Here is a 72,089-nt window from a genome sequence, read left to right on the forward strand (position 1 = left end):
CTTGGCTGGGAATCTTCTTTTCTCTCCGTACATTTTCTTTTATCTCCGTACATTTTCTTTTATCTCCGTACATTTTCTTACGTTTCTCGCACGATTCTCCCATCATTGATCAGAAAATCGTTCGTTTTTCTAAAAATTTCCAACATGTCCGATTCCTCAAATTTTATTTCCGCACGAAAATCGGCTGTTGCTGCAGCCCACTAATGGTGCGAAATTCATACGAAAATTCTTAGATACGATTTTCGAAAGAAAATTCTTTCGAAATTCGAACCGTGTATGGCCGGCATTACAGTACAGTTATAGTAAAGATGTCCTCCTGTCTGTACATAGTTCTGGAGCATCCTATGCAATTCCCTATCCCTATCTAAGAAAAAATTAAATATCCCTAAACTGTTCATTGTGCCAATTGGAGTAACTGTTTCTGTGCGCCTGGCTTCCTCTGCACTAATCTGGACAGAAGAACCCTGGGACCAAATCAGCAGGCCCTTTAGGGGGTGAGTACTACATAACGAAATTGCATTTTTGCTTGCGCATGATTGGATGATGAAAGTAAGCAGAGATTCACCTCATCCACTTAGCTGTGAGGAAAATTCCCTTGCAAAGTGCTACTTCCTTTTCAAAGTGAGCAGTCTATATGCATGGGTTGAATGGTGTACCAAAGGATTCAGCAGGTTCAAAACGTGTTGCAATCTGCTATGACAAAAGTCAAATTGACAGCATCCCTGGCAAGGTTACCGAGCAGCTTTTTGTCACTTTGTCGATAAGAATGATGGTGGATAAGCATAACAATGCTCTAGGAGAGCACCTCGCTGTTCAGTTATATGTGACATTTCCTTCAGCTCTAGAGCAAGGAATACACGCATAGTTTCTTTTGTTCAATCAGTGGGCTGCACAAGAAAAAAACTGGCAGGTCCACAGATCAGCACTGCAGCCATTGAATGCAAGTGCCAATTAAATGCTGGTTTGCCAGCATGAACATTGAACAGAAGCTGGTCTAATGACTGGCTTTTGTTGAACAGACAGCGGTACAATTCGGTCAGTCCCTGCTTCCTTTAGTAGGTCCCTTTAGGAAACACAACCTATAATTTCCAGAAAATTCATCTCCTCACATGCTTAGTAATATTTAAGTGGTTGTAAAGTCAGAAGGTTTTTTATCTTAATGAATTCTGTGCATTAAAGCAGAGGATCACACAAAAATGGAACCTCCGCTTTTCTGAATCCCCCCCCCTCCGGTGTCACATTTGCCACCTTTCAGGGGGGAGGGGGGTGCAGATACCTGCATAATACAGGTATCTTCACCCACTTCCGAGCATAGACTCCTGCGGGATTCATGCCCCTTCATGCCCCCCCCCCCCCGCGCTGTGTTCTGGGAAACAGACAGGTCCCAGAACACAGCGGGGACCAGTTAGGACGTGCAGCGCGCATGCACAGTAGGGAACCGGGAAGTGAAGCCGCAAAGCTTCACTTCCTGATTCCCTCACCAAAGATGGTGGCGTCTGAAGAGGGACCTGAAGAGGGACCTGATAAGAGGAGGATCTGGTCTGCTCTGTACAAAACCATTTCACAGAGCAGGTAAGTATAACATGTTTGTTATTTTTAAAGGAAAGAAAACAGTGACTTACAAACACTTTAAGGTTCCCAAGCAGATGACCTTGGATACAGGGTTCCCCTTTCTAAAATACATCATGAAAAAAAAAAGTGAAGCTGCTGAATGATCAGCTGCAGAGTACTTCTGTGCCACCTTCTCTGATTGATGGACTGGTATTACAGATAGACTACTGTGTTAGGCCCCTTTCACACATGCGGACGATATGTCCGTATTTCATCCATCCGTTTGCGGATGAAATACGGACATACATTCATCCCTATGGGATAGCGGGTGTCTGCGGATGAACATCCGCAGACACCCGATTTCGTCCGCCTCCGTTACTGTCCGGTTCTGCAGATGGAGGAAAATCCTATTTTTCTATCCGTCTGCAGAGCGGATCGGATGAACACGGACAGACGGTCCGTGCGCATCCGATCCCCATAGAGGAGAGCGGAGAGCTGACAGGGCGGTCCCCGCACAGTGTGTGGAGACCGCCCTGTCCGCAGCCAGCTCAGCGGGGACAGCGGAGCGATCCCGCTGAGCGAGCGGATCATCACGGGGCGGATCATTACTGATCCGTCCCGTGTGAAAGGGGCCTTAAAGACTGTACGCAATAAAGGTGGACAAGATTGGTGGACAATATTTGTTAAGAGTAATGAAGTCCAATAGTCAACCATGGGTTGTTTAAAGTTAATTCTTTGCATGGAAGGCACAATAGAAGACAGACACTATTAAAGTGGCTATTAACCTTGAAAAACAAACTTCCCACCTCTACAACCCTCTTCCCTTCTGCTACACAAATATCTGTCCTTATTACAGTGGGTTTGGTCCCATCCCCCATGCTCTCTTCTTGCCTAAGCAAATGATGTGCACTATGCTCCCTTTGCCTCCTAGGATATGCATGTTACATATCCTAGGATGCAGAATAAATGATTTATTTTGGCCAATGAAATAAATTAACCTCCAAACGCTTGACGGGGGTATACAGGGCTTCACGCGTTTACAAGCGTCAGGCATTTTTTGGCCAAAATTCTGCAGCTAGGAAGAAGGCTTCTGGGAAAGTTTAGAAAAAGTCAGTGTGCATGAGGCCAAATAATACTCATTTAAACGTTTTCCAGGTATTTTAGTGTCATTCAGGTCCAGGTAAGTGTAGGTCATCACTGCAGCAGGACAGGAGTACCCAAACAATCTAAGTGCTCCTCTTTGGACATTGCAATTGCTAGTGAAAAGGATCAATTGTATGGGAAAACATCATACCAAATACTGTTATAACTGTAAGCCCTTGTACACACGGTCCGAGATTCCGACAACCAAATCCGTCGGAGTAATTCCGACGGATTAATTCCGGAAGAGGTCCGGAAGTGATGTTGCATACACACGGTCGGACTAAATTGTTGGAAAATCCGAACATACCTGTACATAACGTGATGACGTTATTTCGTTACGACGGGACTACGTTCAGGCTAGTAGCCAATAGCTTTGGTCTAGGAATTTGATCTGAGCATGTGTGGCACTTTGTCTGCCGGAGTAGGCTACACATGATCGGAGTATGTCCGATAGGAGCATTTTGTCTGAAAATTTTACCGGCAAGTTGGAAAACTTGGTCCGTCGGATATTCCGACGGAAACAGTCCGATGCAGACCACACACAGTCGGAATATCCGAGAAAACGGTCCGATAGGACACATTCCGTCGGAATCTCCGACCGTGTGTACAAGGACTAAGAAAGAAAAATATGTTTTTTGTGGCAGTTACAGGAAATTACAAGCATGCGCAGACTGAAAGGAAAAGGCAATTTTAATGCCATTACATCACCAATGGTATGCTTAGCATGTTTTAAATGAATATGGAATTTTACTTTAAATAAATACTGTAGCTTGAATGAACAAACTTTGACAGCTGATCATGTTCACATGGAGCATTTGATGAGGTCAACAATCTGTGTCTTTTAAATACATTTGACTTTACAAGTTCCAAATAATGCCATTAATTACCAATCTAAGATGAAGACAAATTAAATAACTTGGAAAGAATGCCTTTATTGTATATGTACAATGTTATACAAATATACTGCAGAAAATACATATTATATCATTGCCTCAGGCTATGCACTCTCTTTCAAATATGGCGATTATTTTTTATTTATTTTTTGTATTTTCAGCATACTGAAAGACACATAACCCCTATGCCCAAAGAAATATTCCATGGTCTAAAGCTGACTAACAATATGAAACTAAGCCAAAGCCTAAGAAATCAGCCTGCCATCATGTTGATGGTATACCATGCATTAGTCGTATAACCAAATAAATATTGGAGTGAATAACTACATTGGCAACAGTAGGGTGGACATCTCCCCATGGATTTCCCTACAGTGTGGCATTATTTCTCACTTTTAAGTACATATAGTATTGGTTTAGAAACTGGTAGGAACCAATCAAGGTTTGTCTGGGTTAAATGCCACTACTAAATGATTATTCTTTATGCCGTGTACACACGACCGGACTTTCCGGCAGACTAGGTCCGACGGGATCAGTGCGTCGGACAATCCAATTGTGTGTGGGCTAGTCCGATCGTTTTTCGGAAAAAAAATCAGATGGACCTAGAAATAGAACATCTTTCAAATCTATCCGATGGACTCAATTCGACGGACTAAAATCGGGAAAACCGTTCGTCTGTGTGCTAGTCTGATGGAGCAAGGACAGCTATTGGCTACTGGCTGTTGAACTTCCTTGTTTAGTCCCGTTTACGTCATCACGTTCAAAACGAATGGACTTTCGAATGGACTTAATCCATTTGTGTGTGGCCAAGTGCATTCGTTCAGAAAGTCAGTCGATACTCCGCCGAAAGTCCATCGGGAAGACCGCCGGACCAAGTGTGCCGGAAAGTCCAGTCATGTGTACACGGCATTAGATTAAACGAATACTAATCTTTATTTAAGTGAAAATATATAGACCACAATGCATGTAGTGGTTAGTAATATATTAGAGTGGGATGTTTGGCGCTACCTAATCTTAAAACTGGAACCCCAATATTTTTAAGGGTCCAGATATCCCATCTATTAATTTATTATAGTGCAGTGAACTTTCTCCTAATACCTGTACAAAGTCTATATCACTTTAATGACCAGGCCATTTTTTGCTGGACAGTGCTGCATTTCTTTAACTGATAATTGCGCGTTCGTGCCACACTGTACCCTTTTTTCCCACAAATAGAGCTTTCTTTTGGTGGTATTTGATATTTTTTTACTTTCTGCTATAAAACATATCCAATAAAAAAAATGTAAAAAGGGTCTTCATAAATTTAGGCCAAAATGTATTCTGCTACATATTTTTGGTAAAAAAAATCCCAAAAAGTATATATTGATTTATAGCGTCTACAAACTGTGGGATATATACTGGATTTTTTATTTATTTAATAATTTTTTTACTAGTAATGGCGGCGATCAGTGCCTTATAGTGAGACTGCGATATTGCGGTGTACATTCAGACACTAACTGACACTCTTGGCACTTTTTGGGAACCAGTGACACTAATACAGTGATCAGTGCTATAATACGCCACTGTACTAATGAAACTGGCTGGGAAGGGATTAAACATCTAAGGCAAGGATGCCTAGCCAGTGTTTATATGTACTTTGTGTGGTGCTTTTTCACTAGGGGGAAGTAATAGATTTAATTCCCTGCTTTGCGGGGAAAGAAAATCTATTACTTCCCCGCTGACAGGACAGGGCTTTGCCTTGTTTACATAAGTAGAGCCCTGTCCTGGGTAAATTTGTGACGATCATCGGGTGCCAGCAGTAATCCATTACTGGCATCTGGTCAGGGCCGGATTAACATAGGGGCTATTGGAGCTGCAGCTCCAGGCCCCTTTCTCAAGATAGGCCCATTTGCCCAAAAAAACAAAAAAAAAAGATCGACTTCGAGGATTGTAGCTCGGCGATCAGGAGTCACAGAGACCCCAAATTTGGGGGGTAGGTAGCTAAATACCCACTCCAACACTGGTTAAAATATGGGGCTGCTATCATCTATGGTTCCGGAGATACGGGGCTCCTTGCACAGCCTGTCAGAAGCTACATACAGAGCGGCAGTATAAATACGAGCTGGAACACTCTGCAGCAGACGGAGAGGATGAACTCACAGTGCTTATAATAATTATTTGTATATTACTTATGATAATTAACCCCTTGCCACCCAGGCCCATTCTGAGACTTCTCTCCTACATGTAAAAATCATCATTTTTTTATGCTAGAAAATTACTCAGAACCCTCAAGCATTATATATTGTTTTAGCAGAGACCCCATGGAATAAAATGGTGGTCTTTGCAACTTTTTATGTTACACGATATTTGCGCAGCATTTTTCAAACTTTTTTTTGCAAAGAAACTGTTTCATTCATAAAAAAAACACTAAAGTTAGCACAATTTTTTGTTGTGTACTAAGCAATGCTTTACATTTTTTTACAGGTTAGATGTTTAGAGTTACAGAGGAGGTCTAGTGCTAGAATTATTGCTCTCGCTCTAACGATCATAGCGTATGTAACCTGTGTGTATCTGGCTCTGATACTAACCAGTGCCTACCCAGGGACTGACTAGTATCTCCCCCCAGCCTGTCCCCACACACCCTCTCACCTGCTGACCTGTGAATGGGGCAATCACTCCCGCAGTGTTATTGTGTTCTGCCAGTCAATACAATGATTAGTGTTGCTAACTATAGCTGGCAGCACTGATTGTTTTGGGGAAAACCTGACAGGCTGGTTGTACTCAAGTCGGTTAATAGGTTGACTTGTGTAAAACCAGCTAGCCCATACATAGATCGACTATGGCTGGTCTCTGCTTAATTGGTGTAATTTCAATCCATGTTTGGCCCGCTTAACCACTACGCAGTCCCTAAACATCCTTCCACAAACCTTGACATTTTTCCTTCCCAGATTACTTCATCCTCCTCTCCTATGCATAGTGCCCACTGTCATACTCTCCACACTTCTCTCCTATATATAGTGCCCACTGTCATACTCTCCATACTCCTCTCCTGTACATACTACTCACTGTCATACCCTCCACACTCCTCTCCTATACATAGTGCCCACTGTCATACCTCCAACACTTCTCTCCTATACATAACGCCCGCTGTCATACCCTCCACACTCCTCTCCTGTACATACTACTCACTGTCATACCCTCCACACTCCTCTCCTATACATAGTGCCCACTGTCATATCTCCAACACTTCTCTCCTATACATAGTGCCCACTGTCATACCCTCCAAACTCCTCTCCTATACATAGTGCCCACTGTCATACCTCCAACACTCCTCTCCTGTACATACTACTCACTGTCATACCCTCCACACTCCTCTCCTATACATAGTGCCCAATGTCATACCCTCTACACTCCTCTGCTGTGCATACTGCCCACTGTCATACCCCTCACACTCCTCTCCTGTACATAGTGCCTTCTGCCATACCCTCCACACTCCTCTCCTGTACATAGTGCCCACTGTTAGACCCTCAACATTCCTCTCCCTCACCTGCACATACTTCCCACTTTTATACCATCCATACTCCTCCCCTATGCCTCTTACCCACAAAAACTGTTCTTTAAAATTATGCTGAATATCCTCAATGTTACCAGCTCTAGAATGGGCACTTTTGTCAGTTCAACTAAAGGAAATATCACAGTCCTCATATTTGTTCTGCCCCATTATTAGTACTTATTTAATTTTGTAATTACTATTGTGATATATAGAGGAACACGGGGGGTGTCAGCTACTCTAAATATAGCACCTGTAGAAAAAAGTGTCCCTGAAATTATTTTTCAAATGTTGACAACTATGCACTTAGGCACTGCCCAAGGGCCACAGGGTAAGTAGGGGCCCCATGAGAGGCTCCTGTGATATTAAAGCAGTAGTAAACTTTTCTAAAATTACTACTTTTTAGAGGCCCTGGGGTAGGTTATGCCATGATGTACAAGTATGCCCAGCATATTAGCACATTAGGGCACACTTAAATTGTCAGATTGAGCCCTCCAGTGCTGTGCTGTGATCAATCCGGTGGCACTTCCATCTTCACCCGGTCTTCCTTCTGGGTTCTGAGCCTTCGGTCACTTGCCTTGGCCAGGCTGTGTTGATGTCACTCCCACACATGCTCATGTGCATCCTCTTTCTCTCATCCCCCCTTTCTCTCTCATCCTCCCTTACCCCTCACACCTCTTTCATCCCCTTTCTCTCTCTCTGTCTTTCTCTCTCTCTCTCATCCTCCCTCTCTCTCTTTAATTTAATTTGTTATAACAAAAAATAGTTTGCATTTTTATTTATTTATTGTTTATAAAAGGCCCCACCAAAATCCTCAGCACCAGGCCCATGATGTTCTTAATCTGGCACTGCATCTGGTGATCTAAATCTTCTGGGTTTAATCAAAACATGGCCAGGTCGCCAACGGAACACCCCCTACCCGGAAGTGTCAGATCACATACTGGGTACGTGATCTGGCACAGCCGAGCCGTCTTGTTGCCACATATCTAGGTTATTTGGCTGAAAAAGTGGAATTCCATGCAAACTGCTAAACATGGTTGAAACTCGGGTATGTTTACAATTTACCTGCCAAAGGATTTGTAATTTTGGCAAGCCATTTTTATGACAAAAAAAACACAGGAAATTTGGTCTTTCTGGTTCAGCATCATTCCTTTTTTAAATCACCATTATGGATTCTTCAGTCAGCTAGCTACTTACTGGGCAGAGGACAAAGATGAGGTTGAAAGAAGAGAGAATAAGAACATAAGAACTGCCAAACCCGAGAAATGATTTTCTAAAATAGTAACAGCTTATTCAACTTATCTGGTGTGCGGTGTGCAAATGTATGTAACTGTTGTAGCCCTTGTACACACGGTCGAACATTCTGACAACCAAATCCATTGGATTTTGTCTGACGGATTTTGTCCGACGGATTTTGTCAGACGGATTTTGTCCGAAACTATTGCATACACACGGTCGGACAAAGTTGTCGGAAAATCCGATTGTACATAACGTGATGACGTTATTTCGTTACGACGGGACTACGTTCAGGCTAGTAGCCAATAGCTTTGGTCTAGGAATTTGATCTGAGAATGCATGGCACTTTGTCCATCAGAGTAGGCTACACATGATCGGAGTATGTCCTATCGGACCAGTTTGTCGGAAAATATTTCCAGCAAGTTGGAAAATTTGGTCTGACGGAAACAGTCTGATGCATACCACACACAGTCGGATTATCCGACAGCACGGTCTGATAGGACACATTCCGTCGGATTCTCCGACCGTGTGTACAAGGGCGTATAGATTTACGAATCTTTTGGCAGGAAAAATATATATGCATTTCAGGTGTGTATTTAGCTTTATTCTTCAGGATTCATTTCAAGGTATAGACCCTAAAACAAAACAACCTCAAATACAGCTATAATCGTTTCTCAACATATAAAGGATTTTACTGCATAATGGATTTAAAAATTATTTCAAAGGTTATTATTGTTGGTAGAAGTGGGTATCTTCTTCAAGGAATTTAAGCAATGCTGGGATGTACCCCCCCCCCCCCACATGTGCTTTGGACTACTTTAACAACATAGGTTGCAGGTCCCTCCTGCTGAAGCACCTAAGGCAGCCAACTTTTCTGCCTACCCCTTGCCCCAACTCTGTAAGATCAATTTATACATAATACCCTTCTAGATAGGTGCTAGGATTAGGAAAATTTAGTTCTGTCTCACTGTATCCAGTGGAGTAGCATTCTGTATTCAATTGTTCTGATCTGTTCAATGTTTCAGTGGCTGCAAGATTGTCTGCTTCCACCTGGTTGGCGCACGTGGTGAGAGCACCAAGATGGTGGCACCTACCAGAACACTTCAGCTGTGGTTGGCTGTTACCAATTACTACCCACCACTCAATATCACAGAGCAGAGATGGGGAAGTTGTGTGTACCCCTGAGTGGACTGAATGCTTTGCAGAAAGAGGGAAGCTTGATGGGGATCAGGACTGGGACTGATGCCTCAAGAGCTCACCTGCAACCAAATCCCGAGGGACGAGACTGCTATTTCTGCTACTAAACCAGGGTCCATAGCTGAAGTTCATCCAAGGGATGCCTTCACCTGAGCTGGTCCTGTCGCCCCTGCAAGGAAGGAGCCTGGAGCCACTGTTTCAGCAGGGGAGCCGATCGGGGCGACAGAGGGACAGGGTTTGCCTTTCAGCCACTTAACTTTTCATAGAATCAGAATAGACTCAATAATATAGGGAGGCACAAGTTCACAAGTGCTATGTAGAGCTTCATTGCTTGGGACTTAAAGGCACATGTCATTGAAAAGAGTTTCACTCACAAGGAGCTTATCAGAAAGAAGACAGATTCTGGTGTCCCACCAGGTAGGGGTAATCCATAGGAGTTGCATGGGCTTTCATAACTACAGAAGAAAGTAGCCATTTAGTATGGGTATGATTACCCCTATGTGCCTCGTCATGTGATGGAAGAGGTGGAGGCACTAAGAGAACAATGGTGTGATTAAAACATCTGCGATTTCCTACACGTACCTAAACTGTGCTGCAGCCCTCATTATACCTCTTTGTGGGAAAGGTTCTAGAGTCTTAAAGAGGAAGTAAACTCTCCCACTCTGATGCTTCTCTTCATTTAGTCCATTATAATAAGTAATTATCAGACTATAACCACTGTAATCCAGCTCAAATCGCATATTACTTACTGTTTAAAGAAACTTTAAAAAACTTGTTTCCAGGGGTTAGGCAGCGCCATCTTAAGTATTGTTTTCTGAGTCCACAGTGGAGTGTATTTCCGCCCTTACATTGAGCACTAGACATGTGCGATTCGTTTCGTACGAATCTCAAATTCGTACGAATTTCTCAATATTCGTAAGTTCGGGAGGATCCGAAATACGAATTGCCGTGCGTCCGAATTCTGTACGGAATACGAACTTTTGTTTACGAATTCCGGATCTCAGTCATTATGCTTATTATGACTTGCAGAAGACTTCTGTGATAGAAGTCAATGTAAATTGCCTGAAGACATCAGTGAAGGACTTTCATCCTCTCTGGGCAGGCTGCCAAGAAAAGAACAAAATGATACAATGTTTCTTCTTCAATGGGCTGAACTCCGTGTGTAGAAGTTTTCAGTTTAACCATTTAAAGACTAAATCTTTTCTGACACTTGTTGCTTACAAGTAAAAATCCAGTATTTTCTGCTAGAAAATCACTCAGAAGCCCCAAAAATGATATATATTTTTTTAGTATTGTTTTCTGAGTCCACAGTGGAGTGTATTTCCGCCCTTACATTGAGCACTAGACATGTGCGATTCGTTTCGTACGAATCTCAAATTCGTGCGAATTTCTCAAAATTCGTAAGTTCGGGAGGATCCGAAATACGAATTGCCGTGCGTCCGAATTCTGTACGGAATACGAACTTTTGTTTACGAATTCCGGATCTCAGTCATTATGCTTATTATGACTTGCAGAAGACTTCTGTGATAGAAGTCAATGTAAATTGCCTGAAGACATCAGTGAAGGACTTTCATCCTCATCATGGTGCAGGCTGCCAAGAAAAGAACAAAATGATACAATGTTTCTTCTTCAATGGGCTGAACTCCGTGTGTAGAAGTTTTCAGTTTAACCATTTAAAGACTAAATCTTTTCTGACACTTGTTGCTTACAAGTAAAAATCCAGTATTTTCTGCTAGAAAATCACTCAGAAGCCCCAAAAATGATATATATTTTTTTAGCAGAGACCCTAGGGAATAAAATAGCGGTTGTTGCAATATTTTATGTGACGCGGTATTTGCGCAGAGGTCTTTCAAACGCAAGTTAGCCCTTTATCGGTGCTGGTGTCATTGCTGTATTTCACGCTGCTGATGTCAGTGCTCTCTATCACGGTGCAGGTGTCATTGCTGTATGTCACGCTGCTAATGTCAGTGCTCCCTAGAGGTCCACCGAAAAAAAAAGGGCTAACTTGCGTTTGAAAGACTGCTGCGCAAATACCGCGTCACATAAAATATTGCAACAACCGCTATTTTATTCCCTAGGGTCTCTGCTAAAAAATATATATATAATTTTTGGGGCTTCTGAGTGATTTTCTAGCAGAAAATACTGGATTTTTACTTGTAAGCAACAAGTGTCAGAAAAGATTTAGTCTTTAAATGAACTTCTACACACGGAGTTCAGCCCATTGAAGAAGAAACATTGTATCATTTTGTTCTTTTCTTGGCAGCCTGCCCAGAGAGGATGAAAATCCTTCACTGATGTCTTCAGGCAATTTACATTGACTTCTATCACAGAAGTCTTCTGCAAGTCATAATAAGCATAATGAGCAATGTTTTTGCCTTTAAATTCATCGCAAAGAACGTTCGTACACGTTAACGACAATTCATATTTCGTACGAAACAGAACGGAATTTCGGACACGAAATACGAAGTACGAATTAATTTTATTACGAATCGAAACGGAACAGAACGAAACAAATTTATTGACGGCGCCCATGTCTATCCAAAACAGCTGCCCCTTGAGCCCGCACAGCCCTGAAATAGTTGATAAGAGGATTCTGGAGGACCCAAGAAATTATATATATATATATATATATATATACATATATACACATATATATATATACACATACACTTTTCTAAAAAAATATTATTTGTGAAGTAACACCATATGTCCTGCAGTCTGTTTTATCCATCACATGTAATCTCTTTTCTGCTGGTGTTCCCTGAAACCAATTAGGAAACGTCAATGAAGCCAGTGCCCTTTTCAATCCAAAACAGAACCTGTTTAAAAGCCTGTAAAAAGTGTCCAGTCTCATAATCTACTTTCAACAACAAACTACAAATGCACTTGAAGACCTCTCCCATTATGTGTTGCACGTGCCAGTACATTTTATGTGTTCTCCATAGCACAAACCTTGTGTCATAAAACTACAATTTTTGTAGTAAATAAAGACACCATGCAAGTCCACAGGTGCATGCCAAACATAAGGAAATGGCCTTTTTGAGACAGCATTTTTTAAATAAATTAAAATTAAATTTGAAATACAGTGCATCCAGAAAGTACTAATACCTCTTCACTTTTTCCATGTTTTTTTATGTTACAGCCTTCATCCAAAATGGATTATATTCTTTATTTTGCTCAAAATTCTACAAACAATAACCCATAATGACAATGTGAAAGAAGATTGAAATCTTTGCAAATTTATTAAAAATAAGAAATGAAAAAAAAAATATCACATGTACATACGTACAGCCTTTCCGCAATACTTTTTTGAAGCACCTTTGGCACCAATTACAGCCTCAAGTTTTTATGAGTATGATGCTACAAGCTTGGCACACCTATTTTTAGGCAATTTCTCCCAATTTTCTTTTCTGGTCCTCTCAAGCTCCATCAGGTTGGATGGGGAGCATCGGTGTACAGCCATTTTCAGATCTTTCCAGAGATGTTCAATCAGGTTCAAGTCTGGCTCTGGCTGGGCCAGTCAAGGACGTTCACAGAGTTGTCCCATAGCCTCTCTTTTGTTATCTTGGCTGTTTGCTTAGGGTCATTGTCCTGCTGGAAGATGAGCCATCACCCCAGTCTGAGGACCAGAGCACTCTAGAGCAGGTTTTCATCAAGGATGTCTCTGTACATTGCTGCATTCATCTTTCCCCCAATCCTGGCTAGTCTCCCAGTTCCTGACGATAAAAAACATAGTTACATAGTTGATAAGGATGAATAAAGACAACAGTCCTTCCAGTTCAACCTGTGTAGGCACGTGAGTGTAGAAAAATCATTTTCCATATTCCCGTATATTATTTTCGCAAAGATGCCCATCCAAGAGTCTTTTAAAACTATCCATACTTCCCGCCAACACCACCAATTGTGGAAATGAATTCTATATCCTTACCACCCTGACAGTGAAAAAACCCTATGCAGCTTAAGGTTAACTACTAGACGACCAGCCGCCGCAGTTATACTGCGGCAGGTCGTCTCGCCTGGGCAAATCGCCGTAGGTATATGCAATGTTCACCGGGCACTAGCGATTGCTCCTGAGAGACACAGAACAGGGGTCTGTCAGTGTAAACAGACAGATCTCAGTTCTTTCAGGGGTGAGGAGAGTGATCTGTTGTTCATACTAAGTATGAACAATGATCGGTCTCCTCCTTCAGGCAGTCCCATCCCCCCACAGTTAGAATCACTCCCTAGGACACACATTTAACCCTAGTGTTAAAGTGGTTGTAAACCGTGGTAAAAAACAAACAAACTGCAAGACAAAGCCATAATGAGCTAGTATGCTTAGCATACTAGCTCATTATGAATTACTTACCCGAGAACGAAGCCCCCGCAGCCGTCCTTGTCTCCCCCACCAGCCGGTGACATCTCTCCCAGGGGTTGTACTGTTTCTGCCCAGACACTTACAGTATTACTGTTGATTAACTTTAGCCTATTGATATTACTGCAGACCTAAATGGCCAACTGCCATATTCGCGCTCTTTCTTCTCCATCATACTGCAGGCATGGATCCTTTATGTTGAACGTCCTAACAATTTGGTTATGAAGGATTTGTCCAATCTCACACTACTCTATAGTAACTACTAACTTATTGACGTCCTTCACACTTATTCCTATGATAGTTATGTTGTCTTTATATTGTTGCATCAGATGATCTTTTAATAAAAACACTGAAATAAATAGGAACGGGTTAAACTTGCCTGCTACCCCCTAGCACAGATTGATCCCAAATGGGGTGCGCAGAGTGGCAGAGCAATGCCACACAACCATTGTATGATAACCAATGTAGTTTATAATGTTCATCTTTTATGTCTGTTTTCCATTCATGTGTTTTACTACATTTCAGACTTGGTTTAATGTACCCTTTTGTTTTTGTGAAAAACTTCAATAAAAACTATTAGCTACAAAATAATATACAAACAGCATCTCTTCATTTCCTGAAAATGTGTTCTAATAATTCAAAAAAAAAAAAATGATGTGTGCTTTATTTAAAGTACAATTTCCTGAAAGACCTTAACAGATGACCTAATGATATTTACAGCAAGATCTGAAGCCTTGACATTCTCCGAGTGGAATTCTTCTTCTTCCCTAGAGCAATACCAACATTCTGGGTGGTAGTCACTTGAGCAGCCTGTGAAGCTCATAAGGAATCCAAAACAATAAACCAGGGAGAGAGTGACTATTTATCATCACAATTTATATACAGGTTCATTATTCTCTAGCTATGATTACATTATTTTGCCACCTAGGCCAAAATGGATGGCATACCAATTAGCAAATTAACTTCAAATTAGTCTAAATATTAGCATAGCAGTTTACCAGTATTTATAGAAAAGGAGATGAGATTGCCACATACAATGAACTTGCTTGTGTGCCGATTATCACACTCATAAATGACCCTCTTTTACCCATCATGCACACCTACATACTGAATTGTATACTGAATAAACCAGATTAAGAAGGACAAACTGAGAACTTTACTTCATGTCAGTCTTTAGAAGAAATCCACTGATATGAGAACATTATCTTGCTTTTTGGCCTAATCCAACATTTGGACTACTGCTCAGGACCCCCATGTCCTCAGCTGACATTTGTTCAGATACCTGTTATTAGGGATGAGCTTTGTGTTCGAGTCGAACATACGCTCGACTCGAACATCGGCTGTTCGCCCGTTTGGCGAATTCCGAACGTTATGGGCCGTTCGCACCAAATTCGTGTGGCGCTCACGGCCCACAATGCACTGCGATGGTGCAGAGCATTGCTGGCTCATGATTGGCCAAGCATGCACTGTGACCCCACATGCTTGGCCAATCACAGCGCCGGCAGCGAGGAGAGCCATGATTGGCCACAGGCAGGATGCCTGTGGCCAATCATAGCTCAGGCTGTGTAGTACACGCCCCACACTATATAAGGCCGCCAGCGCAGCGGCCTTGTGTAGTGTGTTGGCATCTGTAGCAGTTAGTGGGTGTTCTGTGTACCTTCAACACAGTATACACCGATCGTTATCGGCCGATTTTTCGTTCTTGCTCTTCTGTAGTGGTTGTTGTCTGCGTGCCCTGACCGCAGTATACACCGCTATATTCACCTATATATCTAGCGATATATCTATCTTTTATAATAGAGCTGTCAGTCAGTGTTAGGAGATTGTGCGTGCTGTCTGCATGCTCTGAAAAAGACGGACGACAAAACAAATTATACAGGGGTGATAACCCTTCCCTATGTTTTCCAGAAAGCTTAAAAATAGTTTTTTTGACTGGAGCTACACTTTAAAAATGTACCGGTTGAAAATTACAAACGGATTCAACTTAACACAACAAACCTACACAGTCCCTGTCTTGTTTGCGCCGCCTGTATACTGCTGTTCTGAGTATATAGGGCCTGGGGGCCACACGTATTTCCTTTTTTTAATATGGGTACGGGGTTCCCCTTAATATGCGTACAAGACCCAAAGGGGCTGGTAATGGGCAGGGAGGGCTACCCATGCCATTTTTCTCAATGATTTTCAACCATATTGCAGGAACCAGATATAACATTAAAACCGCAAGCAGCTTTAAATGACGTTATTTCCGTTAAATGTCATTTTTTCTTTTTTATATTTTTTTATATTTAGATATTTTAATTAAATCTAGCTGCAGGTTGAAAAGGAAAGGTAATATTTTAGGTTTTGTAAAGTATATGTTTCCATATCAGAGTTTTCCTGTTATCCAGGGGCTTTGTTAGAGAGTTTTTCTCCCTCCAATGACAGCAGTTGCACCAGATAGGGAGTGAGGGAAATTTTCCAATGGAAACAGATCTAAAAATGCATATTTTTTTTTGGGGGGGGGGGCATACCTCCCAACTTTTTGAGGTGGGAATGAGGGACACCTATCAGCAAAAGTATCCAGGCATTGGGCACACCCCCTTGCCACACCCACTTAAAGCAGAATTGTACAAAAAAAATCAAGATTGGTTAAACTCACAAGTGCTTTTTTTTATTACTACTATTTCTTTATATTGGCTTTTGGAATTTACTAATGCAGCAATTTAGAAACCAGATGAAAGGTTTAGCACTGGGAAACACTTTTTGATAGATAGAAAGTGCATTTTATATAAATTTATATAGATCAGACCAAAATGAGGGACAAATAAGGAGGAATGAGGGACAGAGGGACATTGCCCCAAATCAGGGACAATCCATTGTAATCAGGGACAGTTGGGAGCTATGGGGGGGTATATGATGCCTACAACTGCCTTAAGTTTTATTGCTCTCTGTGTACCTGTCACTGATTTTTCCTAATTTTCTGTCTTACATTTCTAATGGAGCCATGGATAGCAGTAAAATCCAAGAAGGGTTTCAGTCCTTCCACAAAAAATAAAATAAATTTTTTTTTAATGGTTTTAAAGTATATTATTAATTTTTTTTAGGAGTGGTAAGGGATAAGAACACCTGTTTTTATTTCTGTCTGTGTTCCCTTTAGGAAAATCCCTGCCCTCTCTACTTGTTTGGTTGTGCAAGTAAAAAGTGAATGCAAGAGAGTGCAAGTAAAATAAAATCCAAAAACTTGGGTTGTCACCAGAACAGGAATAGAGGGGACAAATTCCAATGGGAACACTAGCTCTGGTGACAACCAGGGCTCCCCTCACTTGGAGGCATTTCCTTTCACTTCCTGTTTTGGCTACAGGACAGTAGTGAAGGGAGATCTCCCCAATGGGACGCAGACTAGGATTATTATAACCCTGCCTTACTCTATCCATTAAAAAAATGAAAAAAAAAGTTTTGCCTTTAATACTACTTTACCATACCTCCCAACATTTTGAGATGGGAATGTGGGACGCCTACTAGCAAATGTATGTGTGTGTGGGGGGGACAGTCCCTCGAAATCAGGGTCAGTCCCTCGAAATCCGGGACAGTTGGGAGCTATGCTTTTTTATGTATTACAGAAACATAAGATGACAGTTAATAAAACAGATTAGAGCTTTATAAAAATACATTAAAAAAATGATTATTTTCATTTTGAATTGCTTCTTCATGCTTATCGCACTTCTGTTGTAAATTCTATTCTGATATCTTTTCCTGAAACCAAAGGGATGGCAATCTGGCAAAGTACAAATGACTCACAGTACACGGGAGTACTGAGAATAATACAGAACAGGGCAATGCACGATAGGAAATATGTAAACGAAAACTGACAGAGAAAGAAGCTTTGGTTCTTGTTATAGCTAATCCAAGGAATGTTTTGTGTTCTTTAGCCACAGGACTGACGGAGGGAACCAGCAGTGGCAATAAACAATCCCTGCTTTTAATATGCTTGCAAAACATTGTTTGCGAAAATGGGTTATCTGGTCTTTATTGAAATGTAATGGGGGTTTGAAAATGAATAGGCCCCAGCAGCCTTGCAAAGTGGAACAGCCTAAAGATTGATTATCTTACGAGAGGCAAGGGTAATTTACAGTACTGTTAGAATGGATTTGTGAAATGCCATTAAATGCATGGGTATGGAGTCAACTACTTTGTTGTCTGAAGTTCTGGAAATATCATACAAAGGCTCTATGCGTAAGGTTGCCACCTTTTCTTCAAGCCAAACCCAAACACTTTAGCAGCGCACAGCAATTATTTTTTTTTGTAGTACATTAAATTCATTACCTCTGTACAATACAACAAACGGCAATATTTTATGTAGTATTCACTACACATATTGTTTTGTGATAAAATAACATATCTGGAGGGTATGATGGAGGTATTATGTACAGGAGATGAGTGTGGATGGTATGATTGGGGCAGTATATACAGGAGAGGAGTGTGGAGGATATGATTGGGGCAGTATGTACAGGAGAGGAGTGCGAAGGGTATGATGGGGGCAGTATGTACAGGAGAGGAGTGCAGAGGGTATGATGGGGGCAGTATGTACAAGAGAGTAGTGTGGGGGGTATGATTGGGGCAGTATGTACAGGAGAGGAGTGTGGAGGATATGATTGGGGCAGTATGTACAGGAGAGGAGTGCGAAGGGTATGATGGGGGCAGTATGTACAGGAGAGGAGTGCAGAGGGTATGATGGGGGCAGTATGTACAGGAGAGTAGTGTGGGGGGTATGATTGGGGCAGTATGTACAGGAGAGGAGTGCGGAGGGTTTGATGGGGCATTATGTACAGGAGAAGAGTGCGGAGGCTATGATGGGGCAGAATGGGGAGGGATTTCTTGCAGTCTGTGAGGTGACCATGGAATGATGTCCCTCAACTGGGGGGTAGGAGGCAGTTCTGAGTGATGTCTGTCAGCTGGATGTATAAAGTGGTCTGGGGTGATGTAAGCTGGGGGGGTTGGGGACTGAGAAGTGGTCAGATAGTGATGTCTATAATAAAAAAAAGCTATTGTGCTCATCTACTAATATATACAGTGCCTTGCAAACGTATTCACCCTCTTGGCTTTTTAACTATTTTGTTACATTACAGCCTTTAGTTGAATGTTTTTTTAATCTGAATTATATGTGATGGATCAGAACGTAATAGTCTAAGTTGGTGAAGTAAAATTTGAAAAATATATACTTAAAACTATTTTTCAGAAAAAAAATAATGATATTTGGCATGTGTGTATGTATTCACCCCCTTTGTTATGAAGCCCATAAAAGGCTCTGAAGCAACCAATTACCTTCAGAAATCATATAATTTGTGAAATGATGTCCACCTGTGTGCAATCTAATGCCACGTACACACGACCGAATTTTCCAGCAGAAAAGGATCTCCCGTTTACTCTGAGACATCTGTAATAGAAAGGCCTGTCTCCTGGGCTGCCATTGGACGACTGTTGCGTCTATCATAGGAGCTGGGACTTTGCATTAAAGAGACTGCCAAGTAAAAAGGAGATTCTCCTGTATGTAATCTGTTGGCACTCGTCCCACCCCCTCCCTGTCCCCTCCGAGGCTGCACTCATAGCAATGGTAAGGCTGCATTCATGAAAATGGTAAGACTACATTCATGGCAATGGTGAGGCTGCATTGTTGACAATGGTGAGGCTGCATTCATGGCAATGGTAAGGCTACATTTATGGCAATGGTGAGGCTGCATTCATGGCAATGGTAAGGCTGCATTCATGGCAATGGTAAGGCTACATTTATGGCAATGGTGAGGCTGCATTCATGGCAATGGTAAGGCTGCATTCATGGCAATGGTAAGGCTGCATTCATGGCACTTGTGAGGCTGCATTCATGGCAATGGTAAGGCTTCATTCATGGCAATAGTGAGGCTGCATTCAGGGCAATGGTAAGGCTGCATTCATGGCACTTGTGAGGCTGCATTCATGGCAATGGTAAGGCTTCATTCATGGCAATAGTGAGGCTGCATTCATGTCAATGGTAAGGCTGCATTCATGGCACTGGTGAGGCTGCATTCATGGCAATTGTAAGGCTGCATTCATGGCACTTGTGAGGCTGCATTCATGGCAATGGCGAGGCTGCATTCATGGCAATGGCGGGGCTGCATTCAGGCAATAGTGAGGCTGCATTCATGGCAATAGTGAGGTTGCAGCCAGCCCAACAGGAACTACGTGAGCTCCGCCTCCCGGTTCTCTCAGAACACAGCACTAGTGGTTGGGGGGGGGGGATTAGAGATAAGTCAGAGATAACATAGACTCTGCAGGTGCCTGGAGGGGGGAGACAGAAAGGAGCTTCAGCTTCCATCACAAACACCAACACAGTGTATTTATTGAGAAGCAATGACACTGCTGCTGTGACTGTCTGCACAGTGGCAAGTATACTAATGGAGCGCCCCCTGCCAAAATGGTCTGTCTGGGTTTCAGGCAGTCTGAAAACCGGGCAGATGATTCAGAACCCGGATGGTCCGGATGAATCCCGTACAGGTGGCAACCCTATATATGATAAGAGTGAATGTAAAATGTTAACAAGGAAGTGGTCTTTTTCAGCAATGGGCTTATTCCTTAAACAGGAAAAGAAGCATTTCTGGTGTTCAAAGTGCTAAGCAACCTAGAACTAGCCTTTTTTTTGTGTGGTGTTGTTATTAGTTACTTTACATAGCACACCATGTAAGTAGTTTTAAAAAAAACGAGCGTTCTAAATACCGAATTTGAGCTGTTTTCAGGCTGGTCACGTGTCTCGTGGCTTCTTTACAGCTCCGATGGATGTCTTCTGCGGGAGGGGCCGTGATCTCCTTCTGACGTCAGCCAGGAAGATCCTATGGCTGCTCGTCTCCTCCGCAGAAGCTCTGTCCAGTTGCTGTAAAGCAGCTGCGAGTCACGTGACCGGCCTGAAGATTCAGTATTTAGGACGCTTGTTTTTTAAAATTACTTACATTGTGTGCTATGCCAGAGGGGCTGGCATTGACAATTTTGCATTTTTGTTTTTTAAAAATAGCTGCGGTGGGGGGGGGGGCAGGGCTGGGCAGGGCGGAGACAGACACAGAGAGGGAGTGAAAAGGCACGAAGGAAGGGGTGAGGAGAAAAGAGGAGAGCATAGGGGACAGCAGCATATGTTGCAGGGACATACTCTGACAACGGTGGCCAGGGCTGAGCAGCACTGATTTTCATTGTCAGAGCAGAGAGAGATACAGGAAGTGGCAGATTCCGGGAGGTTTTTTTTTACAGTTTAGAGGGGGGCAGATTACACAGCACAAGCACTGTGCTGTGTAATCTGCTTTAGGGGCCAGGATCTGTATTATTTAATTTTTTTGGGGGTTAACAAACGCTTAATTATAGATAAATAGCTATAGCATTAAAAATTTGAGCTGTGTTGAACTGTCTCTAAATGGCAGTGTGGTTATGCGTTCCCTGCACTGGCCATGGGCAGCTGGCAGGTGATATAAAATAAACCGTCCACACTGCCCAGTAGGTGAGGTAGGACGCAGTGTTAGGCCGCGTACACACGGGCGGATTGTCTGCCCAACTAAGTTCGTCAGACAATCCGACAGACAGTCTGTTCAACTTTTGAATGAACGGACTTGACCACACACGATGAACAGACAGTCCGCTGAAAACGTGCACGATGACGTGTACAGCATGTACGACGGGACTAGAAAAACGACGTCCAATACACTGCAATGCAACCTTCGGCCGTGTAAACCCTTTCTGAGCATGCGCCATACTTAGTCCGTCCAACTTGCCTACACACGAGCGGACTGTCCGCTGAAACCAAGTTTGGACGGACAAAACCAAGTTTCAGCAGACAAAATTACGGAAATTCCGAAAGACAAAGTCCGTCGGACTGTCCGCTGAAAAAGTCCGCTGAAGCCCACACACGAGCGGATTGTCCGCTGAAACACGGTTCAGCGGACTAAGTTGGGCAGACAATCCGCCCGTGTGTACGCGGCCTTAGGGAATGGAAGACGGGTATTTTAACTAGTTTGGCATTAGAGCAATTTTGTTAAATTTTTAACACGTATGTGTAAAAATCGTAATGTTTGGTCAAAACATCTTCCTACACTTTATAATACAATGGACAATGTGTGGTGAGGGGTTAGGCATGGCCAAATTTGAGTAAAGTTACATGTCAAGCGTTTGGCACTTTTTTCACAAAAAACAACCCATCATCCTCTCATCGTGTCTTCTCTACTCTGTTCATCCAGGTAACCACTGACTCTTCTCATCTCTGAACACACAGACCCCTTTCACACTGGGGTGCTTTGCAGGCACTACAGCGCTAAAAATAGCCCCTGCATAGCACCCTGAAAGAGCCGCTCCTGTGCCCGAGGGCTTTCACACTGGAGTGGTGCGCCGACAGGACGCTAAAAAACATCCTGCTAGCAGCATCTTTGGAGTGGTGAAGGAGCCGTGTGTATACCACTCCTCCACCTCTCCTGCCCATTGAAATCAATGGGCCGCGTGGCTATATCACCGGCAAAGCGCTTTGCGGGTGGTTTTAACCCTTTCTCAGCCACTAGCGGGGGTAAAAGCATCCCCCCCCACTGGCGGCCGAATAGCACCGTAAAATTAACGGTGAAACGCTGCTAAAAATATATGCTACATCTTATATAAAGTCTGCTCCTACCTCGCTTCCCTCACCTTCCGACTGTTCCTAATTGCTGGGAATATTTCCCAAACCTTGGCCTTCCAGCATCTAACTCTTGCCCCCAGAACTGGCAGTCTCCATTCTCTGGCAGTAGAAGCATTTTTCACTTTCTTATTTCAGTTCTCCTGCTTCCATGAGCCAGCCGACCCACTCCCCCCCCTTCCCGCATATGTGCCCTCTGGAATGCCCACTCAGTCTCTAACAAACTTGTCTCTGTCAATGACCTTTTCTTCTCCAGCTACCTCAACCTACTTGCTGTCACTGAAACCTTGCTCCGGGAATCCAAGTCCGCCTCTCCACCTGCCTTCTCCCATTGTGGCCTCCACTGGACTTACTCACCCAGACCCAATGGATGAAAAGGAGGTTGACTTGGACTCCTTATTTCCCCGCAAAGAACCTTTCAGGTTCTTCCTACACCTCCCTCTCTGTCCCTCTGCTCTTTTAGGCACCCTGTATTCATCTTTTTTTTCTCCAGTTTGTCTGAGGATTACAGTCATTTATTGGCCTGCTGGACCAGTATCAAGCTTTCTCAATAACTTTTAGGGATGGCAACCCACTTTCTCTCCTCTGAGGTATCCACCATCATCCTCGATGACTTTAACATTTCAGTAAACGTTAGCACCTCAGCCACTTCTCAACTGTACAACATAACACAATGGACACAATCTGTCACTCACTCCAATGGCAACTTCCAACATCTTATATTCTTCCACCTCTGTACTCCCTGCAACCTCTCTCTCACAGAATCCGTCCTCAATAGGATTATGTCTGCTGTATGTAGCTTCCTTGCTGATACCAGCAAGATCCAACAGTGTCAATAGACACAGCATGACTTACAAATAGGAGGGGCTGGGGGAGCTGAACAAGGAACTTCGAATGCTCTCCAAGGTAAGCTGAGTTCCACAAGCCCCCCACCCAAAGTGACTCCCATCACACATCTCCCCTTTTGGCAGAAGACTAACACAGGAGGAGACCCCAGATGGGTTGATCCTGAAGTTAGTCAATAGTTCCAGTCCCCCAATGCCGGTATTCACAGAGTAGCCCAAATAAATTGTCCCAAACAGCATTACTCACCCAGCCAACCTCTGCCTCTCTCAGAGAACATACCCGCTGCTGGGGAGAAGTGCGGACTGGCCCTTCTCCCTGGAGTCCTTACAGCTGCTGGAAACAAGACAGGGTGGCTGGGCTCACTTCATCATGCTATTGGGTATCCCTGGTGTATTCAGGTGTATACCGCATCTTTTTGTTAGTTGAGGGCAGAGGCCAGCAGCACCCTGCTCTGTTGCTAGCTCTTGGTGGCATCATTCTGGGGAGCCGTCTTCTGCTGGGAAGGGGAGCTGGCTGCTCCATCTCCCTTACCCTCATCTGGCTGCTGGGACAACATGTCTCTGGTAAAGTCTTCCAGGTGCACAGTTCTTTGCTGAGGAGGAAAAAATTGCTTCCTCCACCCTTTGCAAACTGTTGGGAAGGGAGGACGAACACTTCCTCCCCCTTCTCCCTTGGATCTTAATCTGCTGCTGGGGAATGACCGCCGCCTTCTCACCCTGGGCCTCCAGCACTGCTGCAGGTGGGGGGCATAGGTCTTGGATCCTCTGTCCAGTTTTCAGCGCTTCAGCTGGAGAAGTTTCTGGTAACTCCACAGATGCTGCTGGCAGAAAATCCCATGTCTCTGTCAGTGATGTGGGAGAAAGGCTGACTGCCTCTTCTCTCAGGGAGGCTTAAGCTACTGTTGGTGCTGCTTGACAGAGCTTGGTGATGTTTGGCCCTAATGCCAGCTCTTCTGCTCGAGGCTCACCAGGTTATCCTTCCTCAGCAGGGATGTGTATTAAATCCCCAGTCTCTGAAACTGGTGTCTGGGGATAGAGGTTCACCATCTCCTGTCGGTAGAACCCAGAAGATGTTATCAGTGCTGGGCAGAGGTTAGCAGAGCTCTGCCCTGTTGTCAGCACATCAGCTTTGGAGACGGCAATCTCTGGAGTTTCCACTGCCGATTCTCTCGCATGCTGCTGAATGTGTTCTAGCAGTTTTCTGTATGCCCTTACTTAAAAAACCTGAACCCCACCTTTTTGAACAACTTAAGAGCCATCACTCTGCTCCCATTTGCCTCAAGCTTCTTGAATGCCTTGTCCACTGATAACAACCTTCTTGACCCCCTACAGTCTGGTTTCCGCCTGCAACATTCCACTGAAACTGCCCTACTAAAACTCACTAATGACCTAATAATTGCTAAAACCAATTGCCATTACTCCATACTAATACTCTTAGACCTTTCCACCTCCTTCGATGCAGTCTACCACCCTTTCCTCCTCAATAAACTCCACTTCCTTGGCCTCCACAACTCTGCTCATTCACGGTTCTCCTCCTACCTATCTCAGCACACATTCAATGTCATATACAACTCTATCTCCTCTTCCTCTTTCTGTTGGGGTACCCCAAGGCTTTGTCCTTGAGCCCCTCCTATTTTCTCTCTACACCTTTTCCCTGGGCCAGTTAACAACCTCCCATGGCTTCCAATACAACCTCTATGCCAGCGACACCCAGATCTATCTCTATGCTCCCCAGCTCACCCCCTCAATCTCTGCATGTATCACAAATCTATTCAGCGACATATCAGTATGGATGTCACATAATTTCCTCAAACTCAATCTGTCTAAGACTGAGCTTGTAATATTTTCCTCCTACCTGATCCCACCTCATGATTTCGACATTGAGATCAATAGCAAAGTTATAGGTCCCTGCACACACGCCAGAGTGTTAGATGTATTCCTAGATTCTAGCCTCTCTTTTGGGAAATACAATCATATTGTACAATACAATCACTGGCTAAATGAAAGGCCTTAACCTCTGCAACCTTTCCAGAATTTGCCCCTTCTTAACTAATGACACCACAAAACAACTTATTCACTACCTGATTATCTTGTGCCTTGACTACTGCAACTCCCTCCTCACTGGCTTAGCTTACACAGGCTAGCCCCCTTCAGTCTTTTTCGAATGCTGCTGCTAGACTTATACACCTTACTACCTAATCCATGACTCCTGCCCCTCTCTGCCTATTCCTTCACTGGCTTCCACTAGCCCAACATAAAAAATTCAATATACTAACCACAACATGCAAGGCCAGCCACAACACTGTCCTCAGCTACATCACAAACCAAGTTTAGCGCTGTCCCCACTGTTCACCTTCCATCAGTAATCAATATCAGATGTATATAATCAACTATGGGTGTTGCAGCTCTCCCACATATCCACTGGGTGGCGGATGGGAATCTGGAAGTACCGTATATACTCGAGTATAGGCCGACCCGAGTATAAGCCGAGGCCCCCAATTTACCCCCAAAAAACTGGAAAACTTATTGACTCGTGTATAAGCCGAGGGTAAGACATGGCTGTCCATCCCTGTGTGTCCGTCCATCCCTGTGTGTGTGTCCGTCCATCCATCCCTGTGTGTGTGTCCATCCATCCATCCATCCCTGTGTGTGTATCCATCCATCCATCCATCCCTGTGTGTGTGTGTGTGTGTGTGTGTGTGTATCCATCCATCCATCCATCCCTGTGTGTGTGTGTGTGTGTGTGTGTATCCATCCATCCATCCATCCATCCCTGTGTGTGTGTGTGTGTGTGTGTGTGTATCCATCCATCCATCCATCCATCCGTGTGTGTGTGTGTGTGTGTGTGTGTGTGTGTGTGTGTGTGTGTGTGTGTGTGTGTGTGTGTGTGTGTGTGTGTCCGTGCAGCCTTGTGTGTGTGTCCAGCCTACCTGTGTCCCAAGCCTCCGTCCCGAGCCGCCGTCGTCCCGAGCCTCCTCCGTCCCGTGCCGTGCCTCCTCCGTCCCGTGCCGTGCCTCCCCCGTGCCGTGCCTCCTCCGTCCCGTGTCTCCTCCGTCCCGTGCCGTGCCGTGCCTCCTCCGTCCCGTGCCGATGGATCGCCGCTCTTCTCGGCGGCCATTCTACAATTCAAAATTCCGCCTCCGCCTGTGATAGGCGGAACACTCAATTTCCCAGCAGCCTGTGTTCCGCCTATCACAGACATCCTCTCATACTCGTCCGTAGTATGAGAATGAGCGGATGTCCGTGATAGGCGGAACACTGACTGCTGGGAAATTCAGTGTTCCGCCTATCACAGGCGGAGGCGGAGAAGGAGGCGCGGCTTTTGAAAATTAATGTCCGCCGTCTGTCTGCTCGATACGCTGATCGAGCAGTCAGACAGCGGCGACTCGAGTATAAGCCGAGGGGGCACTTTCAGCCTCAAAAAAGAGGCTGAAAATCTCGGCTTATACTCGAGTATATACGGTATATAGAGCAAGAGCAGGAGAGGAGGCTGTATTGCTATGAAACACTGGATGTCAGTGAGTGCAAACCTCATATGTTACAATTTTATCTTTTAATAAACAATATTACACTAGGGTAGGCGTGCACTTTCTCTTGCTCTATATACTCAACTACATCACCAACCTCATCTGCAGATATTAACCAAATCGTTCTCTCTGCTCTTCCCATAACATCTTGCTCTCTAGCTCCCTTGTTACCTCCTCCCATGTGTAGAAACAGAACGAAACTCTGGATAGCCGCACTCCGGATTGTGTAAAAATTAGATGCCTTTATTTCTTCAAAATGCAAGTGCAAAACTTCATTGAACAAAACGTCACAGCAAAAAGGGAACAAAAAAGGATTTTTGAATAAAATAGCTAACGCGTTTCACGCTACAATCAGCGCTTACTCATAGCTAGCTTATGTTCTGAATAACAAACAAATATATACTGTTCATGTATAAGCACACCGTTAGCTATTTTATTCAAAAATCCTTTTTTGTTCCCTTTTTGCTGTGACGTTTTGTTCAATGAAGTTTTGCACTTGCATTTTGAAGAAATAAAGGCATCTAATTTTTACACAATCCGGAGTGCGGCTATCCAGAGTTTCGTTCTGTTTCTACACATTTGGCTTATGCAATCAGCCTGCACCTGGAACCCCATTTGGAGAGCTAGCAGCCTGTCAGTGGTTTTGACTTGGAGCGGTGACATCTTTGTTTGTTTTGTCGACTTTCTGGATCTTTTTACCTCCTCCCATGCTCGCCGCAAGGACTTCTCAGAATCTCTCCCATCCTTTGGAACTCACTATGTCAGGTTAGCTCCTACCCTGTCTGCCTTTAGGTAATCCTTGAAAACTAATTTATTCAGGGAAGCCTACCCCACCTCCACCTAAAACCGCTTCCTTCATCAGATTGTTCTCTACGGCTAATACAGTGCCTTGAAAAAGTATTCATACCCATTGACATTTTCCACATTTTGTCATTTTACAACCAAAAATTTAAATGTATTTTATTGGGATTTTCTGTGATAAACCAACACAAAGTGGCACATAATTGTGAAGTGGAAGGAAAATGATTTTTGAATGCATGCTTAGCATTTTTTGTACCCTGTTATCTTCTTGCTGTGGATTATTTGATTCGTTTTGACGTGACCTACATTGTTTCAATAAAAGACGGGATTTCAAGTCTTTCTCCAGTGTGTGGCTATCCAGAGTTTTGTTCTGCTTACTTGCCCACAGAAGAAGCGAAGAGCGGGACAAGACCCCCGAAGTTGGAAGAAGACCCCCGGAGCTGTCTAATAAAGTACTTTAAAAACCTGTGTTGTTTTTTTATTGACACTTTTTCCCCCAGGTGAATGGGTAGGGGTATCATGTACCCCATACTCATTCACATAGGGTGGGGGGCCGGCATCTGGGGGCCCCCTTATTAAAGGGGCTCCCGGATTCCGATAAGCCTCCCGCCCGCAGACCCCAACAACCAACAGCCAGGGTTTTCGGGAAGATGCCCTTGTCCTCATTAACATGGGGACAAGGTGCTTTGGGGTGGGGGGCCGTGTTGAGGGCACGCGGCCTGGTACGGTTCAGAAGGGGGGGCTCTCGCTCGTCCACACCCCCTTTCATGACCGGCTGGGCTGCGTGCTTGGATAAGGGTCTGGTATGGACTTTGGGAGGACCCCCACGCCGTTTTTTTCTGCATAGGGGTTCCCCTTTAAATCCATACCAGGCGACGGGGCTCACGAGGTGTTAATCTCGCCGATGGAGGCGGCGACATTGACTTCCTTCACTAGTCCCGTCTACCTGGAGTCACGTTCAAAATTAACAGACTTTACTTGTGTGGGCAAGTCCGTTAAATTCAAAAGTCCGGTCGTGTATGGGCCTGTGTGGGCAGGTCCGCTCGTTCGGAAAGTCCGGCGGACCTCTGCTGCAAAGTCTGGCGGATTGTCTGCCGGATAGGCTGATCATGTGTACGCGGCATAAGTGAAAGTAAACCTGCAGCAGAGAAAGATCAAGTCCTCTCCCCTGCCAGACAGGACTGTGCGATATGCAGAGCTGCATAAATCTCAGGACGGGATAGACAGAAATACATATCCTTTGACAGGTAAAACAGCTCTCAAGTATTGGTTTCATCTGTTTATTCAACTGTTTAGACTTCAGTTTTAGAGACTTTGGGGGGATATGCCTTACTATATTAGAAACCTGTTTTAGTTTGTTTTGCCACTATAATTCCATTTTAAGCACCTTGTCTTGTGTTTTTTGTTATGCTCAAAATCAGAATATTCTTCTTCGGGTTTATATTTTAAATTACATTTTTTATTATGTAAGATTTCTACATCATAGATCCAGCTGGACATGATTTATAGTTGTGGCTTCCATAAACTGTCCCATAAAATGATCCTGGCAGTCTCTAGTGTTTGATGGTAGTAGCGGTGCAATTACAACAGTCAATTTCAGTTTCATGGTAATTATCTCCCAGCCTGTGAACCCTTTCTTTTAGTTTAATGATCTAAGTCTCTGCTTTCCCAAAAATAACTGTTTTTTACACAATCCAATAATTATATTAGTAGTATGAAAAGCATTATGTAGTTTGAAAGATAACACTTCATGCATCAAACTCAAACTTTAATCCTCAGTTATAGATCACTTCACATATAGTTAGAAAACACCACCGCCTTTTCTATTTTCCCTGTCCATTAAACAAAAGTACATAGCTGGATTTTGTGAACATAGGTACTGTATGCATCACAGGGATATTATTGTTTCCTAGTGGTGACAACAGTGAAACAGGCTTGTGCAATGTGAATTGGCATAACCAATAAGTATTGAATGACTACAGCATTGGTAGAGCTGCACGATTCTGGCTAAACTGAGAATCACAATTTTTTTTGTTAAGAAGATAGATCACGATTCTCTCACGATTTCTGCAGAGTTTTCATTTTTTTTTTTATACATTGAAGTGTATTTTTTCCCCAAAAATTGCGTTTGAAAGACCACTGGGCAAATACACTGTGCCATTAAATATTGCAGCATTTGCCATTTTATTCCCTAAGGTCTCTGCTAAAATATATATAATGTTTGGGGATTCCAAGTAATTTTCTAGCAAAAAATATTGATTTTAACTTAAGAAAGAAGTGTCAGAAAAAGATTTAGACTTTATTTGGTTAAACTTCCCGCATTTACACGTTGTTGAAAACTTGGCAGACTGTCCAGATTTTTTCTTTACAAACAGAAGTTTATCCCTTTGATCTAAGAAGGAAGAGTTAGTTACAATGTTTCATATTAAAAACTTGGCAGACTCCTGGGATGTTTTCTTTTGACAGCTGAGAGAGCAAATAAGTCTCTCCACTTGTTATATGAAAGAATTGGCAAACTCTGTAATAGAGATCTTCAGAGGGGTTGAATCGAGATCACGATTTTTTAACGATTAATTGTGCAGCTCTAAGCATTGGTGAACAATTCATATCATTGGGGCTTCAAGCTCATCAATAGCAGCAGCCAGGACTGCCTTTAATATTGACTGGACCCTGGGCAAACATTTTCTTGCCTCCTGAAGGTGGAAGCTTTGAGCTACAAAATATGCTTCAGCATTGAAAGGGTGATAAAAGCATCCTTTCAGTGGTGGGTGTAAAGAAAGAGAGAGAAAGGGGTGGAGGAGAAGAGGTGAGAGAGAGAGAAAGGAGGAAAAGAGTGTGGTGGAGCAGGGGGACAAAGATAGAGAAAGAGGCAAAAGAGAGGGGGGGTAGAAAAAGGGGGAGGGAGAGAGAAAGGGAGGAGAGGGGAAAAAAGGGGGAGAGAGAAAAAAGGGAAGACAGTGAGAGGAAGGGCAGAGAGAGGAGAGATGGGAGAGAGAAAGAGGAGAGGGGGGAGGAAAAAGAGTGTGAGAGAGAGAGAGGGGGGTAAGAGAGATGAAAGAGGGGAGAGGGGGGAGAAATAGGAGAGAAAGGGGGAGGGGGAGGGAGAAAGAGGAGAGAGGGTACAAAGAGAGAGAGGGGGAGGGGAACGAGGGAGAGAGAGGGGGGAGAGAGAGGGAGAGGGAAAGGGAAGGGGGGAGAGAGAGAGAGAGGGGGAAGGAGGAGAGAGGGAGAAGAAATAGGAGAGCTGGGGGAGGAGGGGGACGGGGGAGAGAGAGAGAGAAAGGAGGAGAGAAAAAGGGGGAGACAGAGAGAGGATAGAGAGGAAGGAAAGAGAAAGAGATGAGAAAGGAGATAGGAAAGAGGGTGAGAGAAAGGGGAGAGAGAAGTGGGAGGGGGGGAGAGGAGAGAGGGGAGAGATAGAGGGGAGAGAGGAGAAAGAGGGGGAGAGAGGAGAGAGGAGGGGGAGAGGGGGGAAGAGTGTGGGGGAGAAGGGGGAAAAGAGTGTGGGGGAGAGGGGGACAAAGATAGAGAAAGAGAGGCAAAATAGAGAGAGAGCGAGGGGGGGGGGGGAGAGAAAGAAGGAGAGAGAAAAGGGGAGATGAAGAGAGTGGGGGAAAAGAGGAGAGAGAGAAAAAGGGGGAGACAAAGACAGGGGAGAGAGAAAGAGAGGGGGGAGAGGTGAGAGGGAGAAAGAGGGGAGAGAGAAAGATAAGAGAGTGGGAAGAAAGTGGGGGGAGAAAGAGGGGGAGAGAGAGAGAGAGAGAGAGGAGAGAGGGAGGGAGGGAGGGAGGGAGGGGGAGAGAGAGGAAGGAGGAGAAATGGAACAGACAGGTGAGAGGGGGGAGAGAGAAGGGAAAAAGAAGGGGGGGGTGGAGAGAGGGGGGAGCAAAAGGGGGGAGAGAGAAAGAGGGAGAGAGAGTAGAGAGAAAGCGGAGAGAGGGGGGGGGAGAGAGAAAGAGGGGAAGAGAGAGAAAGAGGGGGAGAGAGAGAAAGGTGAAACTCTCTATGGCACTACAAATACCAGCATAGCATGCTCCCATACCTCAGCTCAAAGAGCACAAGCAGACATCCACCAAAAGCAATCACCACAGCCTGTCAGCCTCCCCCCCCGTTGTCAGTGAGGGCAGGGAAGGGGACACAGCTGTTGGCGCAGGACAGCAGAGGGGATGGGGTTATCACTGCAGGGTGACATGGGGACCAGGATAGGTCTGTCTGTGTAGGGTGATGATGGGGACAGACCTGTCAGTGTAGAGAAGCAGAGGAGGCAAAGTGTGTTAATGCAGGGTGGAGGAATGGACAGAGCTGCCAGTGCATGGTGTAGTATGGGGAGAGATTGGTGGTTGATCTGTCAGTGCAGCTGAGGGATGTGCCAGTCCCTCCACCTCTACTCAGTTGCTTCCTTCAGCCTCCTCCTCCTCTCAGGCTGCCTCCTCCTCCTCCCCTCTCTATCTCTACCTCCTGCACTGCCTGCCATTTTCTGTTCCTGTGTCTCCTCCTGGCTCCCCTATTTACAGCCCCATGGGTCCCCCTCGCCTCAGATTCTCCTGTATTTACTATCAGCAGGGCAGAAGCTGGAGGAGGCGGAGCACTAGGAGGCGGAGCAGGTCAGCTCTGAAGAAGGAAGTTACAGCCCCCTCTGCTCTGAATTATGGGGCCTCTGTGTGTGTATATATATATATATATATATATATATATATATATATATGTCACTGGTTGCTAGGCAACCAGACAGTCCTATGACTTGATGGGGGACCATGGGCAGCGGCGGCGGGAACCGGGTCTTGAGATAGTACATAAGACACTAGTATTTGTGTGAGTGTATGAGGATTCTGTGCCGCACGGGCTCAAGTCATTGTTGTGGGGCCCAAAGCAGCTGCCCCTTTTGTCCTGTGTTAAAGACGGCCCTGGCAGCAGCAACACACCCAGGAGCTGACTATCCATTGACAGTAATGAAATAATAAAGAGCCTTTCTTTGCAGATAACTAGCTTACGTATGGACAACCTTTTAGCATAAAGCCCTGTACACAAGGGCTGAATGCCGGGGGACATCAGCCGGTTCAATAAAAACATACAGCCCGTGTGGATAGGAGCCAGAAGACCGAAATGTTCTAGCGGGGGGGGGGGGGGCGTCCCCCTGTCAGAGTACAATAGCTTAGTGGGGGAGATCGCTGTACTAAACTTTGGACCATTAGTACAGTGGCTCCGACCAGAGCTGACAGGTTTTTTTTCTTTTAACCCAATAAAAAACGCATAGTGTGTACTAGGCTTAAGTCAGCAGACCTAAGGATACATACAAAGAATGTTCAGAAATTGATATGTGAATTATCAATTCACATATAAGCCAACTAGTATGATGAAACCAGGAAGATACAGATGGGAATTTAGAAAGAAAATGCTAAAATCTGGATTCTGGGCTGAGAAAATAAAATAAGGGAACGTAGGCAGAAGAGATCAGTATCTGATTGCACCTGCCTTTGCCAGGAAAATGGTTCCTGAGCTAATAGACACCATGACAAAGTGAACTCACTGTACCAACTAACCCCCTGTTAAGCTCCAAAATTTCTCCAGTGTTTTGCATGACATAAATAAACGAAAGAACAACTCACCATGATGCCAGGAAATGGAGCTTAGTGATGGTCAATGCAAATAGTGAAGCAAGATTTTGGGAAAAACAAGAACATTTTTTTTCAGTTTTGCAATAAAAAAAAAAAAAAGAAAGAAAAAATACAATATACAAATTTTATCTAAATTGTCTAGAGCTTGAAAATGGATATTAACAGAAGTAGTAGGTAAGCATTATGATTATATATAAACAACAATTGCAGCACTAAATACAAAAATAATAATATAACATGTGAAATGAAATAAAGTGACAGTAGTCAGTCCATAAGATTTCCATATAGGTCCATACAGAAATAAAGTGATATATTGATGAAACACGTGTCCACCATATAGATACAAGATGTGCCATTACCAGATAGCTAGACTCCACATTATAAGGGTCTAATCACGCATGGAATCACACATCATAAATGATCCATCCACTGGGAAGGGTAGAATCACACCCGTTGGTGCTGGTTAATCACTCTTTCTCATGGTGGTTTATGTAAAAAAGGCAAAAAGTTGCCACGTAGTGTTAAACCAGGGTGGTTTTATTAATAAAAATGGCATTAAAAGTGACCACTGATCCAATACAATATAACAAGTGGATAAAAAAGGTTCTCCCATAAAAATCTGCAGATCAGAGTAGCATGGTATTGCTGGACATAAACTCCACCATTGTTGTTTATATATAATCATAATGCTTACCTACTACTTTGTGTAGCTCTGTTAATATCCATTTTCATGCTCTAGACATTTTAGATAAAATATGTATATTGTATTTTTTTTTCTTTCTTTTTTTTTTTTGTAAAACTGAAAAAATTGTTCTTGTTTTTCCCAAAATATTGCTTCACTATTTGCATTGACCATCACTCTGGCGGATTCCCTTGGGCTAACAGTGGAGCTGATTCATTGGTCGGTGAGTGAGCTTCTGTCGGTGTGGCTACATCAGTTTACTCCTGGGTATGGGAAGAATGGTTCAGTTTGGTAGGGGGAAATAGGTGGTGTGGTCACTGAAGAAGAGGAGCAGTTGCTAATCCTTTATTTTATAGGAAGTAATGTAGCCGGCTGAGTGTCCGTTTCTTCAGTGAATCATAAATTGGCTGGTTTGGCCTTTGTGTTCAAGTGGTTGGATCGCTGGGATCAAACCAAGGAATTCTTGGTTATAAATACAATTGGTGCAGGAAACAGAGAAAATAAATTAAACACCAAAAAAAAAAGCTGAACTTCAGGAATGATCTTTATTGCATGCTTACATTGGTCCAGTTTGTATGAATGTACTGTATATCTCATACCCGAGGGTCTGCCGAAGAAGATGACAATCACTGTAGTAGTTGGGGCTACTAAAGTGGTAACCATGAATTTTTGGGTTCTGTGTCCAGCAGCTTTCCCTCTGTACATTGACAACAGGGGATTGATCGCTTGGCATTGCCACCATTTATAGATTGGATGAGATGTAAATCATGATGTCACTGCTCCTTATCTCCACCTTGTGCAATCACCTTGTATTCAATGAAAAAATATAAGTTGTTCTGCGAATAGCAGTGCCGAGCAAGAGAATTCTTTGGCCAGTTTTTGGAAAGAAAGCCTTTCACACAGGACCCAGAAGATCGTGGCTATCACTGTAGTAGCGCTGATTGCTATAGCTTATTTACATTGGTTCTTGCTGGACTGATGTAAGTATGCAATAAGGATCATACCTGGAGTTGAGCTTTAAGCATCTGCCTTAGCTGAAATTTCTTCTGAAAATTGTGCTCAAACTCCATATCTACATTTTTGTTCTGGGTTAGAAACTCAGAAAGTGCTAAATCCAAAGGAGGAGGATGGCAGAAGCAGCTAGCACTTTCTTCTAATACATAATATGTGATTTTAACATAAGGAATACATCTTGTTCTATTTTCTTCTATGTACAGATGTGAAATTTTCACCGAGTCTTATTCATCTTTGGGAAAAAAATAAAGTTCAGACATTTTCTTTAGTACATTACCAAAAGTCTTTCTGAAATGGGATTTATTGCAAAGATATTTAACCCTGCCCTACAATAACAATTAAAATACTTAGCAAGCTGCTGGATTAAGTAAGTAAAATTCTGTTGCTGGTCTGTCAGTAATGGTATAACAGGCTGGATATGTTTACATGTTGATTTAGCCCTCTTGAAAGCAGCGACTACTAAGCAGCAAGAGCCTGCAATATGAGCTGGCTCCAGGCAGTGTCACTCCACAGCTGAGACGCAAGAGTCTGGAAGATTCTTGTCATTTTATCTATCCCCCTCTTCTAGGCCCGCCTCCACCCCATCCCTTATCCATGCTAAGTGTATAAAGGAGATGCTGAGGTGAGCAGTCCCATAGAGAGAAACTTATTTTAGTTTGGTGACTAACTTTAGTTTATAGTAGTCTGCCTTAACTGAGTTTTAGAAACAGATTGTCTTGTTGGACATATTAAGCATCAACATATCTCAGTGCAGCAACATGGGGTTTTTCACCCTTCATATTTTGGTGCCACTGGTATTTTGCCTGGCACAAGGGAGTCCTCAACTCAGAAGAGCCAATGATCGCCAAGGGCAATGTACATATACTTTCACAGTGCCCAGTCCTTCAGAAGGAAGCTGTACTGAACCTGGAGAAGCAATGACATCTATTAGAGAGCTTCAGCGTGAAAATGCAGCCCGTACCCAAGAGACAGCTGGCTTACAAACCAGGGTCAGCTTGTTGGAGAAGATGGTGAATAAATTCTTAGGAGGAAAAGACCTACAACAAGCCACTTCTTCACCTCAATCTTGGTCAGATAATCAGAAGGAGCTGGAGACATTGAGAATGCAAAAGGATGAATGGGAAGGACAGAGGGTGAGTCTTGAGATGGCCTACTCTGACCTCTTGAAGGAAAAGACATCTTTGGAAGAAGAAAAACAAAAACTAACTGAGAGACTAGAAAGAGTACAAGGACAATGTCCACCTGTTACTGAGGTGTCAAGGAACAGGGACCAGCAGGTTTCACCAAGACAAGGTAAGTCTAGAATAACATACTAGGGCAGTGATGGTGAACCTTGGCACCCCAGATGTTTTCCCATGATGCTCATGCACTCTGAAGTGTAGTTGAGCATCATGGGAAATGTAGTTCCAAAACATCTAGGGTGCCAAGGTTTGCCATCACTGCCCTAGGGGGTTGATTTACTAAAACTAGAGAGTGCAAAATCTGGTGCAGCTGTGCATGGTAGCCAATCAGCTTATGACTTCAGCTTATACAATTAAGCTTTGGCAATAAAACCTGGAAGCTGATTGGTTTCTATGAAGAGCTACACCAGATTTTGCACTCTCCAGTTTTGTTAAATCAACCCCTATACTTATCTAATTTGAAGTTATTATGGAATTGTAAAAAACATTACCCAAAGAAGGCAACAATAATTGAACCTCCTGATTTAAAGATTACAAAATGTCAAACATTATAACATAAGCAGGTGACTACTTTTCAAAATTATATATAAGAAAATATATTTAGAGCTGCAAAAAAAGGTAGTCTGTAAGGATTATATTAGTTAGTTTTACATTAGATTTCTACACTTTACCTTGTTTCTAATCCTCTGCACATTTAACCCTAAACATGGAATGTATATTACTACCATCAGAAATGTGGTGAGAAATGTTATCCTGACCACAACTTGCTAACACCAATGCATAAAAGTAATATGGTACCTTTAAGCAAGGGACTGATGTCAAAGCCTGTTAAGGTATCACCTTGGCAACTTGACACTATAAGCCAGTGTACTAATGACAAGTATCCTATTAACAAAATTAACCAGATTATTGGAGACTAGAGCAGCCATTCTTTAACCGGTTTACAGTTTTAAAGTAGAAGTTCACCCAAAAACTAACTCTAAGGCCCCTTTCACACGTGTGCCTCCACTTTGCCTCCACAGACTTTGCTTGTTCAGCAGGGGATCGCTCCAAAGATCTCCACTAAGCAGGCTGATGACAGGTCCTGTCCACTCACTGTGCAGAGCAGAGACGGACCTAGTCCCACTCTCCTCTATGGGGAAATCGGGTGAAAACAGACCACCTGTCCATTTTCATCTGATCATATCCGATCTGATTCGCCAGATGGATGGAAAATAGGACCACCATCGGTCTGTATTTTGCGGACAGGATCAGTTCGGATAGCGGCAGATGTCACCGCTGACATCCACTGCTCCATAGGGGAGAGTGCAAGGTCCAATCAGGTCTGTCTGAAAAACTGACTGACGGACCTGATCGGAAAGCCAGTGTGAAAGGGGCCTAAATCTACTTGCAGACACATTCTAAAACTAATCTATCTAACCCTGTAAAAAAGAAATCGCTATACATACTTTTTCTAAAGCAAATCTGGTCCGGCCTTCCTGTGGCGGATGCTGTGTGCAGGAGAGAACCAAAACAGCTTGGAAATGCCTGGGAAGTGACGTCACCCATAGAGTTACTATGGGGCTTCCGTTTTCGGCTGCCTCTCCTGCACACTCCCACATAGAGAAGTCAATGCTGACAGCTCAGTGTGGGACCGGCCGGAGTGGATGGAGAAAAGTTATGTTTAGCAATTTCTTCTCTACAGGGCTAGATTCGTTTTAGAATGTGGCTGCAAGTAGGTTTAGAGTTAGCAAGGTTTTGGGTGAACTTTTACTTTAAGTATCATTGAGCCATATTTCAAGAATCTCACTTGTCAGTTTGCTGTTACTCTAAGATACCAAATAAAGCAGTTGCCAACAGAATTTTTAACACTAACCATAAAAAAGGATACCAAAAACATTTTTGATCTGCATTTGGATTTCCAGACCAAAGGAGATGGACAGTAGTCTAGGAATATCAACCCTTTTAAGCAGTTCATTAGTTCTGTTTTGTTAACCACCAAACCATTAGATCTTCATGAAGTAGAACAATGCAAAAAATAATATTTTCAATAATTCACAGTGACTATCATCGTATTATATGAAAAAAGGTGTGAATTCGGTTTGGCTGCAATGAATCCATGTGTGTTATTTTACATGGATCTTGCTTGTATCTATCTGTCGTCACTTACCTACTGCTCCAAATACAATGATATTTCCTTGTTTTGATATCACAAACCATACATTGATTCGTCTTGACTGATTACACTGACCGTATACCTTTTAGAAATATGCTCAAATGTTTGCTTCTGCAAATGTTTTTAAATTGTCTAGCATATAGTACATCTAAAATACAAACCACATTTACAGTAATAGTATAAAAATTACTGTTTAGTGAGTTAAGAGTGGAAGAATAATAGAAATTAAAAATCACAAATTCAATACAATTGTGGTCAGTATGAGTGAGAAATGTTTTGGTTTCAGTAAACGGGTTAATGTATGTACTTCTGGAAGTGACTACATTCACAAGTGTTTTAGATTTGTGTCTGCATTTTCTTGCTTCACCTCCTGTGCAAATACACAACCATTTGCTCTGGTTACTCAACTCTTTTCTCCCAAGTGTTTGAAAATCAAAACGTAGCCACACATGCAAGTTATAGGACTGTTAAATAGAGGATGTTTCGTGTTTTATTATAACAATGACAAAATACATGGGTATGCAGTTCAACCTGTTTTTAGTTGCTCCAGTTGCAACATATGCAAAGACATGCTTGCTTAAAGTGACACTGTCACAAGAGAAGTAGGGGCTGTCATTGCAAGACTCCTTGTGAAAATGCTTGATTGCTGTCTGTGTCTGAATTCCCTATGTGTCAGAACTGGCGTTCTCAGGGGAGAGTTCAGTAACCTTCATTATACTTTTACCAGCATGAGACAAAAAAAAACAACCCACCAGTTTCTGGATACATTGAAATTAGGAGAATGTAAATCCTAGTGTCATTTCTGTGGCAGTAGCCTGCTCTTCACTAACGATGCCCTCTTTTTCCCAGTAAGGCTGATTGACCACAAAGTTATGCCTGAAAGATCATCACCTGCTTCCTAGTCCTTTTTAAGTGACAACATATTCATTAGGTTGCAAGGATTAGTAACACGAGACAAGACATACCTAAAGGGATCCCGGTATCTGGTGTTCGCAAAGTATTTATGGTCTGATAATGAACATATGAATTCCACAGATTTAAAGGGCATCATAAGTTCACACAAGGCTCATTTAGCTTCTTGCCAGACCACACTGCTATAAATGAAACTGTATAAAAACAGTGACCTGGCTGAAATATAATCAGTTAAAAACTCATGCGTGTTCCCATCCGAGTCTCTTTGCTGCATCCATTGACACAGACATCGGTATTCGGTCCCGCCCCCCACTCCCTCGTCACTGGCTTTGATTGACAGCACTGGGAGCCAATGGCTTCCAGTGCCCCAGCGAGACCCAGAAGCGAGGGGAGAAAAGATCTGCAGATGAGCACGACGCTGGATCGAATGAGGTCTCAGGTAAGTAAAGGGAGGCTGAGGGGGCGATGCTGACACCTAAACATTTTTTACCTTAAAGGGGTTGTAAACCCTTGTGTTTTTTCACCTTAATGCATCCTATGCATTAAGGTGAAAAAACTTCTGACACTGACCAGCCCCCTAGTCCCCATTTTTACTCACCTGAGCCCATTCGTTCCCATGGCAGAGACGCGCTCTACCTCTCTGCCCATTGTCTTGGCTCTTGATTGAATAGATTGATAGCAGTGCAGCCATTGGCCTCCACTGCTGTCGATCTAATCCAATGATGCGGGGGACAGGGACGAGGCTGAGTCCTGCATTCTGTGTGAATGTACACAGATGTAGGACTCTGGAGCGCACCCGCACGGGTGTCCACCTTAGGAGAGCCTTCTCCATTATGGACACTCGATGCAGGGAGGCGCTACCAGCGCTGCCAGGGGACCCAAGAAGTCGAGGATCGAAGCCACTGCAAAACTAACTGCACAATGGAGGTAAGTATGACATGTTTGTTATTTTTATTTTTTTAAAGAGGGTTTACAACCCCTTTGATGCAAGGAATGCATTAAGGTAAAACATGTTTAGACTTTACAACCACTTTCCATTAAAGAAGGGAACCTCAGTTTTGGCCAATGTGGCCTGCCGGTGTTTAAGTCTGGTGAGCTACATTAGGCCATCACTCCTACCCTCTCCTAATGTGTAGTTGGGACATGGGAAGGAACTCTGTGTTTGGCTACGTTCATTGAACATTAAAGGCTAAGTTCACTTTTTCCAGAAAATGACCAATGCATTTAAGGAGCCCCAGTCCTGTTTGTTGCTAGGAGGTGAAAATCTTTGGCTTACTCCTCCATTACAGGAGTGAAATCCAACCATTTTTCATGCATCAGAAACATCATTAAATGGTTGAATGAAACCTCAGTTTTTGGCCAGTATGGCCTGCCAATGTTCTAGTCTGGTGACTTACAGTAGGCCATCACTCCAGTCCTGTGCTCTACAAATAAGCAGTTAGGACATGGAAAGACATTCGGTTTTGGGCAGCTTGCACTAGATATTAAAGGCAAAGTGAATCTTTTTCCAGGAAATGAAAGGTCAAGAGACCCCAGTCTTGCCTTACTGCTAGGATGTGAAACCTTTGGATGCTCATTCCCAGCATTGCAGGAGTAAACACCAATGGTTTTCACATCTTAGCAACAAGGTTGGATGTTGGGATTGCTAACTGGGAGTTTTATGCCCAGGTTCCCAGGGGGCCCAAATGGCCTACATGTATCACAATGAAATCCCTAAACATTTTACAAAGCTTCTTGATTTTTAATACATACTGGGGCCCCTTCACTGCATAGGCTATTTTCTATAAAATATATAAAATAGACCTTTTGTTGCAGAACATTGGTCCATCTATTTTGGTGAGTCCAGGCTATCCAAAGGAGTGTGCACGATTGGTGTAAGGAATCTTAATCACAGCCATGGAACACTTTTACTGATTTAAAGCAGGGCACTTTTTTGGACTGTTTTATGGACTTATGGACTGATGGTGGAAAGGACACTTATATATTACTTTTATATTTGTCTTTTTTACTTAAGGATGCATATATGAATATTTTCTTATATATCTTACTTATATAAAAATTAACGCTGACTATGGGGTTTTCTATAATTTTTCACTTAGTGGTTTTACTTTTTTTGTTTGCAGCTTTTTTTGTCTTTTGTCTTTGTTAGTTTCACATTTTTTTCACAGTGTATATTTTCTGTATAAGTTGAACTTAACCTTTTAAGTATGAAAAATTTGACAGAATTTAGTGTCCGTTGTTTTTTTCCAGTTGAACTGAAGCAATGTTCAACAATTTAAAGTTGAATTTTATACTTCATGCCACACAGTGCAAGAAAGCATAAAACTAGTTCACCTCCTTGCCTCCCAACTGCACATTAGGGAGCAAGCAGACCATGTTGTTTTTTTGTTGTAGAAGTTTGGACCTGCCTGCCCCATCCCATCTCCTGACCTAGACAAATGATGTTCAGTGCCCCTGGTTCTCGTCACATATCCATGGAGGCAGCAGGAGCACTGCACATCATTCCATTTATTAAGGGAGGAGGGGACAGGCCTAGTGGAAGAGAACCCAGAAGAGACGTCAGACTCCTGATGATGTCACAGGAGAAAATGGCAGCACGGGACCCCAGCAGTGGGTGTAGAGAAGTTTATCAGCAGGACAATGATGGATCTGCTGGGTCAGTGAGTATCTGAACTGTGCAAAACCTAGTATCAAATAAGCAGGGGATTAAAAATAAATAAATAATTGGGGGAAGGGGGTTCCTCTTTAATTTGGCTCTAGATAATAGTCAAAGCAGAATTATAGGTCATGATGAATGCTAAAGAGATTGCCACAAAGAGAGCCATAAGTTTTCTTAGAGATACCTAAGTGGAATTTGAATATAAAGCTGTAGGTCAGACTTAGTTTAATGTGGACTTGGGGTGTCCTGGAGACCAGAGCCCTAAATTGTTGTACAGTGGACATGTTAACTTTTTTTCAGTAACAATACATAGTAATCAGAGACTGATTGAGACAAAAGGACACAACACTTCTCTGTGGTGAAAACCTTTTGTATGACAGGTTAAGCATTTGTACCTTTTATTCAATTGACTCTTACTCTTAATATGATATGTGCTCAGAGATATATGGATGGTTGAACACGGTGGCACATTCTTGATTTTATGGCCAGGACTTCCCAATGGATGAAGGATCAAAGCAAAAATGAATGTGAACAAGTCCTTAGTTATTCTTTTTGATTATTTTTTTACAATGTTGTTTATATATTTTCAAACATTTTAAAAGCCTTGTTTGGGTGGGTGGGTGAAATATCAGTGGTCTAAACATACCCTTGATGTCTCACTTCTGAGGCCGCGTACACACGCGGGGACTGTTCGCCCAACTTTGTCCGCTGAACAGTGTTTCGGCGGACAGTCCGCTCGTGTGTGGGCTTTCAGCGGACAGTTTCAGCGAACAGTCCGCTGAACAAGGTTTTTCGGAAATTCCCCCTCGTGTGTAGGCTTGTTCGTCAAACTAAGTTCCGCGCATGCTCAGAAAGGATTTACACGCCGAAAGTTATAATGCAGTGTATAGGACGTCGTATTTTTCGTCCCGTCGTACGTGCCGTTCACGTCATCGCGCACGGTTTCAGCAAACTGTTCGTTCGTCGTGTGTGGCCATGTCCGTCCATGCTAATTTTGAACAGACTGTTTGCTGAAACTGTTTGACGGACAAAGTTGGGCGAACAGTCCCCGCGTGTGTACGCGGCCTGAGACAGAGAAAGGGACTAGGGCTATAGATTCCTCAATCCTTACCCTGCAGCCTCAGCTGCACTGCAGAATGAATGAACAGGAAGCACAATGTACAGGGTCTCCCTGTTCACAAACTAAAACATAGTAAACACAGATTAATATGCTTAAATTATAAATTAACAAAGTAACCGATTGATACTGATCGCCCCCTGCTCCCCATCCTGAAATGACCCCCCTGTACCCCGCAGCAGCTGCAGCCAGCGGGAAATAGAGAAGGAGAATTCAGCAATGCTGTGGGGGGCAACAGGTTTATCAAAGCATCAGGAAAAGGGGGTGATCAGAGCCCCCCTTTCCCAAAGCACCCACCCCCATGTTGAGGGCATGTAGCCTGGTACGGCTCGGGGGGGGGGGGGGGCAGTGCTCGTCCCCACCCCCTTTCCTGACTGGCTGGGCTGCGTGTACGCATAAGGGTCTGGTATGGATTTTGGAGGGACCGCCAAGGCGTTTTTTCAGAGTAGGGGCTTCCCCTTAAAATCCATACCAGACCTAAAATGGACATTGTCGCCTCTCTCTCTTGCACTTGCTGCAATAGGAAAATGTGTTTTTCCTATTGCAGCGAGTGCAAGATGTACAGTACCCAGAAGGAACTGGATCCGGCGGAGTTCTGGCGGGAAAATTTAAAACATTCTATTTCTAAAGTCCGTTGGATTTTTGGCAAGCAAAGGTTCGATGGAGCCCACACACGATTAAATTGTCCGACGGATTCATTCCGTCGGACCTTTGTTGTCAAAAAGTCCGGTCGTGTGTATGTGGCATTAGTTTCAATTTGCATGCAATCAGACAGGCCCTTGCACTACATGGTTTTGGTAAATGCGAAGACAAAAATCTAATGGTGTATATGGGGCTTTACCCTTAATACTCCTGTCTTGCACACACTGCCCACAAGAGAGAAGGAGTTCTGCTTTAAGGAGGGGGTATGATTAATGTCAGCTCTGAGAAGGCGGGTTTGGCTTTGGAAACATCATTGTGTGGATGCACCCTGAATCTCTGCCAGGTAGCATTGCAAGGAAGAGAGTTTTGGTGCTATGGAGGAACACAGGTCCAAATATATAATGCACCCTTTGCCACCTTTTTTTTTTCTTTTTTTTTTCTTTTTTTTGTCATTTTCTGTGCAATGCATAATTACTACAAAAAAAATTATAATAATATTTAATAATAAGTATGTTTTACCTCTGAACACAACACAGTAGAAAAACATTATAAATGTATTTTAAAGCAAGACAGATACAAACAACAGGCTAATGCGGTTGGCAGGCTACCGATGCGGTTAAATATTACCAGTCTTACAGCTTTAGGTGTGAAGAAAAAATTGTTATCAAATTATATTTTATGATCCCAACAGTTTCACTTTTCAAAACTATACATAAACATTTCTTAGTCCTTTCATAAGCGTAAATTCTATTTAGTTATGCTCTGATTTTTTCAGGACCATCACCTTCTGAAATCCATGGAACTGGAAGTAGAACATCTCCTGTAGCAGAGAGGATAAGAGATGGAGTAAGAGATGGAACTGCAGACTGTAAGTTAACTTTATGTTTTGTGGAGGAGTCACACATGCTTTTTTATTATGCTCCATGCACACTGAAGCTCAAAAAAGCTATTTCTGGACGCCAGGTTGCTGGCAGAAAACGCTGGTTGAAAAACCTGCTTTTAACAGCGTTTTATACTAGCGTTAATGAGCGTTAATGAGCGTTTTACAGCGTTAGCGTTAATGGGCGTTTTTTATAAAAATACACAGAGGACACTCCAAAAATCCCACAATGCATTGAAAAATAGAATGCCGAACACTGATGAACGAGCGTTAATGAGCGTTAATGAGCGTTTGTCGTTTTTTGCCGCTGAAAAACGGCACTTTGAACGCGAATTTCTGGCGTTCAGAAAAAAGCCCATAAACTCCACTGCTCATTAAAGCTGAAAAACGTCCATGTGTGCATGGACACATAGGCTAACATAGAGTGGAGTTTATGGGCTTTTACAAAAAACGCCCAAACGCCAATAAACTGCAGTTTATCAGCTTCAGTGTGCATGGAGCCTTAATAGACTTGGCTTCACTCTCTTTACTTGGCTTCATTCATCTTTGTATAGTGGGGTCATGTTTACCAGGTCACAGAGATACTTATATGTCAAAAAGAAATTATATTTACACATTGTTGCTTTAGTTATAGCTACATATCACAGTACAATAGGACTTTAGGAAAAATTGTAAAACTATCAGAATTGTCTTTCCTCTATACTTTTTAATTTTGGTTTGACCATTTTACGATAAGTTTCATATTTGTAAATATTTACTACAATTTCAATTACAAACTTTTTTTCAAAAATATTTTTCTGATAGCATCATAATTCCTATCATACCCTAGACCAGCCTATTTCAACTAGTGCCCAGGCAGGCACCCTGGAGTGCCTTCAGGTTTTTTTCAGGGGTGCCATAGCAAAAAGCCTAAAAATTACCCAAAAATTGTATACAAGCCAGCAGGTGGATGAAGCTTGGATTTTAGGTACACAAAACCACAGGTTTTCATTGTGCACCATTACAACCTACCCGCTATTGGCATGCTAACAACCTCAATGATGTTCTTAGTTGATAAAGGGGCATCAGGCAGCTGCACAGCATGCTTGCCCCCCCTTTCTGTCAGCATTGGGGTCATATTAGCTGAGTGAGGGGGAGAAACTGAGGAAGAGAAACATCAGAATACTAGTCAGTACCAGTGTGCAAAGGTATATTTGCTTTGGAAGAATAAATCACCACTAATGTTAGGTGTCCTACATGTGTGGATGTTGCTGCATTATGTAAAACTAATTACAGGCATACCCCACTAATAAGTACACAATGGGGTTTATTAACTAAAGCTGTAAAGTGGAAAATCAGGCTAATTTCTGCATAGAGACCAATGATCTTCCAGGTTTTATTACCAAAGCTTAATTGAACAAGCTGGGGTTATAAGCTTGTTTGTTTCTATGCAGAAGTGAACCTGATTTTGCACTTTCCAGCAATAGTAAATAAACCCCATTGTGTACTTAAAAGTGGGGTATGCCTATATTTCGTTTTTTACATTTTAGAAAGAGGTAAGATTGTGCATACATTTAAAAAGGGTGTCTTAGCTAAAAAAAGAAAAAAAAAAAGCCTGAGAAACATTGCCCTAGACCAATTTCTCTCAGCCAGGGTTCCTCCAGAGGTTGCTTGGGGTTCCTTGAGCAATGAGCAATTTCTGCCTTTCAGATAGGTCTACTCTAAAAACAATGATCTTTTTAGCGATCTATAAGGGAGGGATTCTTCTCAATGACCAGAAATGTGATCATTCTTCTCAGTGACCATCACACTAATGTATCATATGTTGAGTTGGGGATGTAGTAATGTTTAGCAGGGGTTCCCCGAGACTGAAAAGTTATTTTGAGGGTTCTGCTGTTTTGAAAAGGTTGAGAAAAGCCACCCTAGATCCGTCTCTACTCCAGTTCACACGTATCAATACCCTGTTTTTATGCGTCATTTATTCAGCATAGATGAGGCACCAATGCTTCTCAGCCGCCTCCGTTGATTTCAATAGTAATGCTCTATAACTGCATTTATAAAGTGTTAGCTGGGCATTGGGGGAGAGACAGTGGAGGATCCTGTATGCCAAAATGCACTGGAAAATAGAGAGTTAGGAAAGAGCAACTCCTGCCGCTTCCTCTTTGTGCAAAATAACTGTGCAGTAACACTATTTACTTCTGTGCAGAGGCAAAAGCATCAAGTCAGCAATGCTGGCAGTGCCAGGTAGGAGTAGAAGCATTTAGAATTATTGCCAGTGGAAACACTTTTTCTTCAAGCAAAGCTGAGCTGGAGCAAGCCAAATGTGTCTAAGCCCTTGTACACACGGTCGGAGAATCTGTCGGAATGAGTCTTATCGGACCGTGTCGTCAGATAATCCGACTGTGTGTGGTATGCATTGGACTGATTCCTTCCGAATCTCCGTCCGACCCAATTTTCCAACATGTTGGAAATATTTCCCGACCAACTGGGCTGAACGGACCTAATCCGATCATGTGTAGAGCATTTTGATCGGACCAAGTGCCACACATGCTCAGATCAAATTCCTACATCAAAGTTATTGGCTACTAGCCTGAATGTAGTCCCATCGTAACGAAATTACGTCATCACGTTCTGAAAGATCGGATTTTTCGCCAACTTGGCCCGACCGTGTATATGCAACAGTTTCAGACACAATCCGTCGGACTAAATCCGACGGGCAAAATCCGACGGATTTGGTTGTCAAAATCTCCGACCGTGCGTACGTGGGCTAAGGGATCAAAGTATATGAATCCATCTTCTAGAGAATTCACGTAAATGTCTGCTATCACACCACAACCCAAGCACACCTGAAAGTAGGTAATTTCCTCCATCACTTCCCCATTAAGCACTTCCAACTAGAATAGAAATCATTTCATGGGCATTTATCATGCATTCCTGAAGATTTTACAACACTTCATAAACACAATGAAAACATATCATAAAGACACCATAAATGCTATAGGCACATTAAAGGGCATTGCTTTGTTCTTCATAATTAACATAGGTGTAAATGAGCCCTAAACCCAACAGGTCATGGTACACCTCAGTGTATGCAGCTGCACTAATTACTGAGTTAGCAACAGAAATTTAAGTCACCTTTGCAAGGTGATGACCATCCTAATATCATGACCTGCTGGGGGGTCATTAGTAGAGGATTTGGAAACACCGCCCTAGACATCTGTATTTATGTAATAGTGTAATAGCAATATATTGACTGAATTAAAGCAATTGTGAATATACCATAAATTTAGGAAAGGGAAATGAATTCCTAGTCACCAAGCTGGAATGGATTTAGATAAAATAAGACACAGGCAGATACCTTTTATTCTGTAAGAGGCAACCAATAGAAAATTATTACAGTGATAACAAAATGAAAATTCAAATAACACTAGCAACGACAAATTTGAATGTACTTAGTAAGTGTGGCTAGAGTAATAAAGGACTGATATTGGTGATAACAAATTAGGATTGCTTATATGTTATGGATTTTTACTTTATAGTGTCTCGATGGGGTGCAGATGGTGTGGGCTACCTGGAGCTGAAATCGGAGCTTACAGCACTTCCAGCTTCAAGAATGATCGCCGAAAACCAATCAAATGTTGAGAGTTTGCAGAATACTAAAATGGGTGGTAAGAATATTACATTTTCTGGACCTACTCATATTTGTTTAATCACAAATTTTTAAAACATTTATTTCACATTTCCAAGATACTATTTTAAACCGAGATATTAACTAAAGGAGGTAACCCTAACACTGAAAGCACAAAGGTGCCTTGATTCTTTTACAATGAGTTACTTTTAGAGGAATTATATTGTGAGATAGTTAAAGTATATGTGAACCCTAAGCTTGTAAAACAACCCACTCAGTTTAACCCCTTCACGCCTTAGGGTAAAGCAAATCTTAGGCAATCTTAGGCAAAATTGTGCCTAAGCACAATTTTGCAACTTTGACATGTGTTAATAAAACCGTACATATCATCACAACTACTTTGTGATCCAGGTGGATGATACCTTGTTTTTTTCAGGACATATTAGGCTTTCATTTGGTGGTCAATGGTAATGGATATCTCCTGATTTATTTTTATTATCAAAGGAAAACTGGGCCAAAATAGTAAAAAAAAAAAAAAAACATTTTGTTGAAATGTAGCTGTATATTTCTTGCTACTACTATAACCTTTCATGAAAGAACAACCCAAAATAAATTTTCCTGCTCCGGACGATCGCAGCAATACCATATAGGTGTAGGTTAGTTGTTTGTACCCGTAGTACAGCCCAGAAACATTTTGCTCTTTTTATCCAGCCTAAAACACACTGACACTAAAACACATGACTGGACTTTGACACCAAAGGTCCAACGGAACGAATCCGTCGGACAATTCGATCGTGTGTGGGCTCCATCGGACCTTTGCTGTCCAAAAATCTGACGGACTTTAGAAATAGAACAGGTTTCAAATTTTTTCGCTCGAACTCCACCGGACCCAGTTCCTATCGAGAAATCTGCTCATGTGTATGCTAGTCCGATGGACAAAAACCAACGCTAGGGCAGCTATTGGATACTGGCTATGAACTTCCTTATTCTAGTCCGGTCGTACGTCATCACGTTAGAATCCGTTGGACTTTGGTGTGATTGTGTGTGGCCAACTCTGTTCTTTCGGAAAGTCTGTCGTAACTCCACCGAAAGTCCACCGGGAAGACCGTCGGACCTAGTCCGTCGAAAAGTCCGGTCATGTGTACGCAGCATAATAATACTAATTTAAAAAAAATCCTGTCCAAAAAAATACTGACCCTGACCTTGAACCAAACACTAACTCTGGCATTGATCTAGATAAAATCTTGATCTAGGTATTTTTTTTTAATTATTAAGATTTAAAAAAAAAATTACACACACTTTTTTTCTCTGCAAGGAAACAGAAAGATGCAATGTATTTCTCTCCTCTATTCACAGAGAGAAAAAACATGGGGGCAGGATTCACAGTGACTGATCACTGTGGTAGCCAGTCAGAGGCTATCACGGCAATCAGGTAACCTGGAATTTGGATTTTCATGTCCCAATCGTTAGTATGGGGCCTGGGGCTCTTGGTGAGATCCTGGTCTCTGTGCTGGGAGATACGCAAATATGCAGACCAGCAGGAAAAAGGCTCAGTATAGTGGGGCCATACATTTGCATAAGTTCGACATCAAGGGGTTAAAATAGAAATGAAAGGCAACTAATTTGTGTGTATATATATATATATATATATATATATATATATATATATATATATATATATTAAAAAAAAGTATGAATTTAACAAGTGAACATATAACCTCTGTTCTCAGCTGCATAAGGAGCTTAGAGAGGTGGCAGTGGAAAAATTAGCAGTACAGTGAAGAGCTGTACAGGGAGGCATATCAACACATTGGAGGACAGGCAGGCTATTCTCCCAGCAAAGCCAGAAAACTGACCTCGTTGGTTGTGCTCCCATGCCTATCATGGTCAGTTTAAAATAGGAAAGCAGCGGGACTCACAGGAACACCAGGTATTTCACACAAAGGAAGAGATACAAAGAGAACTGGATACTTTTTAGCACAAGTACATGGTACAACAGACACATATCAGGAATATGACATTTTGAGGTAACATATTATTTAATTGGGATTTTCAGCATTAATAAAAACTCATTTTTTTTGTAACAATATTGATGTTTACAATAAAGTCTCAATATTTATTTTCATTGTGTCAATGTTTGCTACTTTCAGGAAGCTGTGGTGAAATTACCTGGGTTGGAGAGCCCAGTACTTACCGAAAGGCTGACAACATTGCTGGAAAATATGGAGTCTGGATGAGAGACCCAGAACCAGTTTCTCCATTTAATCAAGACACCATTTGGCGGATCAATACAGTGGGAGCAGATATACGCCAAGTGTTTGAGTATGAAAACCTTGACCAGTTAGTAAAAGGTTATCCAACCAAGGTCTATGTAGTACCTCGCTCCATGGAAAGCAATGGTGCGGTAATCTACAAAGGTTCCCTCTACTATGTACGACGAAAATCTAGAATAATAGTCAAGTATGATTTCAAGACAGAGACCATTGCAATTCAGAAGGAGCTTTCAGATGCTGGATATCATGGACAGCACCCTTACTCTTGGGGAGGCTATACAGATATTGATCTGGCTGTAGATGAATTGGGGCTCTGGGCTATCTATAGCACAGATAAAACTAAAGGATCTATAGTTATATCACAATTAAATCCCAAAACATTAGAGGTGAAGCAGAGCTGGGAAACCACAATTCGCAAAAACTCAGTGGCTAATGCATTCATGGCCTGTGGTACCCTGTACACAGTTGCAAGTTATTCTTCCCCTAGCACCACAATCAATTTTGCTTATGACACTCATACTAGTGTTCAAAAGCAAATCAATGTCCCATTTAAGAATCTGTATGGCTATAGCAGTATGGTGGATTACAACCCAAGAGAAAAGAAAATTTATGGATGGGACAATTATAACATGGTCTCTTATGATGTGAGGTTGTCTAAAATGTGAGAAAATATGGAAGCAGAAGAGTACAAATGGACAGGGCAGGGTGGGATGACTGTCTAATGGCATGGGGTACAGTAAAATGGAGGGTTAAGCTTTGCCAAACTTAGAAAGCCAAGAAATAGAGGAACTACCTCTTGTGCACTGACTCCCCATATTATGCATGCTTTAGCCACTGGAAACATTATTCCCCTATGCAGTGAGATAACTCTGACCAACAAGGATGCACAGGGGACAAAAGATGCTTTGCATAGTTTTGTGGCTTTCAAAGCTCCTAGTAGTATGTAACCATGTACGATATAAAGTATGTCTGACTTTTAAAATTCTACTTCTCCAAAAGACTAACAAATAATTCAAAGCTAGGGAAAGGGAAGAGATAATTCTCAAAGTTTATAACATTACACAGAAATTACAGCAAAGAAAAACAACACTATCATACTTCATTGAACGGCTGCTCAAAACAGGTAAGGCCAACAGTTTTAGAAAGGTAAAGCTACAGCTAAATACTAAACATATGCATTACCACCATAGTAAATTAGTTGTAGGTATGTAATGTAATTATATTAAGGCATGCTCTGCCTCATTGGTTCCAACAACATTTTTTATAATAATGATTTATTTGTTGATAGTGTCTATATAGATACAGGTGGACATGGCGAGCATAAGGATGAATTCAAATTTTCATATGCCATGCTTATTCTCATAAGAAAAATAAGATTGGTAATGTAAGTGGCATGACTAGGTAAAATTTTTCTTACTGGAAATTGATGGGTTACTAGAGTTTATTAATTAGTAACTCACTTTCTTAATAAGTTCTAGTGATCATCAGAATGAAGAGGTATGGAACAAAATAACTTTGTGCACCTATTAACTTTTCTGTTCAGAAATGTCTTGTGTGTTACCATGGCCATTGGCCACCAACCAAAGACTAAAGCCTCGTACACACGATCGGATTTTCTGATGGGAAATGTGTGATGACAGGCTGTTGGCGGAAAATCCGACCGTGTTTACGTTCCATCGGACAATTGTTGTTGTTGTCTTTTCTGCACACAAATGTTGGATAGCAGTTTTTAAAATTTTTCTCACACATATGTCTGTTGTCGGATTTTCCGAGTGTGTGTACACAAGTCTGTCAGACAAAAGTCCAAAGTACAAACACACATGCTCGGAAGAAAGGACGAGCCAGAATCAGTCGGTCTTGTAAACTAGCGTTGGTAATGGAGAATTAACATTTGTGACGTGGCAAATTATGAAATCTTGAAATGCAGCTCACATTCTCTTCTTCTCTAATGGGATAATAATGAAGCATCTTTGCTGGTGATACTGATGGAGTTATTACAAATGAATTTTCAACGGCTTTTTTTTTCTAGTGAAATCAAGAATGATATTTTTTATTTATTTTTTATTTTTTGGGCAAATTACCACAACACCATTATCCTGTAGTTTTTAACATCAAATATACAACTATGTTCATGTCCCTTGTTAATTTTTCATTGTATTTTTTAACTGTAACTGCCGACTCCCAAATTGTCATTTGAAGTAAAACACATAGCCAAGTATTATTCTCCACAATTTTTTTATTGTGCATTAAAAAAAAGAAAACAAATAAAATTAGACATGCTCTCTGCCAATAGAACTTACCAAAAAGTGCATTCTATGCATCCAAAAATATAGAAAATATACCAAATCAAATCATTATTCAACCAAAAAAAGAATGTCAAAGCAATAACTCCAAGGCCAATAATAAATAACACATTATCTCCTCCGATTCCGCAACATGTCTGGATGACGAACGGCCATTCAGAAACAAACTGAAAAGCGCGAAATGAAAAGCATGAAATGAAAAGCACGAATCAACACTCACCAAACTTCTACTAACACGAAATTAGCAGAAGTAGCCCAAAGGGTGGCGCTAAAGAGCTGAAAAAAAAACATGTAGCAGCATCAGAAACAAACTGAAAAGCGTGAAATGAAAAGCGCAAAACGAAAAGCTTGAATCAACACTCACCAAACTTCTGTTAACACGAAATTAGCAGAAGCCCAAAGGGTGGCACTAAAGAGCTAAAAACCATGTAGTATGTCACTACATTCGTGATTGATGGCCAACAATTGTGTGCCGTGTGTATGCAAGACAAGTTTGGGCCAACGCCCTTCAGACAAAAGTCCACAGTTTTGTTGGCCAACAATCCGATCGTGTGTACGAGGCTTTACACTGAGAAAAGGATATGTGAAAGTAATGTATGCACTGCTTTCATCAATGAATGACAGTTCATGGTTGCATACAGATAAATTTGGAAATATAAAGCTGTGTGTAAAAACCCTTTTCCTGACAAAGATTTCTTATTCTTCAATGTTGCTTACAGGCCTCAAATATGTTTAAATCCAGTGCGCTGTTGTCCCTTTTTTACATAAAGCTGCTGCTGAACCCTTTTTATATAACCAATCATCATGTCCTTGGTATAAGTAGATGAAAGCTAACAGAAATTAGTCACTATAGCCTTATGTACACCAAGTGCACTGATGCATAGCTTTCAGAATGTAAATCGTGTTTTCAATTGTTTTAATTTTGTTAAAAATGTATCCTATGAAATTATTCAGCATATACCACAGATTTTTATTTTTATTAAATTATACATAAATCATCTTTTTGCCTAATATGAGACTATTTTGCAGAGGGGAGCAATTAGAGCAGAGCTTATTCTTTCAACTTTTCTATTTTTGCTTTGGAAGACAAGAAGCAGCCCAATTTAATCCTTCTCTGCCCTGGCTTTCCAAATGTGTGCACAACCCCCTTCTAAAGAAGAACACGGAGGCTGCTTTTGCTGACTTTTTATTCTGGAAATGCTAGTTGGCTGGCTGTCATTCTGACACTGTTTCTTCAATACTTCGATTCCTTCTCATTTCATCTCATCCAGGACAGTAACTTTAGAAAGAACTGATGCCTATAGTCCAGTGATGGCGAACCTTGGCACCCCAGATGTTTTGGAACTACATTTCCCATGATGCTCAACTACACTGCACAGTGCATGAGCATCATGGGAAATGTAGTTCCAAAACATCTGGAGTGCCAAGGTTTGCCATCACTGCTATAGTCAGTATAATAGCCAGGCAAATAGCATCATCGGAAGGAGGTCAGCATTGCACCCCCTCCCCCCCCCCCCCCCCCCTGTTTCTCTCTAACAAATGCATACACTAGTTCTGCTGGTAGAAATGATAAGCTTATGCCACTAGGCACAGACAAAAATATGATATACATTCCGTTATAAACAGTACAATTATCTGCATTGATATTTTAATGCTTTCCCCTTAAGGACTAAACTGTGCTCATGATTTTCACTGGCTAATTGTAAAACAAAATAACCTTATATAGTAAGCTGCATGACATTTTGTTACTTGTTAGCTGCTAACATTAATCTATTAATTAAATAAATGCCATGTAGCCATAAAAAAAAAAAAAAACATGGAAGCTGCCACTGCCGACCTCTGACATCCACTTTTCCGTTTACAGCAGGAAATGCTTAATCATAATCTTACAGATGCGGTTTGATATCTCATCATTACTGCACTATTACAGAGATGAATTGAAAATCATATTGATTTTCAAACTCCGTGAATCTCTCGTGCCAGTCTCCCAAGGCCCCCCTCATCCACTTTTCATTGGTGAGATTGCTACACAACTGTGCCAATAATGTTTGCATAACTAAGGTTGATTTATTAAAACTGGAGAGTGAAAAATCTGGTGCAATCAGGTTCCTTTTTCCAAAGCTTAATTGAAAAAGCTGAAGATAGAAGCTGATTGGCTAGCATGCACAGCTGCACCAGATTTTGCACTCTCCAGTTTTAGTAAATCAACACCACAGTCTTATTAAGTGTATGGCCGTCTTCCAATAACTTCAGTTGTTTTACATTTAGGCCCTTATTAGCCTCTGTGTGGTCCAGCCCAATGCGTTAATGTGCATTGTGTTAGAGCAGCCCATTTTTTCAATGCACCAGAAAATGCACCTGCACTGTTTTTTTGATGCAGCATGCCACATTGCATGATAGTGCATTATCGTGCATGGCACTGCAACATAGGTACTAATAGAGGTGCTTTTCTTCAGTGCATTGGGGTTTCATTCTGAATGAAACAAAATGTGTGCATTGTGTGTTACATGTGAATCACAGGTAACTTAAAACCCCTTTCACAATGGGGGGCTCTTCAGGTGTTTTAGCGCTATAAATAGCGTCTGAAAAGCACATCTCAAGTCACCCCAGTGTGAAAGCCCAAGTGCTTTCAGACTGGGGCGGTGCACTTGCAGGACGGGGAAAAAAAAAGTCCTGCAAGAAGCAGCTTTGGGGCGATGCGAAAAGCGCCGTTATAACAGTGGTAAAGCGCCACTGAAACTAGCACCGCTTTACTGCTAATGCCAGCACCGCCCCAGTGTGAAAGGGGTCTAAATCATGTGATAGCACAGCTGAAACATGCCTATTATGTTTAGTCCTAATTACCATTTCTCTAATGTTATTGAAGCCTTTAATAAAACATTTATCATTTGTATTTGTTGCTAATGAGTTACTTGTGTATTATAAAAATAATAAAGAAATATATTTTCTAAATCTTCTTAAGAGATCTGGATTCATTTAAAGTGTATCTACGGTCAAAACTGAAAAGTATCGTATTAAATTCCACATTGTACTTTATTTCTAGCCTACTTATATTTATCTGAATAATGTTAAAGTTTGTAAACTTACTTTGTGAGGATCCCCACAATTTATTTCCTTGAATTCTGTGACACTTATTCACTGTGCCCTGTGAGTAGGCACTGCTACAGAGGAGCTGAGAGGAGGAGTTTCAGGAGGCGGAGTCAGCACAGGAGTCACTGCCTGCAGGCAGCAAGGTACCATGGGATCCGTTTCATTCAAGGAAGTGCAGATTTACACATTGGGGGTTATTTACAAAAGGCAATTCCACTTTGCACTACAAGTACAAAGTGCACTTGAAATTGCACTGAAAGTGCACTTGAAGTGCAGACACTGTAAATCTGAGGGGAAGATCTGAAATAAGGGGAAGCTCTGCTGATTTTATTATCCAATCATGTGCAAGCTAAAATGCTGTTTTTTATTTTCCTTGCATGTTCCCCTCGGATCTACAGCAACTGCATTTCCAAGTGCACTTTGCACTTGTAGTGTAAAATGCATTTGTCTTTAGTAAATAACCCCCATTGTGTATATAGTCTGATTCCTTAAAGGTTTGTATTTTTGTTTTGCTGGCCAGTCCCCACAGCCACAACCCCTCTCCTGTTTGTGGGTGTCTCCTAAAGGAGACAACAAATGCGTGCCCACTCCCTTATCCATTGACACACACAGCTCCTTGCAAGCCATGATCCTCCCAGCTGCTAACAGACCAGGAAGTTCTAAGATTGGGGAACATCATGGAGGACCCAGTGGTTGTGAGAACATTACTTTAAAGTAGTTGTAAACTCTCCCCCACAACTTTGTCCCATGTAAATCAGCATCAAAAACCCTAATGAACACTGCTTGTAGATATCTCCTTACTTGCTTAGTATTGTTCTAATCCTTTTTGTTCTTTAGAATGACATCACTGAGCATGCCCAGATCTCACCCGATTTACGGCACACTCTCTATGTGCTTATCTATCTGTTATCAGGACTTCCTACGGCACACCACTGATATCCCAGGAGGCTGCATAATCAGTCAGAGCTTCCTCATACACACCATGTGACCTTGTGACATGACATGCAGTGTAAAGCAGGGCATGGGACAGCAGTACTGCAGTCTTATCAGCTGAAGCTGATAGGACTCACACAGGCAAACACTAGATAATCAGCACAAGTAAATACTAAGAAATAAAACAAGTCACCTATGAACAGGGAAGCAGGGTTGCCATAGAAACATTGGATTGAGAAGGAGGCTTGGTTAACAGTACAGGAAGTGCTCCATGTAAGGGCGGAAATACACTCCACTCCGCTGCCTAACCCCTGGAAACAAGTTTTTTAAAGTTTCTTTAAACAGTAAGTAATATGCAATTTGAGCTGGACTACAGTGGCTATAGTTTGATAATTACTTATTATAATGGACTAAATGAAAAGAAGCATCAGAGTGGGAGAGTTTACTTCCTCTTTAAGCCTAAGGCAAAGGACTAGTCGTAAGCACTGTATACATGAAGCCTCCCTGCATCTGATCTTTTTCTCAATACTGACCTACAATGCTATTTTCCACACTTTGTGTGTATGTGGTCTCTTGATAGAAGAGCAGTGCTTTGCTTCATGAAAATAGATCTGTCTCTGATGACTAGTAATCCGATGACTCAGTGGGTAATGGTTGCCACTTCAAATTCATGAAATTGGAATCCAGTGTTCTAGATTAGATGCCAGTGATTAGAATGTTTTAAAGGGAGTATTCAGGTGGAACTTGACTTAAACATCAGATATCTAGGATGTGGTGTTCACCTTGTTGACATTTGTGATGTCATCATTTCAAGAACAATAGAGCCCTTTGGGGCACTCAGAAAGAAAGTTGTGCCTAGGAATCTGGCAAGAGATTTAAAAAGATTGACAAATTATTTGGATCAGCCATTCTACTGCAAGGGAAATAATCTACAACTGGCAAATATTCCAAACAACTACTAATTTGCCCAGGACTGGCTAGCCCATAAAATTCAACCCAAGAACAGACTGTTTGATGCTAAGATCAGCCTTTAAAGCCCTATCAGACGATCAGAAATTCTGCCAGCAAAAGTCTAACCGTGTGTATGCGCCATCGGACTTTTGCTGGCAGAATTCCATGAAGCAAAAGATTGAGAGCAGGTTCTCAAGTTTTCGGTCGGAAAAAGTTCTGATCGGAAATTCAGATCGCGCAAAATTCCTACGCATTGTCAGAAACAATTGGACACATGCTCGGAAGCATTGAACTTAATTTTCTCGGCTCGTTGTAGTGTTGTACGTCACTGCATTCTTGACGGTCAAAAGTGCAGAGAACTTTTGTGTGACCGTGTGTATGCAAGCCAAGCTTGAGCGGAATTCTGTCAGAAAAACCATCCAAGTTTTTTCTGATGGAAAATTCGCTCATGTGTACGGGGCATAAGAGTCCTTTAAAGCGGGAGTCCACCGGGACTCAGTGTTTTTTTTTTTTTTTAAAAGCCAGCAGCTACAAATACTGCAGCTGCTGACTTTTAAAATAGTGACACTTACCTGTCCAGCGCGCCCGTGATGTCGGCACCCGAAGCCGATCTCTAGATCGACACTCGAGTGCTGCCGCCGCCATCTTAGGTATGGGAATCAGGAAATGGAGCCTTTCGGCTTCATTTCCCGGTTCCCTACTGCGCATGCGCGAGCCGCGCTGCGCAATGAGGACGGTCCCCGCTGTCTCTGGGATCTGTGTGTTTCCCAGCAGGCAGCGGGGCACTTGCGGGAAGGGGCGGGCACTTGCGGAAAGGGGCGTAAGTTACGCCCCTTTCCGCAGAGAGCTATCCCGGAAGTGGGTGCAGTTACCTGGATTATCCAGGTAACTGCACCCCCCTCCCCCCTGAAAGGTGCCGATTGTGGCACCGGAGGGGGGGAGGGTTCCGATGAGCGGAAGGTCCACTTTAGGGTGGACCTCCGCTTTAACACAGGTTTATTAGTTTAGTTACATATTTAGCTAAGAAAAAACTGAGGAATACTTGCATCAGTTTGCACATCCATCTTCAGTTCAGTTTACATCAGTGTACAGTCGTTTTTGTATCCATTTTTTCTTAGTTGTTTCAGAAACCAATCATAGGTGACAAAAGTATAAACAAAAAAATGTTTCTTGCCTAAAAATTGACATAAAAGGGAACCAATGTAAAGGGGCAGCATTCGTTCAGATCTAAACGGAAAAGGATGCAGTCTTGTTCAATTTACAAAAAGCATCCTAAATGTATACAGATGTAGGAAGATGATGATCTGTTTACATCCGCCCATCCATAGATTTACATTGTGATTCAATCTGGATCCATCAGAAAAATGGACAGGCAGATTTAAACTAAATGTGAATTGGCTTCTAGTTCCTCATAATTTTATCACAGGGTATTAAGATAAATACTTTATTGTCATTGCAACACAAATTACAATGAAATTCTATAAAAGCTCCACACATATGTAAACATATAACAAGCTTAACATACACACATATAGACAAATATACCCCCATCTAAAAAAAAAAAACTAAAAAAAACACCTGCTACAGCAGCAACCCAAGTCTCCAAACTTTCCTTGAATCCATTTGTCCTCACCTTTATATTTCTGAACCTCATGCCAGATGGCAGGATGTCAAAAAGATAGTTTCCATGGGTCACTCATTATTTTGCCTGCCCTATTGACACAATGGGACTTGTAAATTTCATTTAGAGAAGCTAATCTGCATCCCACAACCTTCTATGTAGCATTTATTATTTTCTGAAGGGAAGCTTTTATTGCTAGTGTGCAGCTGGGATACCAGGCTAAAATGCAGTATGTGAGCACATTCTCAATGCAGGACTCCAAGATGTGTTTCCCTAGGCCTTTTTTTCTGAGAAGTCTTAGGAAATATAAACATTGCTGACACTTCTTGGTAACAGCTATCAAGCTCAATGACCAGGATACATTTGAAATATTAATACCTAAAAACGTGAACCCGCTCTACCAATTCTTCTCTGATGTAGAGTCAGGGTTGCCAACCGTCAGTAAATTTACTGACAGTTTGCAAAAATCAGTGACTTTTACAACGGTCCATAAATATCAGGGCTGATAATTTTGTTATGCTGTTTTGACTTTTGTAAGTGTAAACCAGGCAAATTACTTGTTAGGCCCCTTTCACACGGGATGGATCAGTAATGATCCGCCCCGTGATGAACCGCTTGCTCAGCGGGGATCACTCCGTTGTCCCCGCTGAGCCGGCAGATAACAGGGCGGATGGATGAAATACGGACACAATGTCCGCATGTGTGAAAGTGGCCTTATGTGTATTGTCAGTGTTTCCATATTGTGTTTTTTACTGTTTAAATATTGATTGTTTTAATATAAGTTCTGTCATTTTCAGGTTGACAGTAAAAAAAAAAAAATGTGCTCCGTTAGTAAATTTTCTATGTTTTGTCAGTAAAAAATATCATGGGAGGTTGGCAACCCTGTGTAGAGTGGAACCATGTCAGTCTTACTCTTCCTAAAGTCTATTAATTCCTTGGTCTTCCCAGTGTTTAGGGACAAATTGTTTACCTCACACTCTACTACAGGGATATGCAGATAGCGGACCTCCAGCTGTTGCAAAACTACAAGTCCCATCATGCCTCTGCCTTTGGGTGTCATGCTTATGGCTGTCAGAGTCTTGCTAAGCCGTATTGGATTTGTAGTTCTGTAACAGCTGGAGGTCCCCTAAGTGCATATCCCTGCTCTACTAGATTAGCCACCTCTTCCCTATAATGCTTTTCATCCACTCTTGTGAGGCAACCTACTATGGTGCTATCATGTGCAAATTTGATACCATTTGTAGAAAGGCAAGGAGTACAATCGCAAGTGTATAGAGACTAAACAAGGGGGCTCAATACACAACCTTGAGGTACACCTATGCTAACCACATGCTGGGAAGAAATATGCTTACCAAGTTTGACCATCTGTGGGTGGTCTAGCAGGAAGTACTTTATCCTAGAGCAAAGGGATGGGGGCAAATTCAGCTTCAACATCTTCTCCACAAATAAATCTGGGACAACGGTGTGGAAAGCCAAACTATAGTCAATGAACAACATTCTTACGTAATTGCCAGCGTGTTCCTAATGACTTAAAGCCACGCAAAGCACTTCATTATTACCGGGGTGAGTGCAATCGGCCTATAGTCCTTCAAGCTATCTATTTGTAATATTGCTGTGCTCGAGGGGGGGGAATCAATTGCACCCGCTACTCCGAAAAAATTGCGGGCAGCACTGGGCTCAAGGAGCAGCTTCTTTGGGCCCCACAACAATGACCAGGCCCAGGGCAGCTGTCCCTTTTGTTCCATGTTACAAGATGGCCCTGCCAACGTGTACATCAATTTGAGCAAGTGCATCTGTTGCTACCTGTGCTGTGAAGAGAATTAAGCAAGAGTAACATGTTATTTCAAGTTGTGATAAAAGTATGAAAGCCTTTACTTTAAAAGTGATCTTGCTATAGTTTGTAATGCAAGAGAAATGTCTGAACAGTTAATCTGAAAGAATATGATGCTTGTTCTATTAAAGAGAACAGTTACAGGGAAAAAAAAGGACGTTTTGAAAGAAACCCATTTTGTGTTGACTTGGCTTATTTCAACTGCACCATTAAAGAAGAAAATTGAAATGATTCAGTGAGGGGAAAAGGGGGTTGAGAGTGCAAAGCTTGTCAGCACCACAATAGAAGCATCTGGGCTTTGGGAATTTGAGGTTTTACCAAAGGAAGGCCTAGAGAGATTAAAAGATAGCCAACATGCTGTCTGTTTGGAAAGGCATAGGCAGAGAGTGAAAAGCCCTTGGACTGCTGAGATCCTGATGGAAAGAAAGCACAGATGGTTAGGCACTCTGAGTAGGAAGTGTGGTTCAAGATTTTGTGAGATCTCTCTGGAGAGCTGCAGTTAAAGGTGTTAGCGAGCAAACTTGCTCTGCTGTGGTGTGGCTGTCTTATCAGAAGACTTCCCCCCCCCCCTCCTCCTATGAACTATAAGTTACTATACTACAACTTTCAAGAAATAAACTACTTCACTATCCTTTAATTTTTTTTCCAGAAGTTTCTTTTACTAATGGCCAAAAGTTATTTTTTTGTTTGTTTTACAGGGAATGGAGAAGAGTTAGAAGATGTTTTTTATTGTATTGTTGTACAATATGGGTCAGTATTGGGGAGATTTCCATCACGTCCAATGGCACTAATTGTTAGAGTAGAAATTCAGAAGAAACAACTTAAAGGGGTTGTAAACCCTCATGTTTTTTCACTGTAATGCATCCTATGCATTACGGTGAAAAAACTTCTGTCACTGACCTGCTCCCCAGCCCACCTGTTTTACTCACCTGAGTCCAGTAATTCCTACGCCGGAGATGCTCTCCTCACCTCTGCCCATTGTCTCAGCTCTTGATTGGATAAATTGATAGCAACGCAACCATTGCCTCTCACTGCTGTCAATCAAATCCAATGACGCAGGCGCCAGGGCCGAGTCCGGCATTCTGCATCTATGGACTCAAATGCTGGACTCAGGATCGCACCCGCAATGTAACCCCCCTGGGAGAGCACTTCTCCTAGGGGGGTTATACAATGCAGGGAGGAGCTACCAGCACCGCGGGGGAACCCCAGAAGTTGAGGATCAGGGCCACTCTGTGTAAAACGAACTGTACAGTGGTGGTAAGTATGACATATTTGTTTGTTTGTTTTTTAAAACTAAGCCTTACAATCATTCTATGGACATAGCATTAAAAACTAAGGTTCTAACATTTCCCCTCTGTTCATAACAAACAAAAATAGTTTTTGCTGAAGTTTAACTTTATTTCCAATTGAGCAGCTGTAGAACACAAACTGTGCATTGTATATTGATGGGCAGAGAAAATTGCCTAAAAAGTTGTTGAACACATTTTGGTGGTGAAGGATCAGTTATGGGCAGGGGAAGGAGTGGATGCTGAAAAGCCTCTGTAGTGTGGGGTATATAGGTATATATTGTGTAACAAGCATTAAGTACTTCTAATGATTTTTAGCAGATGTTACAGACAATAGGAAAAGCCAAAGCAGGGATGTCCCTACCCACTACTGCGACTGTCATACGTACAGTGCAGCAGACAAAGTTTTGTAGCTGGGTAGGCAGAACCCAATGGGGATTTAGAGACATAAGTCCTTAAAAGCTGGCAGTGGCCAGATTCCATAGCCAATAGACAGTCTGTACTTGACTATAAAATCTGTCCGCTGCCTGTTGTCAGTCACAAGGAGAACACAGACCTGATGGGGAATATGAAGCACTAGTTCCCCAACAGGCTCAGCCCACTGTATGTGCCACTGGGTGCAGAGGAGGAAACCCATTCTCTGATATGTATTCCTTCCTTCAGGGAAGATGACCCACTTCTCAGTTACATGGCAAGAGCTAGTTGTCTAACCGTTCCGGAGAACAGGTCTTCTTCCTGCATAGCTCCTAACTGTCCCCGATTTCAAGGGACTGTCCCTGATTTGGAGCAATGTCCCTCTGTCCCTCATTCCCCATCATTTGTCCCTCATTTTGGTCTGATCTATATAGTTGTATATGAAATGCACTTTTTTATCTTTCAAAAAGTGTTTCCCAGTGCTAAACCTTTCATCTAAATTGCTGCATTTGTAAATTCTAAAAACCAATACAAAAGGAATAATAGTGGTAAAAAGTAACCCTTGTGGATTTAATGAACTTTTTTTTTTGTTAATTCTCCTTTAAGGGGGTGTAGCAAGGGGCATGTCCTATGCCTACATATATTTGCTAGTAGATGTCCCTCATTCCCATCTCAAAATGTTGGGAGGTATGTTCCTGTGACTACCTCAACAAAACTGCACCCAGCATCCTTCTTTTAAATTAGAAGAGCCCCTGCAATCAAAGAACCAGACTTCAGTTATACACCACAGTGGGAGGAAGGGGCAGAAACACTGCTAGCACCCCCTTACAGTATAAAAATCAGGAAAACAGATCCTGCTTGTGGTATCACTGCCGTTTCTTGAACCAAGTGTTCCACAAATCTACTTATAAAAGTTTGTGTGAACATTGGATTGTACAAAGGAGAACAATTCTTGCAGTTATTTTAACTAATGAAGCTCATTAGTAAAATGTTCCTAACAGCAGCTTGATAACATATTTGGTTAGTACCTATTAAATGCTGTACTTTCTGAAATAGGGTCAGAGTAAAAAAGTGAAACACGGAAAGTGACAGTGCTATTTCTGTCATACATTTTGTAATATTTTTTAAAGAAGTGTTTTCATGAAGACCCTGGAAATGAGAGGTCATTAGTAAAAATGTGATCAACTATATAAGTAGTAAGTGGCATTTTAAGACTTAAGCCTTACACACACAATCAGATTTTCGAACGACCGTTTGTCTGTTTTTTTGTTGCATGCTAGTCATGTCGAAAGTGGTTACTAACCATACGAACAGAATACAACTTCAGAAGTGACTTCATGTGTTGAATAGTTTTGTATGTATTTTTTTGTCTCTGAGCATGCATAGTCTTGCTCTTATGATTTTTTTCGGACAAAAACCATACTAATTAAAACGAAAATTGAATGCCGAGTTCATGTATGACAAAAATGTTAGTCTACACATCCAGCTTTTGTCGGACGAAAAACCAGAATTGACCGTCGAAAGCAAGGTATGAACGATCCACAAATTGGCCGAATATTAGTTGAATGAAATTTTACTTCCTATTGTCGTATAGTGTGTACGGGCCTTTACACTAGTTTGTATAACACATATAACCTCAAAAATGTTCACCAAGCTTTTTGTGTATTTACTTAAACTTGGTATTTAAAAAAAAAAAAAAATGTGCATTTGAAGAGGCATGCTTTGTTGGTTAGGTTTAATAGAACAGTAACATTTACATGCTCCGAGTACAAAAAAAAATAAATTCAATTTTTTTTACCTGCATGTAGCACTAATCTCCGAAGGAGCGGCTGGTTAAATTTGGGCTTACTGTTACCTTCTTGACCTCATATGAGTCTAGGGGTTTCCCGAGGTAGATAGTCCAAAAAACTGTAGAGACTGACACTGGATCCACTTTAGGGATTTTTTTTATTTGCAAAATGGCAGACAAAACACGGTCTCTCAATAAAGGATAGTGGGTATGGGTAGGAAGTTCAGGTACTCTTGGAACTGCATAAATCTCTCGCCGTAGCATCCAGAGAATAGCCATTCTCAACTGGATATTACAGACATCGAATAAATCTCCTCTCAGTAGATTTAGCAACCAATAGAAGGTTCAGATAGAGAAAAGTCTCTGCCACAGACTTAGTTGTAGAACTTGTAAATGAAAAGTCTCTGCTACAGACTTGGTTATAACTGAAGAATATTTGAAGTTAGAGAACCCTTGTGTGGTACCAGTATCTTGCAGCCGGTCCGGCCATACCATACGAGTGTGGATTCACCTGGTGTCTGTCAACTTAGCTTCCAGCCTCCTGCATGGCCCTCTTCTGAAGAGTTTTCCCCTGGTTGTGTTGCACCGGACCACCTTGGAATCCTCCTTCCAGTTACTGCGCCTTGAGCTAGCCAGCCCCGAGACTCGGAAACGGATGGATCCGCACCCCAGGCCATGAGGGCCCCTGAGGGCTGGTCAGGAGGACTAAGAAGACGGAACAATCCTCTGGACCAGAACCCTGCTACACATGATCTCAGCACCTTAAGTACCCCCTCCCAGAATACCCAGCAAGATGACACACTAAAAAACAAAGACAGAACATACCATAGCTCAACTTACCAACCAGTCTGCTAACTGACCAAATTAACCTGTCCAACAGTCTGCGTTAAAAACAGGGGTTTAGATAGCACACATTTGCAAATGCATTCTTAAGCTGCAAGGCCTCTTCACGCTACCCTGTGTATGCTTGCAGTCCTAACATTAATGAATTTATGTTTAGAAGTGTCTCCACAATGAAAGCACATGCATTAATGGATAGATGAGGGGCAGGTGGACCATGGAGGAAGCCCAATCCCCCTTAAAAGGACCAGGAGCATACTGCACACCCAGCAAGAGCACAGTGGCAGCAAAGGTGTACAGTGTGTTCCCGGACCATATTATACACCAGTAACAACCAAAAGGTCCCTGCCCCCACCTATAACTGGCCTTTTGGGCAGGGACCTTTTGGTTGTTACTGGTGTATAATATGGTCCGGGAACACACTGTACACCTTTGCTGGCACTGTGCTCTTGCTGAGTGTGCAGTGTGCTCCTGGTCCCTTATGGGGGATTGGGCTTCCTCCATCGTCCACCTGCCCCTCATCTATCCATTAATGCATGTGCTTCCATTGTGGAGACGCTTATAAACATAAATTCATTAGTGTTAGGACTGCAAGCATACACAGGGTGCCGTGAAGAGGCCTTGCAGCTTATGCATGCGTTTGCAAATATGCGCTAACTAAACCCCTGTTTTTAGCGCAGACTGTTGGACAGGTTAATATGGTCAGTTAGCAGACTGGTTGGTAAGTTGAGCTATGGTATGTTCTGTCTTTGTTTTTCATGTGTCTGCCCTTCCATGTGCTCCTTGCTGTGAAGGCCAGTTATAGGTGGGGGCAGGGACCTTTTGGTTGTTAAAGATGACATACTCACTGCTTGGTTCCGAGAGAGATTGGCACCCAATGCGTCCAACCGGACAGCATTCTTATGCTTGCCAGAGGTGACACCGAAACCTATGGTCAAGCAGAACAAGTGCAATCCAGCCAAACTGGCACCAAGACCATAATTTAGAACAATTAACCCCAAAACCCAACTGGTTTTAGGAACATTTAAATTTACAAAACAAATAGCATGTGCTCATTGGGAGCCCGGCGCTACATGCAAAAAGATGTGCATTTATTTTAAAAAGGTGAACTTATCCTTTAAAGCAAGAATATTTTTATTTAGTCTTGAAAACCGTAGGAAATGGTTGGAACAGTCAGCTTTTTCCTTGATGTCTATGACCTATTGAGGCAGATTTCCCTTCAAGTCCTGGCTCAGAGACACGGCAGGAAGTAGGAGGAGATATTTACAGAGCTAGAGGCTATACATTTCTTAGAGTTGTGTAAAGGACTAGCATCAAATGTAGAGCTTTAAAGGACACCGCCACTCGCTGGTTCTTCTTTTTAAGGGCTTTGTTTGCCAATTTTTATTAAAAGCTAATTCAGCAAACAAACATGTTTCCCTCACAGGGTTTTCAGCATACCCTTTTCCATTAACAAAATTAAATTCAGCCTAGTTGGCTCTCCTTGCAGCACTGCTGCTCTGGCCTTACACGCAAGGACCTTGTCTGTCTCCTACAGACTGTTTCACCAACCACCTTGGTGCATATAGCTAGCAGTCTCTTGCTGCATTGGCTCCCACGTGGAGCCCTCGTGACTCCTGGTACTCAGACTTCCTATCTCTCGGGATAGAGCCCAGAACCATGGTCAGGTTACTACTAAAAGCCCAGCACCCACCTGATCAATCAGTATGCTGGCTGTTCTCAAAATCAGGATCCAGGACTAGGGATTTCATCCCACCTGGATCTCTCACAAATCCCCAAGATCCAGGTCCCAAATTGGACTTTGCAAAACACTGAAGAAACTGAAAGGCCAGTTTTCTCTCATGTTACAAATTCCCTGGAGCCCCTCAACTCATCTGGTTGAGAATTCTGGGTCACACCCTCCTTCTAGACCCTGGCAGGGCAACGCTCTGCCACAGTTGTCAACAAGTTTCACAATTAGAAGATTTTCACATACTTCAGTTCCTATAACAAATAAAAAATGTTGAATTTCCCATTACTTTGACAATGGTCACTAGAATCAAAAGGGAGGATGAATTTATCCAGAAAAGATAAAGGATAGTAGTAACAAATCTGACAGAGGTTCTCACCCTTCGACATCTAAAAATAAATAAATAATAAGTCAGGACACAGACAGACATTTAAAAACTCCACTTACAAAATCCAAAAAAGGGCAGGGTACAGATATGCATAACCTATTTATCCTCCATCAGAATCTCCATAGGAGATGAAAAATCCAGTACCACATGTAAACACTGAAAGTTTCAAAAAATAAAGAAAAACAACCCCTTTTATGTTATTTTATGTGAAGGTTCTCATTTATCCAGGTTAGGTTATAACTGGTCAAATTCAACTGGACTTGTTCTGTAATGTTGAAGAGGTTATGTTTATCCAAGTATCCTCTTCAATGGATTGAATAAGCTGCAAAAGGTCTTCAACATTACCATTTCCTACTCTAAGTCCAGTTTAAACTACTTGCAAACCCCTTTTTTTGTAAATACAGTGGCACTGGGATAAAAAAAAAGTAATGAAAAATCCCAAATTTTAAAGATTTTACCAAACCAAGACAGGAGGAGAACTCTTCCAATGGGCATTCTTGTTCCAGTGACAACTGTCTAGGAGGAAGTTTCCTGCCTAAAGTCTGTTGTGTCAACAGGACAAGGAGGGAAGGTAATAAGAGAACAGAAGAAAAAGTTTTAACCATTTTTGGCTTTAGATATACTTTATGGGCCCATTTACATTACTCCAAGGATGGGCATTATGTTGAACATTAGCGTACATTGCAGTAAGGCCTGAAGATTAGAATTTCCTTTTTTGGACTAAGACCAGGGCTGCAGTAAGACATCGTTCTGACTTGGGCTAATATCACACAGTGATTCTGCTGTTGACGATGTGTGATATCACCCAGTAGAGGCATCCATTTAAAAGCGGAGTACCACCCGCTTTTGAGAGATGGTCTTAAACGAAAGACCACCTCTCAAACCCCTTGTTTTTGGATATTTAAAAGAAATTTTTTCCCTCTTTAGTACCTTTTTTGGAAGTACTAAGTGTATTTCCGATCCAGCCAGGCCGCGTGCCAGGACATCACGTCCTCTCCTCTTCTGTGGCAAGCCCACTCGCTGTCTTCTGGGATCTTTGCATCCCCCAGAAGACAATCTGGCCATTCACAAAACACCACACGACTTGCACATACGCAGTCAGAAACTGTCAGTGAAGCTGCAAGGCTCAACTGCCGGTTTCCCTTAGTTGGAATGGTGGTGTCTGCACCCGATCTGATGGACGGATCGGCATTGGGGGGCCAACATCGCGGGCTCTCTGGACAGGTAAGTGTCCTTATTAAAAGTCAGCAGCTACACATATAGGATAGATGAAAGAGCTGCACACCACAAAAATGGATAATATGGAAAGGTTTCCCCAGTAGGGCTTTAAAACAGCAATGTAACAAGGTAAAAAATGATGATATTTAACGAGTTGTTTATTTTGGAGAATAATCCAATATCATGATTAGGGATGAGCTTCGTGTTCGAGTCGAACGCATGTTCGACTCGAACATTGGTCGTTCGTGCGTTCGCCGAATTCCGAAACGTTTGGGCCGTTCGCGGCAAAATTCGTGTGGCCCACAATGCACTGCGATGGCGCAATGCATTGCTGTCTCACGATTGGCCAAGCATGCACTGTGACCCCGCATGCTTGGCCAATCGCAGCGCCAGTAGCGGGAAGAGCAATGGTTGGCCACAGGCATCCTGCCTGTGGCCAATCATAGCTCAGACTGTGTAGTGCACGCCCCACACTATATAAAGCTGCCTTTCAGGCGGCCTCGTGTAGTGTTTGTTAGCATCTGAAGCAGTGGGTGTTCTGTGTACCTTCAACACAGTTACACACCAATCGTTTTTGGCTGATTTACTATTTTGCTCTTGTGTAGTGGTTACTGTCTGTGCCCTGACCGCAGTATACACCACTATATTCACCTCACCTATATAGCTAGTGATCTAGCTTTAATAATAGAGCTTGCAGTCAGTAGTGTTAGTGCGTGCTGTCTGCGTGCTCTGTACCCAGTACATACCACTATATACACCTACATAGCTGTTCTCTATTTGAGCCCGATTGTCATTTGCTGGAGTTATTGGAAGTTGTGTGTGCCTCCAGCACAGCACAGTATACATCTGTATATACCCCTTTAACTCTGCTGTTTTCTTGTTATTGTCTGCGTGCCCTGACCGCAGTATACACCGTGATATTCACCTCACCTATATAGCTAGTGGTCCATCTTTAACAATAGAGCTTGCAGTCAGCAGTGTCACTCAGGAGATAGTGCGTGCTGTGTGCCTGCTCTGTACCCAGTACATACCGCTATTATCCACCTACATAGCTGTTCTGTATTTGGGCCCGATTGGCATCTGCTGGAGTTATTGGAAGTTGTGTGTGCTTCCAGCACAGCACAGTATACATCTGTATATACCCCTTTAACTCTGCTGTTTTCTTGTTATTGTCTGCGTGCCCTGACCGCAGTATACACCGTGATATTCACCTCACCTATATAGCTAGTGGTCCATCTTTAACAATAGAGCTTGCAGTCAGCAGTGTCACTCAGGAGATAGTGCGTGCTGTGTGCCTGCTCTGTACCCAGTACATACCGCTATTATCCACCTACATAGCTGTTCTGTATTTGGGCCCGATTGGCATCTGCTGGAGTTATTGGAAGTTGTGTGTGCTTCCAGCACAGCACAGTATACATCTGTATATACCCCTGTAACTCTGCTGTTCTATAAAAAAGGCATCTGCAGGAGTTAGTGGGTGTTGTGTGCCTCCAGCACAATATAAACTACCCAACTACTGTTTTACCCAACTCCCTTCAGGCCATTACCATGTCTGGAAGGCCAGCAAGGAGAGGCAGACAGGCGCGAGCCGATAAAAGAGGGCAAGCAGGCTCTGTGTCTAGAGACAACAGTGCTGGTCGGGGACGCGGTGCATTGTCATCAGCACGTGGCCATGGGACATGCTTGTCCTTCTTTTCTGCAGCTGGACATGTTGAACCGCAACATGCCAACGACTTGGTAGAGTGGATGACCAAGCCCTCTTCATCCTCCTCATCCTCTCTCACCCAGTCTCAGGGTAGTAGAAAAGCAGCTGCCAACACATCGTCGTCCCTCCTCTCAATGTCATCATCAGTGACTCCTTCCCTAGACCCACCACGTCCTCCTGAGGAGTCTCCTGAACTCTTTGAGCACAGTGTTGGGTACATGCTCCAGGAGGATGCCCAGTGTTTGGTGGGCTCTGATGATGACACTCAGCTAGAGGAAGGCAGTAGCGTGAGCACAGAGAGAGGGGATGCTCAAGAAGGACAGCAATCTGGCAGTAATGTTCCACAAGCTGCAGCATACTGCCAGGTTTGCTACAGCGATGAAGAGGGAGGGGATGATGAGGGCACTGACTCCACGTGGGTGCCTGGAAGGAGGGAGGAGGAGGAGGAGGAGGAGGAGGCACATGTCCAACGAGGCAGGATGCCCTCCGGGGGCCAGCTTAGGGGCAGCACACCGACTGAATCACACCGCAGAGCTCCGCCTGCGCAGAGCGCTTCCTCTGCGCAGAGCGCTTCCTCTGCGCGTTATTCTAAAAGTTCTTTGGTGTGGGCCTTTTTTGAGACGAGTGCATCAGATCGCACCGCTGCTATTTGCAACATATGTCTCAAGCGTATCTCACGTGGCCAAAACATCAGCCGCTTGGGCACCACATGCTTGACCAGACATATGTTGACCTGCCATGCAGCTCGTTGGCAAGCATACCTCAAAGACCCACACCAAAGAACAAAGCGGACCTCTCCTTGCTCCTCATCAGCTGGCATCTCCAACCCCACTAGACCTTCAGTCCTCTCTGAAACCTGCTCTGAGAGGAATGAAGGTGTAGAATTAGGTGTGTCACAGCCAAGTGCTTCCGGGAACTCTGCTAGTGGTACATCCACGTCCGATTATAGCAGACAAATGTCCCTGCCCCAGCTGCTGGACCGGCGGAAGAAATTTACTCCCAGCCATCCACATGCCCAGCGGTTGAATGCTAGCTTGGCTAAATTGCTAGCACTTCAACTGCTGCCTTTTCAGTTGGTAGATTCGGCCCCCTTCCGTGAGTTTGTACAATGTGCGGTTCCTCAGTGGCAGGTCCCCAAACGCCACTTTTTCTCACGGAAGGCAATTCCGGCTCTCTACCGGCATGTGGAAGGCAATGTCCTTGCCTCGCTGGACAGGGCGGTCAGCGGTAAGGTGCATATTACCGCTGACTCATGGTCCAGCAGGCATGGACAGGGACGTTACCTGTCTTTCACGGCCCATTGGGTCACTCTTCTGGCTGCTGGGAAGGATGCAGGACAAGGTGCAGTAGTATTGGAGGTTGTTCCGCCACCACGCCTCCAAAATGCTACTATTGGTTGTGACACACCTCTCTCCTCCACCCCCTCCTCTTCTTCTTCCTCCACGGCCTCTTCCAGTGCTCTGTCCTCAGAACCAGCGGTGCTCCGTAGGCGTTGCAGGGGCTACGCAAGTACGCAGGCAAAACGATGCCA

General features: G+C 42.7%; 1 protein-coding gene and 1 long non-coding RNA gene across 2 annotated transcripts; one reads left to right on the forward strand and one right to left on the reverse strand.

Annotated features, from left to right (window-relative positions):
• Positions 1–12,764: 12,764 nt before the first annotated feature.
• LOC143928245 (uncharacterized) lies at positions 12,765–37,776 on the reverse strand. The gene is made up of 2 exons (XR_013262383.1): positions 37,664–37,776; positions 12,765–13,262 (listed from the first exon to the last, which is right to left on the reverse strand). It is a non-coding gene; the product is annotated as an uncharacterized LOC143928245 (long non-coding RNA).
• MYOC (myocilin) lies at positions 35,654–55,715 on the forward strand. Its single transcript, XM_077453006.1, has 4 exons — positions 35,654–36,327; positions 44,476–44,568; positions 48,099–48,227; positions 50,338–55,715. The coding sequence occupies exons 1-4, from the start codon at positions 35,793–35,795 to the stop codon at positions 51,123–51,125; spliced, it is 1,545 nt and encodes a 514-aa protein (XP_077309132.1). The 5' UTR covers positions 35,654–35,792; the 3' UTR covers positions 51,126–55,715.
• Positions 55,716–72,089: the final 16,374 nt, after the last annotated feature.

The sequence above is a fragment of the Lithobates pipiens genome, unplaced genomic scaffold, assembly GCF_037356315.1.
Source record: "Lithobates pipiens isolate NorthernLeopardFrog02 unplaced genomic scaffold, aLitPip1_a1.2 Scaffold_23, whole genome shotgun sequence".
NCBI classification, from domain to species: domain Eukaryota; kingdom Metazoa; phylum Chordata; class Amphibia; order Anura; family Ranidae; genus Lithobates; species Lithobates pipiens.

What these genes read in the sequence shown, in the direction of transcription:
- MYOC (XM_077453006.1), top strand. Translation starts at nt 35,793, where the DNA reads ATGGGGTTTTTCACCCTTCATATTTTGGTGCCACTGGTATTTTGCCTG. An exon ending in AAGAGATGGAACTGCAGACT is followed by an intron (nt 44,569 to 48,098) that starts GTAAGTTAACTT and finishes TTTACTTTATAG; the next exon opens with TGTCTCGATGGGGTGCAGAT. An exon ending in GCAGAATACTAAAATGGGTG is followed by an intron (nt 48,228 to 50,337) that starts GTAAGAATATTA and finishes TGCTACTTTCAG; the next exon opens with GAAGCTGTGGTGAAATTACC.